The sequence below is a fragment of the Centroberyx affinis genome, unplaced genomic scaffold (genome assembly GCF_046629955.1).
Source record: "Centroberyx affinis isolate AG114_WGS23_722 - 3 ecotype Tasmania unplaced genomic scaffold, CSIRO-AGI_Caff_v1 ptg000792l_1, whole genome shotgun sequence".
Lineage (NCBI taxonomy): Eukaryota > Metazoa > Chordata > Actinopteri > Beryciformes > Berycidae > Centroberyx > Centroberyx affinis.
The window spans coordinates 389367-460183 of record NW_027279398.1 but is presented as its reverse complement, the minus strand read 5'-3'; the positions used below and the strand labels follow the sequence as shown (position 1 = coordinate 460183).

At 42.2% G+C, this 70817-nt stretch overlaps 6 protein-coding genes across 7 annotated transcripts in view; 3 read left to right on the top strand and 3 right to left on the bottom strand.

The window, feature by feature from the left end:
* LOC139644816 (apoptosis-associated speck-like protein containing a CARD) overlaps positions 1-990 on the top strand; it is a 6130-nt gene extending 5140 nt beyond the window's left edge. Inside the window, exon 5 of the mRNA XM_071520312.1 lies at positions 1-990. This exon is cut by the window's left edge and continues 950 nt beyond it. The gene's annotated coding sequence lies outside the window, so the exon portion shown is untranslated.
* A 965-nt stretch (positions 991-1955) lies between these two features.
* dnajc28 (DnaJ (Hsp40) homolog, subfamily C, member 28) lies at positions 1956-3107 on the top strand. Its single transcript, XM_071520329.1, has one exon. It carries the CDS (start codon positions 1956-1958, stop codon positions 3105-3107), a length of 1152 nt encoding a protein of 383 aa, XP_071376430.1.
* A 543-nt stretch (positions 3108-3650) lies between these two features.
* On the bottom strand, positions 3651-4123 carry LOC139644830 (potassium voltage-gated channel subfamily E member 1-like). Its single transcript, XM_071520328.1, has one exon. It carries the CDS (start codon positions 4071-4073, stop codon positions 3651-3653), a length of 423 nt encoding a protein of 140 aa, XP_071376429.1. The 5' UTR covers positions 4074-4123.
* Positions 4124-6742: 2619 nt separating this feature from the next.
* LOC139644845 (sodium channel regulatory subunit beta-1) lies at positions 6743-12785 on the bottom strand. Of its 2 annotated transcripts, XM_071520352.1 has the most exons (7): positions 12571-12785; positions 12356-12471; positions 11029-11195; positions 9822-10053; positions 8675-8834; positions 8095-8151; positions 6743-7944 (listed from the first exon to the last, which is right to left on the bottom strand). In XM_071520352.1, exons 2-6 carry the CDS (start codon positions 12396-12398, stop codon positions 8106-8108), a joined length of 648 nt encoding a protein of 215 aa, XP_071376453.1. In that variant the 5' UTR covers positions 12399-12471; positions 12571-12785; the 3' UTR covers positions 6743-7944; positions 8095-8105. The 2 variants fall into 2 exon arrangements, with proteins under 2 accessions (XP_071376453.1, XP_071376452.1); XM_071520351.1 differs by having other exon boundaries at positions 12356-12785.
* Positions 12786-17464: 4679 nt separating this feature from the next.
* On the top strand, positions 17465-49552 carry gramd1a (GRAM domain containing 1A). Its single transcript, XM_071520313.1, has 19 exons — positions 17465-17851; positions 30194-30428; positions 31664-31684; positions 32058-32142; positions 33397-33500; positions 33732-33827; positions 34279-34359; positions 35533-35651; positions 36240-36555; positions 37639-37792; positions 39227-39373; positions 41138-41259; positions 42231-42373; positions 43710-43813; positions 44547-44777; positions 45394-45478; positions 47143-47250; positions 48196-48316; positions 48807-49552. Exons 1-19 carry the CDS (start codon positions 17736-17738, stop codon positions 48906-48908), a joined length of 2490 nt encoding a protein of 829 aa, XP_071376414.1. The 5' UTR covers positions 17465-17735; the 3' UTR covers positions 48909-49552.
* Positions 49553-56620: 7068 nt separating this feature from the next.
* The window catches only part of scn1ba (sodium channel, voltage-gated, type I, beta a), a 16308-nt gene continuing 2111 nt past the window's right edge, over positions 56621-70817 (bottom strand). The window contains exons 2-6 of the mRNA XM_071520327.1: positions 63210-63376; positions 60205-60448; positions 57503-57644; positions 56968-57039; positions 56621-56727 (exon numbers count right to left, since the gene is read on the bottom strand). Coding sequence (XP_071376428.1) covers positions 56973-57039; positions 57503-57644; positions 60205-60448; positions 63210-63376 — 620 coding nt within the window. The 3' untranslated portion in view covers positions 56621-56727; positions 56968-56972. The remainder of the gene's footprint in view (positions 56728-56967; positions 57040-57502; positions 57645-60204; positions 60449-63209; positions 63377-70817) is intronic.

The following is a 70817-nucleotide window of genomic DNA, read 5'->3' as shown; positions in this document are numbered from 1 at the left end:
ACTGATTGTCCTGCTTCCATCTGCACCTTTAAACAGATTTATTTTTGAGTCGTGGTTTTTGATTTATGCCAGATTACCCAAAAACCTTTCAAAGTGGGCTGATTAAGTATTTTTATCAGTGTTTTTTAGTCTTATTGTGATAATTTTGCTTTTGGAGGGTCTGTTTCACAACCAGCTTGCAAGACTTACCTTTCATTCAAAATATTTTCTATTTTGTCAGCCATAATCAGTGGTTCTTATTCTTGAGTTGATTAAACTGTCCTAAAAACATTACATGAAGCCATTCTACTAATGCAATACAGTTTACAATTCACAACATGTGCTCATCCTTCCCTCTGGGTTTTGAAAACAAACACAAATCAAATCCATCCAGACAGGCTATGAATAGTCTTGTATGGCTACTATAGGCAAAACTACATAAAGTAAACCTTAAGCACAGTTTGCATTTACAAATAACTCAATGTAAGGATGACTGCTGCCTGTGGTGAATACAATCTGCATTATTCAGAAATCACACAAAAACAGCAGTATGTCTTCACTGAGATCATGTTAAGGTTTACATGGCCTTTAAGTGAATATTCAGAGGCTGTGATAGCTGTCTAACAAAGTGCTGTACTGTAGTCTGTAAGCAAGCCCCATCACGTTGATCTTGTTCAACCAGTTTGTGCTTCTTCAAAGAAATTTAGCCAGATACTAAAAATTGTGTTGCATGGAATATTTGCTGCAAAACTGCTCCTTCAGTTAACAGCTTAATGGATTTGCCACAGACTGAATTGTATTCATTGCCCAAATCGCCTAATCAAGAAAATGTCTGAGAGTTTTTTCTTTTCTAATGGTGCAACCAGGTTTTGTTCAGCCTACATTTGGACTGAGTACCGGTCCTTCAGGGTCTCTACCTATTAAAGTCCTTTTCCAAGTAGTTTAAAAATATAATAAAAGTTACATGAATATTCAAAGATATGGTTTAACATCTGCATCGTTTGGTATCAGGTGTCTTATTCTCCATACACTGTAGGCCTACATACCCTTTAAAACATTAGGTTTGTGGTACACATAATCACCCCTACACGTATTTATCTTTTACTTTTTCATAAAGCACATTTGAGCACTACACATCTGGCATTGCTGCTGTTTCGTCAGGTTCACCAAAAAGCGACAAACTTTCATTTTGTTTCACAGATATTGTAAATTTCACCAGCAGCAATACGAGTGCAAACAGGACACTTTTAATATACACAATCCTTTTGATTCAGTTCTCTTCGATCAAAAAGATGTGAATGCTGAAATTCACGTGCAGCTGGAACTACATTACCCAACATCCGTTGCGAGCTAGCAAGCTATTTAACAACAACAAACGTGCCCCTGTTCGAAGTATGGATGACCTATTTTTGTGTGAAATTGTAGGTCATGAAGAGTGAATGCTGCCAGTGCCAAGACTGACAAGTGTACGCTAAACAGGTTTGTGCTCTACATTCAGTTTTAGGTGTTTTATGAATTGCTACGAAGGGTAATTTGGCCAGTTAGAGATGAGATTCAGTTAGTGAGCCGATTTAGCCGCAAATTACTTAGCAACGAATCTGCAAACTCTAGCAACTGCCTATATCAAATGTAACCTTAATTTTTCATATGTCCTATTACCTATTGTTGCTTTATGGATACTGGTGGACCCAAATGTTATCACGCCTGAACGTTAACGTTAGTGTTTTACAGTTAGCTTGCTAGCTAGCTCGCTAGGTGTCCTTTCAATTGATTGACAGTTATGTTTCTGACCTATAACGTTAGTGTCTCAGTTGTTGCCCCAGCTATACGCCAAGCCTGCCATGAGACTATCTGACATTGTCTTTTCACAGTGAAAAATTCAGTCCTCTACTTTTAATGAATCAGATTCCACTTCCTCTGCTGAACTTGAGTATGACTCTGCTCCACAGGAGTGTGCTTCTGCACAGCTGGCAGATATGAGTTGCACCTTACATCTGTTGGTTGCCCGCAGTGACTTCTGCCATGGCCGCTGTCTACTGCTGTTGTGTCGACAGTCCCTGCTGCTCCGGGCGTTCAGCTCCAGGCCCCAGATCAGCCGCAGCCTGCGAGAGAGCTACAGACTGCTGCAGCTGCCAGACGAGGGGGGCAGCAGCCCTGCGCAGGTGAAAGAGGCCTATCTGCGTCTGGCCAAGCTCTACCATCCTGATTCTGGGGCTGCGACTGCAGATGCGGTCCTGTTTGCTCGGGTTGAAGAGGCCTACCGCGCCGTCCTGGCACATCAGAGCCAGACCAAGAAACGTGATGGAGTGAAGGAAGCGGAGGATGAGGAGTCAAAAGGCATGGCACCTCAACATAGACACTACCTCAGCTATGAGGGTGTAGGTTCAGGCACGCCCAGCCAGCGTGAACGTCAGTACCGGCAGTTTCGTGTAGACCGGGCAGCCGAGCAGGTTTTGGACTACCGGCAGAGGGAGCATGAGAGAGCAGCTGCCGCGGAGGGAGCGCTGGTGGAAAGGGACATGCGTCAGCGCAGCCAGAAGATTAAGATCACCCAGGCTGTGGAAAGGCTGGTGGAGGACCTGATCCAAGAGTCCATGGCCCGCGGAGACTTCAGGAACCTAAGCGGAGCTGGAAAGCCCCTCAGCAAGTTTGAGCACAATCCATACGCTGATCCTATGACCCACAACCTCAACCGCATCCTCATAGACAATGGCTACCAGCCGCCCTGGATCGTCACCCAGCGTGACATCCGAGAGACAACCGCTACGTTCCGCAGTCGGCTGCTGGAGGGGAGGGCCAGGCTGGGTGACCCCATGACCCCCAAAGAGCACAGCCAGTGGGAGCAGCTGTGTGGATCTGTTGGGGAGGAGCTGGTGAAACTTAACAAGATCGTGGACAATTTTAACCTCATTGTACCAATGCTCAACATGCAAATGGTTCACTTCAGTTTGGCCCGGGAGATTGACCGTGCTGAGAAAGCAGCCCACCAGCACAGACGGGACCAAGAGAAGGAGAGAGAGAAAGAGAGAGAGAGGAGGAAGGAGGAGAAAAAAAGAACCAATGCAGCACCGAGGCTTAAAGACACTAAACAAGGTCTGATGTCTTGGGTGCAGAATTTACTCAGATGAAAACACCAAAGCTCTGGAATCTAAGTGAATAGAAAAGTCATTTCAAATCAATGTTTTGTTTATTTTTCCACTACAACAAATCATTATAATCGTTGGAACATTATGTCACACAGACTTACAAACCTGTGCTTGGTTGGTACTAATGCATTCAATCTGAATCTAAGTCACTGGCACTGGAGCCACTGAACACAGTTAACCAATTTTACTGTATGCTAATGCAGTGTTATTTCCCAGATCCACAGGATTTTGATCAAGTTACAACAAGGATAATATTGTACAACCATGGTGGATTTATTTTAACTCTTGCATTTTGTGAATGTAGAAGTGTCCTTGACTTTAAGGATGATGAACTGAATCTGTTGTTAGCACAGGTTACAACACAGGGAAGTTGTAAATTGTTTCTGTGAAATTACAGGTCTGAAAAAAAAAAAAAAAAAAGTGTAACATTTGACTGCTAATTATAATAATTCAAAATGTTGTGTTACATTAAGATCATTATGATTTTTGAAGCTGGAAAATCTTCAAACGACCGATCCTCTCATCCTATCCTGGTAGCTGCTCCAGTGTTGCAGGGTTGCAGATGACGATTGGCTCCTTGCCTCTGGCTCCGTTAGCTGCAGCGGCCCCGTGCAGCGCCTGAGCGACGGCCCTGGACGGGGTTATCGCCTTGGTCCAGTCATGGGCAATGTACTGGTGATAGGGATCATGGGAGTTCTCCAGCTTCTTGGAGCGAATGTAGCTGAGCATGATGCCGAACGTGAAGAAACTGAACATGCCCACCACCAGAAGAATATACATAATGCCCTGAGACTGAGCATGAACCGTGGGTCCGGACGTGTGGTGCACAGCCTGCTGGGTAGTGTAGTTTTGAGGTATCGGTGGAGCCAGCGCACTTGTTCCGTTCAGGCAGTGCTGCAGAAAGGAGAGCAGGAGAGACTGCAGCTCTGTGGTGTTAATGTGTAACATGGCTGACCTCTGCTGGGCACTGAGCGAAATGCAGCTGGGCCAACTGAGGAGGGAGATGAGGAGGGTGTAAGAAACACCAATTCAACACATAGCAAAGATCTGTTGCTTAACATCACCTTTTCTTTATCTCTAGACAAGTAAAGCATATCTCAATAGTGCATAAATTTAGGATCATTGATTTTTTTTTTCTCCCAAATCCCCCCTTTGGAGCAATAAAGAGATGCACATGAGAATATACTGTACATCTGTATTGTAAGAAGTGCTTGAGACAAATAAGAAAAGCATGATATCTCACTTGTAGATGGCTACATTCACAGATTGCTGATAGATTTGTGAGATGTTTCTCCTTAGAGACTTAAAAGAGAATGAGTGCATATTAAGACGTGAGAAACCAAATGAAAGAGCTAGGTGAGAAGCATGGTATACCAGAGTGAGATAATCCAAGGCTTGTTTCTCAGGAGCAGAATTTCAGAAGTATGGGAAAATGGTCAAACTCTCACACTGATTTTAAACAAAAGTAATCTATGTCTAAGTAAACGAGAGGAAGAGGAAATCTTTTTTAGGATATTGCTTTCTTATTATATTATCTTTCTTATTGCTTTCTTACGTATTCCTTCCTTGAATATGTATTCTTCGCTTCTTTAATTTCAAACACCAGCTGGAATACTTTATACAGTCTGGTTTTTAGCTTGGCTGACTTTTGAGAATTAGAAAGAGAGATTTGGTACATTTTGAGTGCAGGGGAAATGGTATAGAGAATGACAAGTGAAACATCTAAAAGATCATTATAACGGAGTGAAGTTCAGTTGAAATAAATGAGCGTACCTTTCAAGGATCAGTAATTAGTTCATGTTGCCACTGGCATCGGTAGAAATCGATAATTCCAGGTCTGTTTCTCCACGTATCGTAGGAACAGGAGCCGCCGGCAGTCTGGATTACTCCTCAACTACACTTCCAATCAAATGTACATCTCTCCTTCTCTCAGCCACACTCTCTGTTCCTCCTTCCCACTCGTGCATTCACCCACCAGAGACATGCAGCACGGTTCCACATGTCAACACATTTAATGAAACGGCGAGGTCACAGGGAAAGGTCGAAACCTCAGGATAGTGAGGCAGCGGCGCCGCGTGACTTTCCTCCAAGAGTCACACTGGAAACCGCTCTGCTCTGTGGACTCATCGCCTGCCACCAACAATTTTCTGTAGATACTTTTATCAGTACAGTTGGTGTTGATGTTGGTGTAGATATATAGATTTGAGTTAGATATATTTATTTCATCTTTACACCAGACCATGGTCAAATAATCTGGACAATTCAAATACTGGGTAAATTACAGGCCATTAATTTCACAGTAATGACCGTAAAAGTAATATCCAAGTAAAATAGATGTAATAATAGCATTAGAATGAATTACTGAGTAATGTACAAGTGAACAAATGTGCTTTTACCAGTAATTGTATTAGATAAGTGGCACTAGCACACACTTGAAAACTTAGAAAGGTGCTGGAGGTGAAGGATAAACTATATTCAAAAAGGAAGAAACACACTGCCTGTATTGATTTATCTTCCATTCAGTACAGAAAGTGACGACACCTGTGCAGAAATGATCAGTGTTTTTTCATTAGGTTTTCATTTGCTTCTAATGTAGAATACATACAGTAATACATTATACATTTTAGAAAAGACATACCAGGCTATGTACAATATTCACATATGTATACAAACTCCTTACCAACTCCACACAAATAACAACAGAAACCAACACAAACCCCAGAGCGGGCCAAGCTGCTAAAAGCACCTTTTTTTTTTTTTAACTTATTACTCAGTAATTACCAGTCATTTTAATGCTATGACTAGTTATTGCATCTATTTTACTTGGACATTACTTTGTTATTTCCAGTCATTACTACTGTACGTAATTAATGGCGTGTAATTTAAAGCATTACCAAATATGGTCATGAAAATGGCAAGAAAAGTATACTGAAGTGGCTTTCACATAATTGTGTGACTCAAACCCATCTGACACTCCAAGCAGGGAGAAAAGCAAATGCTAAGAATTATTTGCAGGTACAGTTTCACTGAAGTTTGGTCACAGCCACAGAAGACCACCGACTTTTCTGGTTCACTCACACCCACAATGATTTAAGTGCTGATAGATTGTGTTTGGTGTTATTTTGTGTTCACCCTGTGGTCAGTATGTAGCCGCAGTTGTGAAGGGTGAATAGGGTTTTTTGGTATGTAATGTAAGAATACCTAATGTTCACATTTTTGCAGTGTGTGAGTGCAGGGTCTGTGAGAGTGTGTGGTCATCTCTGGAGAACAAAGCTGCTTTCAGAGCAGAGGGAGTGTGGAGAGAATGCAGCACAGCTTAGACCAGATTGAGTTACAGCACCATCACCTCCAAATGTCCTTCTTTCACCCACTGTGCCAGTCGTGTGTGTGTGTGTGTGTGTGTGTGTGTGTTGCCTGAAACCAATAATGAATGGGAGTTTAAGCTGAAGTTTGCAAGTTTCAATAGTTTTTATTGAGCATGGAATGGATTTTTCATGTTCAGTGTTGTTTTCCACGCTCAGTGTCCACAAAGGAATGACATTCTCTGCAAGTCTGATGGGTGTTTCGTGAGATAAATTATGAGATAAATTGGAAATAATTCTTCTTCTTCTTCTTGTTCTTCTTCTTCTTCTTCTTGCTTGTTGGATGATTTCAGAAGAATGTAGAGTTGTCTGGAAGTTTACAGAGTCTGGAAATTCTTCTGAAATCCAACAACTAGTAGAAAAGAATTGCTCTAATATAGGCCAATTCTATTAACTTAACACCTTGTATAGTGGCAGTGGCAGGCAAGGCAAAGGACAAGATGTGCTTCAATGTTGTATTTTCTTCAAACATTTTCAGACAAAGTACAGTATATCTTTGTAGAACACACAAGTAGTTGCATAACTGTTGAGGCAGCATTGCAGGCAACATCCTGAAAAATACTGTAATCTTTAGTTCCTCAACACTTTGTCAGTGTCATGGTTAACACCGATAAAAGGTTAACTCATTTGAAAAACAATTTTCTATTTTAGTCAGTGTTTGCCACCCACAGCAGTAGTGCAGTAGACTAGAGTTACTGGCAAAAACCTCCTGTGCTTTTAAGTGCAACTGCAAACTTAGACATGCTTAGACAAATCAGAATAGTTTTGCCTAATAAGACGTTGGCACAAAGACTTCCTGTGAACGATTACGAAACACTCAAGCTCCTGTAGGAGTGTGCAGCCACTGCCAGCGTGTGATGTTATGATATCAGACATCAAATTCAAGGACTTTTCAATGACTTTAACGATCATATTAGGTGGAATTCAAGGACTCAACATTGGCATGTTATGGGGTAAGACATGATGTTGGTCAAAATCATAGAGGCCTTGTGTATTCATGCATTCATGATTTTGTGAAGTCAAGAAATAGTGAAATGATTCATTTTAAAACTGCTGCTATGTCAACACAAATATCCATCACAGTGTTTTCCTCAGGTATTAGGACAGACAGCTGAGGCATGTTGATGAATTTGGGTGCTATTTTAGAATTAAAAATCAAGTACCTTTGAGACCATGCATTCATTTTCAAAATCTTTTAAGGCCATATTTTATTTTTCTCAAATCCACAGGCTTTCAAGGATTTCAAACACCTGTGGGAACCGTGTGAAATCCTCATGTACAGCTAAAGGTAATGCTCCAGTGGCTTATATTTACTTTACAGTTAACCATACATGTTGCATAGCCGACTGTGTGTGACTAAGGCTTTCAAAAATCGACCTCTCACGCGTGGCCTTCAGCACGTCATGATGCGCTAATGACAGCTGACAGTCGTAGCGTGTTCCAGATGTTCTTTTCACCTGGTGGAAACAAATGAAAATAAACACTCGAAATAGCAAAAAAAAAAACTTTACTTTTTTCCCCAAATCAGGTGTTGTGCAAGCCAATAATAATCTGTATCATGGAGAAGATAATTCAAAGCATATGAGGAGATGTCAAATCTGTCTCACCAGTAATGCAGTTACTCCAGCTGCACCCCGTCACAGCTGTCTTTTGATTCCAACAGTCTGGAAAAAGAAAAAGAAAAAAAAAGTGAATAAGTTGGAACTAATTCAGACACAAGAAACAGGCGGGAAAAGGTGAGATGAAAACAACTAATCCAGAGCTAATCGTCTGCTTTTTGGAAGCAATATTCATTCAAACATCATCCTAAAGATTATATTAAAAGAGTATAGGAAAGGATTGAGTTAATTGATTTGTATATGGTTACAGCCTGATCCACTGGTCAAATATGACGACAGTAATGCTGGTGTGGTGCAGTAATGAGGCAGGCTGTCTCTATATGTTGCATAACTGTATGAGCAATTGCATTCTGGGTAGGGCATTAGTAAGTAACTGTATGTTTTTGTTGTGTGCTAAATGAAGCTGCCTGTGGTACAGATAAGTTAATTTCAGAGTTAAGTATCGTATGATCTCCTGTCATATGGTTCGTGAAGTCGATCATAGGGTCAGTTGGCAGCTGAGAGTGTAACTTGATCTGTGTTTAGGACGCCACTTTTTCAGCACGTCGCATAAAGGGAGAGGACTCACTCGGCCTGGGCCTTGAGGGCTTTGCGAGCCTCCCGCTCCTCGTGCTCCGCTGAGATCTTCTTGTAACAGTAGACCAGAACCACAATCAGCCACAGCTGGAGAACCACGATCAGCACGTACATCATGATCTCCGAGATCACTGCCGTCAGCTCCCGATTGGCTGGGAAAAGAGGAACCAGAAATGGAGCGTTATATAGAAGCAGAGGCCTGTCCAGCGGGCTTTCTGTGCAGATTGGAGTTTTACTGTGCGGTCGACATCCGGGACTTCCAAGTCGGCTGCTGAACAGTGTTGTATTTATGTCCTCTTTTGTTGGAAAATCAAACCCAGAAGACATACAATAAACAAATACAGACGTCCTGCAGCTTAACAAGTTAATTTGACGATCTTCATTCAAACAACAGTCTGGCTAACTGCAAACTTGCAATAAAGGCGCATCTATGTGTTTTCTTACTGCTGACTGACACAAAACTTTATTTTTCGGCTTGTTGAGAAGGTTAAAGGTCACCACTGCGTCATAACTCAGAGTGTCCGACTTAATCGCCCCACTTTGGAGGACATTTAGTTTTTCCGATATCCGATAGCAACGCGCAATTTGTTATACAAACATTACTTGGAGGCAGAGCTGCTCTGAAGGCAGAAATAATCTCACTGGTAGTGTTAAACCTCAGTGGGCGGAGCCAGAGAACTAGAGCACAAGTTGGGTTACTGGAAAACTTGATTGGCAAAGAAGGAACTCTGGTAAAACTATATATAATTGGCAATGACTTATTTTATTTAATTAATTCTTGTCTTACCCCTCTCTTTTTTCACTGCAGGCTTCAGCCTAAGACTGCTGTTAAGATGAAAAACTGTGGTTCTTTAGCTCCGCCCACTGAGGTGTAACTCAACCAATGAGATTATTTCTGTCTCTGAGAAACGTTTGTACAACTAGAACTCCAATCTGCATTTTCTCTGGGGGGACAGAGAACTGGGTCAGAGGTGAGGAGACATGGAACTAAGCTTTTATCTTAAATCTTAGGGTTTAATTGGCGTTAACGACTACAAAGAACTCTGTGAACGACAAAAAAAAAAAATCTTGATAGGAAAATAATGCACATGATAAAAATGAGACAAAAGCCACCCTTTGACAGGTGGACACCGCCTCACCTACAGCCACCACGCTGAGCTCCACCTCCTTCTCCACGGTGACGTGCTGATTGCGCGACAGGAAGAGGGTGCGGTGGAAGGTGCAGCGGTACGTGCCGGTGTCGTTGAAAGTGACGTTTTGAATATAAACGGCTCCTATCTGAATGTCGGCGTCTCGTGTCCCACGCCACTCCAGACGGCTGCCGAAGTCTTCGTGGAGGATGTAGGCATCGGGGTGCTCGTAGTGGAAGATCTGAAATGTGTAAAAAAAAAAAACATCTTTTCATTCTGTTTTCAGACTCATAGGCTGCAGTTACTGGGCCGGGGCGATAATTCGATATTATCGTTTAGTGGAGTCGTATCGTGATGGTATGGTGCTTTTGGGATATTGTGACACACAATTCTGCTGTCTAAATTGATGAAAACAAGCAAATTTTATTTAAAAACTCACAACAACAAACTGAAAAAATTGGGTATGGTAGGAATATTATTTCAAAATTTCAGACCTGACATTACCATTCAGTTCAATGGGATGAACATTAATTTCATTATTTAACCTGTGATTTTCCATACGTTATCCATATTGTGATATATCGATATTGACTCCTTATGGACTCCTTAAACTCCTTATGAATATTGTGATATTGATGTCAACCATATCGCCCAGTCCTTAACAGTTACACACATTTACTCCCTAGTAGTTGCCCATGGGAGCAGTTTGGGGGTTGAGTGCCTTGCTCAAGGGCATGTTGACAGTAGAAGAGAGCATTTCTCATTCATGTATCCCAATCAGATTGTATGGTTCAGGGATGAAAACCAATTCCACCTTCCATTCCCAAGTGTATTTCACTGTCGTGTAGGCCAGTGGGTCAGGACCCCCCAGCGGATCACGAGATAATTTTGGGTGGTTGGGAGATGAGATAGAGCAAAAAGCATAATACTTCTATACAATTTTATTATCTCTATTTTTTCTGATGTATATTTTCTGATTTTGTTTTCTCCTGAAATACTGAAACGTTTTCAGCCTTTATGCCTCCTCTGATAATCACAAATATCCATCACAGGGTTTTCCTCAGGATGTGAAGTATTAAAGCCTCTGATAAAAACCAATCTGATTATCAAATGATGAAACAACCTGAAAAGGGAAAATAATAACACGTAATCTTGCAAATGCAGTCACACTGCGTATGAACCGAATGAACCAGTCTTCAAGGAGTTGGCTACTCACATGCATGAACTCCTCCTCTCCCTCTGGTTTGAAGTGCCAGTCCACCGTGGTTTCGGCAGAGACCTCCTCTCTGATTTTACAGGAGATGCAGCCCAGCAGGAAGCCTCCACCCGCCACAGCTTCTGTCAAGGAGTCCACCTCTGAACAGCCAGCATGGCACTGGGACACTGTGCGAGGAAGAAGAAGAAGAAGAAGAAGAAGAAGGAGGAGGAGGAGGAGGAGCAGGAGGGGAAGGAGCAGGAGAAGAAGATGTAGGAGAAGAAGAAGAAGAAGAAGAAGGAAGAAGGAGAAGAAGGAAAAGAATAAGGAGAAGGAAGAGAAGTAGAAGAAGGAAAATAATTAGAAGGAAGAGAAGGAGAAGAATAAGGAGAAGGAGGAGGAGAAGGAGAACAAGAAGGAGAATAAGAAGAAGAAGAAGATTGAAGAAGAATTTGAACAAGAACAAGAAGATTACCTGTACTGCTTCTCTTATCAAAGTTAAAAAGTTACAAAAGTTGCACAGTCTTTGTGAAATAAAACAAACAAACAAATTATCAGCCTGTCCAGAGGAATAGAAATAGCACCAGACTATATAAGAGTAATATCATGGTAACAACAAGAGATTTACAGGAAAAGTAGCCTACTACTGAGGTGAGAGATGCATGGCTTGGGGTTTTGCAAGTCAGAGAAAGAGGAGACAGAGTAGGCTAATTAAAGTAGAAAAAGTAGAACAAGGCAAAAGAATGTCTATTTGAAATCGATGAGTGTTAATAATGTGAACAGAGAAGGCAGTGTGGAGTCACTATCAGCCTTACATAAACTCCCTTTGGCTGTTGATGGGACCGTCAGGGAGTCAGGCAGTGGAGGGTGAACCCACCTGAACCCAGTTTACAAAGCCTTTTTTAAACTAATATAAAGCTGTTCAGGTTTATAATATACATAATGGCAAATATCATGAGGGTGATATAAGCTACATGGTCTTCTCAAGAGGATAAAGCATTTTATCAATATAAAGAAAAAAGGGAAAATCTACTTGTTTATTATTTTGTGTTTATATTGATGGTGCTGACTGGAGTTCAGAGTTTATACACCTTTTATTCCTTAATTAATTTAATCACATAGGCATGCAAGGCTCTGAGAACCCATAAAGAAACCCATGAAGTCCACTCAAGAAACTCTTAATCCTAAATATTTCTGGTCCAACCATCATCATTATCAATATACCACATATCAATTATTAATACGCCTAACATCATTACAACGGCAAAAATCATAATTTCTCCTAATTAAAAGCACATCTGATCTCTCTGGTGGAACACAAACCAACAGCTGATGGTTCAGGACTTACCAAAAAGATTAAAGACAACCAGGAGATACAAATGACGCATCATTTCCGCTGGATCAACTTTTGGCCGAGCAGTTGAACAAAATCTGAACTTTCCTTGAACTTTCCTCGACGTTAGCCTGGTGAAGTGTCGAGAAATATTACTGCCGATAAATAATTACATTATTTCACTCAATTCCTGAATAGTTCCATGTTTCCTCGCGACGAACTTGTCCGACCTTTCACTCAGATGGTCACACTGTCAATCCATTTGGTTTATCTGTCGCAATCAGCAGTTTTCTAGGCTTTTTCCAAGTCAGGGAAATAATTGCTGAAATAGCACACGCGTGAAAACTGCGCAAAACAGCGACAAAAAGGAAAAGAAAACACTGTAACCCTTGTAGGTCTTAGCAGTGGTTTTAAGTCTCCGCTGCAGTCCCGTCTGAATTTAAGGCAGCTATATTTAGAGCGTGTGAATCCAGGAGTGTTGGATGTTTCAGCTGGTGAAGCCAACTGGGAATCTGAGATCCACTTCATGACAGTCAACCCTAACACAAGACGAGCTTTCTTCTGGACGTCTTCTGCTTTATTTTGCTTGGATACCGGCTGCAAAAGGATGCTATGTAAACTCAAGAAAGAAAAGAAGAAGAAGCTTGCAAAAACAAAAAAGCTGTGTGAAAAGTGTGTGTTTTTTTTCATGGGGTGTATTAATTTTAAATAATTGTAATGAAGGAATCAGTGGGTAATATTATAGGGCTGTGGTTTCTGTTTCTTGCCCTATCTATTAACATTATGTTTTAGCTCAAAGTTCCTGTTATGGAATTGTTTCCTTGTGTTTTATTTTGTTTACATGCTGTATTTCATGATTTTGTCTTGTGATTGATTGTTGATCAGTTAGATCTAGTTAGGCTCGTTCTTAGTCAAGTCCTTTGAGGCATTCTTGTGATGAAGGGCTATATAAAATATAAATAAATGGACTTGACTTGACTTCTACACTGGTTCTTTCCTAAAGAAGAAAAACAGAGTGTAGGCTATGCACATCCCCATAGATCTTCTTAAAAAAGTGGTGCTGAACATACAAATAAACAGTATTAAAGGCAAAAAGTGCCCGCACACATTATATTAATTTCCCATGCTTTAATAATCCTACACCAAACAACAGCAACATTTCTCCCACAGTGGGCTTTGTCATTTTCTTTTCTAAAGAAGGGCAGCAAAGTCTGACATGCAAAATAATCCTTGAAATGTTTTGTTAAACAAATCAAGTTGGACAAACACCTGCTGGGAGGAGTGAGCCTGAACACCTTCATGGATGGGAGCTCGTCACTCTTTATTATTGTGCAATACTTTATTGATCCCTGTAGGGAAATCCTCTGTTGTCTATACTTTGTTATAAACATGTGGGACAGTATATGCAAATGTTGCTCAAGTTTATTTGCTTATTATGCGCATATGACAATGTAGACACAAATGTGACCTTTTATCTAGATTTACATCCTCTCTTACTTGGTAATGTTAAGGCAGTTTGCCGTCACACTTTGTTAGTTTGTTTATTGGAATGAGACAGCAGTATCCTTTCGGCATCAGTTTGATAGTGACTCAGCTGTTGAATGGACTTTCAAGCCAATACTTTTTTGTGTTTATTTGTGAATTATTATAAAATATGATAACATCTTCTTGTGCTACTTTTGCTCTACTGATTGGGCCTTAAAAGAGCTGGAAGTACAGACAGTATCTTCCCTTCATTACAGCTGATTCTTACTTTGTGTCCTTTTGTTTCACAGCACTTTTTTTTTACTGTTTTGGGAAACATGTGATTACTATTAATTCATTTCATTAATAAAATCATCATTTTTTCACTCACTTTCACTCAGTTTTCCCTCACCTTTTCAGTCTCAATTCAATTCCTATCACCAGAAATGGTCACATCATTTTTTTTTTTTTTTTTTTATACATTTCTTACTGACCTTCTACTGTCCCTATCAGCTTTGAGATCTGCTATCTGAGGCTGTGACAGTCAGTCAATGCCAACGGCCGCTCAGAAAAACAAGGCCACTGGAGTCAAGGCTGACAAAACAGACAGTGACTGAAGGCCTCATCTCGCGCATCAAGAGACTCACGTGGTCCAAACAGGCGGCGTGTTGACGTGATAAATGAGATGAGGGGTTCGTTTTTTTTTTTTTTTTTTTTTTTTTTTTTTGTGGTGCTCTCTGACGTAACAAGTCAGGCCGAATCAACCGTACAGCCCACTCTGAAGAGGCTATACCGAGATAATAGAAATGTCATGAATGCACTTGAGTAGCAAGACGTATATGCGAGGGTGGGATGCAGCGTGTGTCTCTGCCAGGCGGGGGAAATGTATGCCTGTTATGTGGCTGTGTTGGATGTCAGGGACGCTCTCATGTGATGTAACCGGACGACACAGGAAGCAGTGAAGGGGGCCTTGTCTCTTTTAACCTTGTGATATAGTCATAAAATCAACCAGAGTAATGTGCTATCCCACATGTGACTGAGAGAGAGAGAGGGAGAGAGAGAGAGAGAGGTTTGTTTACATGTGTGTGTATGTATTATAATAATTAGTAATTGTATGTGCAGTAGTGTAAAAGTAATACCGATATTCAGTGTATAAAAAACTCTGATCTGTTGTATAATTAATGTTATGTTTGTTGTATTTGTTGTTTTGTTGTATGAGAGAGAGAGAGAGAGAAAGGAGAGAAAGAGAGAGAGAGAAAGAGAGAGACAGGGAGAGAGAGAGAGAGAAAGAGAGAGAGAGAGAGAGAGAGAGACCTTGGGTTGGCAACACATGGGGGAAAACAAACTTCAAGGAAATGTTGACATATGATAAACCCTGTGTGTGTGTGTACGTGTGTGTTGTGCGTATTTGGGGGGTGGGCTGCACCTCTGTCACCATACACACACACACACACACACACACACACACACACACACACACACACACATACAGTATATATACACAGTGAGTGACACACCTCCTTTCTCTCCATGCTGGTGTGTGTGTGTGTGTTTTTTTTATTTATTTTTAGCACAGATCGAGTTTCCAGTCCCCGATTGAGCATCGGGAGGCGCTCAGCAACACAACTCCCTGTGAGCTGGAGTGGTTTGCACCGGCTGCATATAATAAACAGACCTGCATCCTTTGTGTTAACTGCAGGAGGCATTTCAGAAAGGAGCCAGAGGATAGGAGATGCCCCTGTAAACCTACGGAGGATTTGAAACTGCCAAGTCATTGTGATGCTCAGGCGTCTGGTGAAAGGACACAGAAGAGACCGTTGAGGCTAAATCTCCAAAACTGACAGGTAGGTGAAAGCGAGTATGGAAAGATGCTTAGATGTTCAGGATAGGATATATGTGTTATTAAATAATGACCTGTTTAAAGAAAGCTATTTTAGATGATAAAGCTGACTTCAGAATGATAATTTTCACTGTTTTATTTGTTATATTGCCTCTAATATTGTGTTTCTGGTTATTGCCTCAAGTTTGACAGTTAATATCTGTCCTAATTTAAGAAAATTATATCTTATTTTTAAAGATCATTCATTGGTAAATCATCATCAACTATTATGATTGCTCAATAGTTTAGTCTATAGTGTCTCGCTTAGAAGTGAGACTGAAAGAAGCAAGTGTGTGTGCCCATGTGAGGCTGCGGGCATTACAACTGAACTGAAGTTGAAAGTAGGCTACTACTGTCTGTCCAACAGAGTAAACCTGTTGGTTCAGTTTAAAGCGGCAGTGTTTCAGTTTCTCTGTATAATCTACAAGTATGTGTTAAATCCGTGTGTGTTAAAATGTCTCCATTCATGCATCATCTATACATGTAAGGTTCTGGTCAATGTTTCCTGTCCTGCTTTCAGCCTTCAGACAAGGTGACCTGTCCTTGGCCCTGTGTGTGTGTGAAGATATCATATCTCCTACAGGCTGCATCTGAAACACACTAGTTCACAGTGAGAGAGAGAGTGAGACAGAGTGACCATATGAAACAATGCTGCTGTGGGAGGCACGAGGTGAGATGAAAATGGCCATTTGACTATTTGCCATATATGATACTATTGATGATATATGATACTGCTTTTGTAAAAAAAAAAAAAAAATCCACATTCAATCAATTCATTCATTTCAACAGAATAAGCACTGAGCTAAAAGAATGTTTATTTAAATACAGTTGTATAGCCATCTTGTGAGGCAAAGGTTCAGGCAGAAGTCATTAGGTTACAAATAATAACTGCATGCAACCTTATTAGACACTTGGGGTCGCCATATCTCTGTCTGTTTCTTTTGCTAGACAAAAAAATCCAATTATTTTTTGACAGACAACAGCTCCCTTCACATTAACTTGGAAACTATGCCAAATCTGTAGATTTACTTATACACACTGAATTTGAATGGCAAATAGACACAGTCTTGAATTGTTGTCTATGAGGCTTGGAAAACCGGTTGTGCTGAATTAATGAGTTGAGTGAATTAATGAGTAATGATGAGCCAAAATGTTTATTTTATATGAAAGCCCAGGCATATGGGGGGGGTCAATGATTGTTGGTAACGTTACTTTCACAGCAGCCAGGTGATTGTCTGTCCGACGTTACTGAAATGTTTTATCGATTGCTTCATGTGCAGCTGACGCTTGGTAAATATTGTAGAAACCGAAATTATACAGCTAGAAACGGTGTAACTTATGCATGTTAAATTGACTTTTACTTTGGAGTTAATTCAGACCATTATATTTAATAGAAGACAGAACTATCTTTAGCCGGGTTTCGTAGCCGTTGCAGAGAGCTGCCCACATCCTCTGTGAAGTGTGTGAACACTGTGAACAGTTATTTTCCCCGGACTGTACCACAAAGTTTGTCGTCGGGGGGGTTAATTTTCTTGCGGCGGTGAGTGCGTAAACTTAGTTATGTAGTGAGCGGGAGTGGAACTAATATTTATTAGAAATTATTGTATTTAGCAATTGAAAATGTCAATGAGTTTGTACTTTATTGAAAAATGATACGGCAAAGACAAGACTTGTGCTGATAAGATTTCTGTGAACCCCCGCGCACCAAGTTTATCAGCCGACCACTGACTTCATTCCATTTTACTTTCGACAAAAAAAAGCTCATCTGTGTGAGAGTTTAAAAGCCAGCTAGCTAATATTGCAAAGCTAACTTTGGTGGTTAGCTAGAGAATTAGTTTGATGAAAGTTTTTATATCAGGATGTTTTTAAATTAAAGATGGAAGACGTCGGGGCAGTTCTTTCTCTGCTGGAAATGATAGCCTGCTAGCTAGATAGTCATCTTTTTGGGAGCTGTCGGCCATCAGAAGTTGGGGGTACTTGGCTGTCTACGTTAGTTAGCGTTAGCTGGCTAAGGCTAACTATTAGCTGCAGTCGGTAGATGCTTTTCTAATAATGTTGATGTGTTCCTGTGAAAAAGTGGATTTTAACATTACTCCCCGCACCGTCGCTCGGCTTGTTTTCGAGGCCGAGCAAGATAACAGAAACGGAGGAAACTCATCCAATGGGAGGTAGGAACTGCAACTTTTTCTTGCCAGGCGATACAATTTTGGCTGGCCCTTTGAGGCCTTGGGGTGTAAGACTAACACCATATGATAACAACAGGTCTCGAGGACTGTTTGCCTCTTTCACATTACTGCAGGTCATTGTAATGCTACAGCTGTAACTCATTTATATATACACAAATGTGTTTAGTAAACAAAGCAACAAAGATGATAAGTCAAGAACGTGAGATCACAGGATCAGCTGTTCCTGGAAATCTACAGAAACGAGAGTTGGCATGCTTGAACATATTGGGCTGCATCTGCAGTGGTTTTGGTGTGTTGTGTATCACGCTAGTAGCTGGGATCAACTTGAAGTTCCCTTAACTGAGTCTCTGAGTGTTCGGCCTGTGTTTTATGGCAAGTTAAAACGTCAGGCCTGTGTGGGCCAAAGAGAGAGGGCTGCACGGGGATTATGATGGATTACTATGGGCAAACAAGACTATGCCAAGATTGTTCTTGTTCAAACAGATCACAGCAAATACTGTCAGGCTTGGTTGGGCCCTTGCTTTAGAAGTGCCTGCTTTGAAGGCAAACAATGGAGTGACACACACAGGCTGCCCCTTCCCTGTTGGAGGATACATTTACAGTATGTTCTCATGTAGTTATTATTGCTTTGGTACCTCAAGGTGGCAGTTAGACCTCGTTATTAGTTGTATAAACTGGTATTTTTCAAAGGATGTGTTATTATTGATGTTTACAATCGCATCTGGTTGTTGCCAGATGAGATAATGTGTCTGTTCCTTCAATGAGAGTCTTAGGATTAGTTGTGTGTTTGTATCTATTCAGGGTTTTGGAAATGATGCCATTCATCGCACCTGTTTCCTGGTTTGAGGACTGGCCTGTAAGGGTTTCCTTGCAACAATGGGGCTGAAATTCATCTCTGTTACTGTTCGGTGACAAAGTCTAACTTAGTTTTCTGTGCAACCAGGTTTGGCTGTTTCTGGGTTAATACTTGAAGGGAGCAAACGCTGAATAGTCTTATGTTGAACCAGGTTTGGCTGTTTCTGAGTTAATACTTGAAGGGAGCAAACGCTGAATAGTCCTATGTTTAGCCTAGAGCTGCAACAATTAATCGATTAGTTGTCAACTATTAAATTAATCGCCAACTTACTTGATAATCGATTAATCGGTTTGAGTAATTTTTTAAGAAAAATAAGTCAAAATTCTCTGATTCCAGCTTCTTAAATGTGAATATTAACTGGTTTCTTTACTCCTCTATGACAGTAAACTGAATATCTTTGGGTTGTGGACAAAACAAGACATTTGAGGACATCATCTTGGGCTTTGGGAAACACTGATTGACATTTTCTGACATTTTATTGACCAAACAACTAATCGATTAATTGAGAAAATAATCGACAGATTAATCGACAATGAAAATAATCGTTAGTTGCAGCCCTGCTTATGTTGAACCAGGTTTGGCTGTTTCTGAGTTAATACTTGAAGGGAGCAAATGTTGAGTAATCCCTCACAAAGATAATAGCCAAACAATACTCCAAAGCTGCTGGGCCAATATTAAACATAGGACATGAACTGCCCCACCATAAACATAGCTTATTGATCTGCCTCCTGATGGGAGCAATATTTCACAACAAACCATGTGTCATATGATATCTCATATTCCCAGAACCAGTCGGGCAGACGGTACCAAAGAACGGACAGAAATAGCCTCAGCCTCACAATCATTTATTTGAGTGGGAGGGTTTAACAAGTTATATTTCAAGGGCCATTTTAGGATGCGATAGTGAGATGTAGGCTAGTCTTTTGAATGCAAAGTTTCTCCTCTCTTCAACCCCCAGGTAGCTTCTCCCAGACATAGATCTGTCTTGCTCTGAAAGTTCAACTTTTGCAAAGATGAGCCTGATTATGCAAATGCAAGCCTTGTGAAGTCTGCTGAAGGGAGGAGGCATACTGAAGAAAGAGTGACACCGGACAGTGGGAGAGGTGCAGACGAGGAAGTGGTGAGGCACATAAGCTAGCCACAGAAACGGGATGACAAAGCAACGTAGACAACACCTATACAGACTGGACAACTGATGAGGGATCGCGTGAAGGGAGATTTGAGAAGGCTTGTGAAATTATCTGATGGCCCTCTCCCAGCTTCCTGCTGCATAATTTTTGACTGCGGAGGAACACCCATAATATTGTGTACTGTGTAATGCGGTTACACCACTTTTGAGAAATTCAACTTGCCTCATGTGAAGACATTTCCTTGAGTTGCCTAAAGTCACTGGAAATATGGGAAATACTAAACTGTCTTTGTTCATGGTTTGTTAAAAAGGCCACAACTGATTTGCCCGGAAGTAGAAGTTGGATGTGTTTTCCCTCAAAGTTCTTACAATAACTTAAGCATAAGCATGACTGGAACATCCCGGTCAGTCATTATCAGCCTCGCCTTTCAGGATGCAACAAGCCCTCGTCGGGGCCCTTGAATTGACTCACACAGAAAATTAGCCAAGGTAAGTTCTGAGGATGACTATGTCCTCTCCAGCGGGACCAGGAGGTAGCATTCTGGCTCAGCCCATCCCCATCCCCACGCTGACTATCCTGCCACCGTCCTCAGACACGGAGTCCTGGTCTCGCTCCCCTAGCCCCAGACCGTCCCGATGCAGCCGCCTCAATCGTCCCTACCGCAGCAGGACCCGAGCCAAGAAAAGGAACGAAGAAGAACTAGGCAGCTCTCCCAAACGGCAATGGGACGAAACGCCGCAGATTGTGATACAGGAGGCTGGGGAGAGGAGGAGCGTTCAGCAGCGGAGCCCGTCTCCTTCCCCCTCTCTGGCCACTCAGACGGAGGGGGAAGAGCCGGGCCGGGACAGCCCTTGCCAGGACCTCCTTCTGCCGCCGTCTCGCTCCTGGTCGCGTAGCTCGTCCCCCAGCCGGCGCTCCCGCTGGTCCCTCAGGAGCCTGCTCAGCAGAGACTCCGACTGGGACAGCTGCAGGTTAGTGCTCTGGCTTTGTCCCAAATGGCTTATTATGTACGAGGATGCCTGACCATATTTCATAGTATGCCAGTGATAGAGGAATATAGGGCTAGCTTAGCGGTTGTTTTCTCTGTCATGGGGCGGCCCAGACTGAAGAGTGATTTTTAGTCATGCAGTTACTGTTGAAGGTCCTCCCCTCGGGGTTGGGCTCACTTATCTTATAGCAACAGCAGCACTAAAGGATCAGTGGCTTGGAACTGGGTGTTCACACCATCAGCAGCGCTTTGGACTCTCACATGGGCAGTGCAGGCTTATAGCTTTGTAAAACCACAGCCAATTTGCATTCAGGCCTACTGAGACCAGATTTGCCTGTAATGAGAGACTGGAGTGAGTGGCCTGTCATTTGTGCATGCTGGTGGGAAAAAAAAGACCTAACATCTGATGGAGATTTACACACGAGTTTTCTCAAATGCCACACCAGGCCGACTATTTTGGAACATGGTGGAGTTAATTAGCTAATGGCTAAAACCAGAGAGGACAGATTATGCTGTTAAAATCCTGATTAAGTCGAGTTGATTCATGCTATGGTATGACGTCAGACAAAAAGCAGGCCAACACTCAGAATTTCAGAGAACAAGCAAGTGCCATGCTAATCTATATTATGACAGTTAACACTACTACTTAGCTGTGAGGATATGACACATTTAATATGCTCAGATACTGAATATTTTAAAAGATTAGAAGAATAGATTTTTAGAATAAATTACCTATTTAAATATGCAAAACAGCATGGTTATGTAAACTGTAAACAAAGAAAGTGAGACTGCTGTTGTAGCAGAGAGAAAAACAGAGCTGGGTCAGTCACAAGGAGCTAGAGGCGGGGTTTATGCGCCACTCATCCTTCTTCTGAAGCATGACATCACCTTCAACCAATGGGAGCAGGCTCTTTGTCTGATGATGTCATGTGAGTCCAATCAGAGGCGGTCCCCGGTGGTGCTGCAGTGTACTCTGTGGGCCTGTCAGTCGGCTACCAGGGCAAGCAGAGGGTGTTTCTCTCCTTTGCTCCATATGAACAGCTGTGCCCTTGTCCTCTTCATTTACCCACCAGTTTATTGACCCAGTTATATTGTTTTGCTTAATGAAACTTATTGTCTAGACCTTGGTTAGGGTTTCATTATTCACCCCATGATGGTTCTTTGACCTTGTCCTTTTTTATAATGTGATTCTGGGTTATATTAATGTTTAGAGAGCTGAAAAAACAGTTAAAGATTTAGGTTCGAAAGAAATTGGGTTCAACCTTACCAACGTGCTCCTTTTCTCAGATTTATGTTCAGACCAATTAATGTCTAAGTGTACCTAACCCACAATCATAATCAAGCATCAGTGGGTTACGGCCAAGCGGCCAAAACTGCGGGTGAATTTTGAAGCCAATATGGAAGTGGCTGAAAGCTGCAGTTCCTCTAACGTTCGCTAGGGTCGGCTCCAAAAAGACTCTAAATCCCGCCCAACTCCATTCATGTCTATGGGACCACAGCTCAACTTCTCACTCAAAATATAAAGTCAATAATTTTTATGGTCTTAGTAGCTAATTTCACATCTTCTTATATGTGTCTGTATGGCGATTTTCAAAATAATTGCGTCATTAACGGGATATAACGGTTATAAAATGGGGTAGTTTTCAGAGTGATTGACAGGTCGCCTGTCCAGTGATCGCGCAGGTTACCGATCACGGACCAATAGCAAGGGGAGCTGCGCCGCTGTGGGAAACCCCCGGCTTCGCTCTGGCTGCTCCGGCTCCAAAAAGTGTCAACATGGCGGCGATCGTGAACCCCAACTTTTGGCTTCAAAACGGCCCTTCAGAAACCTATGGGTGACGTCACACTCACTACGTCCATCTTTTTTTACAGTCTATGGTTACGGCCCTATGTGCTGCAGCTCGTCTTTCTTATTCCTGATAGCTAGGTCTGCTAAGAGGGATCCTTCAGGCAGAGTGTCCCTCAGAGTATGTGTGTCTTGGAGTATTTGGGTTTTGCTCAGCATCAAGCGGAACTGACTCAAAACAAGGGAAACTATACCAGTGATGGTATTCAGAGTGAAAGCCAAAAGATCTTAGTTCTCATGTTGCTGTAGCTCCTGAACAAATGTGATGTGGTGTTAGATTGCAAGTTGGCTAACATTTTTCTTTTTTAGTTGTTTTGTATGTTTTTAGGTATGTTGGAACTGTTTAATTGCCACCTTGTGCAGGATTATAAGAGATTACCATGATACAGCAACTTCATTAGCTTGTTTCTGTGTCCTGGACCTAGCCTATTGCTTCAGTTGAAAACTGACACTACAACTGGAGGAAAGGATAATGAACTGTAACATCAGTGTGGAGCTAAAGCTGTTGTTGCAATTGAATGCACAATAATTTGCCTTGCTGTAGGACTGTGTTTTAGGCAGCAAAATCTTGGTAAATTGGCCATTGTTTCCTGCATGCAACAGATCTTCCACAGAAGAGGTGAGAATAATTGACCACTTGACACCCTGATGGGATTTAACCATGAAGAGCCATAAAGAGGTTAATGACCATCACAGCTGTGGAAATCTCCGCTGAGGTTCATTTACACTTTCCTTTGGATGCAAATGAACACAGTAGTTGCCATCCCAGCAGCATGTTGTGTGGCACACTGAAATTAAACAATAGGAATCGACAAACACCAATTTATGATGATGGTGATGCGCCATGACAGAGCATTCTGGGACATGTTGAAAGGCATGTTCCTACTGTACAAGATGATGTGCTTCTTTTTGTTGATGCTAGACATTGAGAGATCTACTGAATTTCAAAACCGTTTTCTATCTGCAGCCTCGGCCAATACAGACGTAACGTTTCCACCGGATCCTTCACAGATCCTCGGTGCTCCTTTTGCTGACTGCACTGGTTGCTCCTTGCCTTTGTATGTTGGGGTTGCGGGAGTTGTGTTTGTCTATTGGAGACAAATTTGTACTCTTTATTGACTTAAGAAGCTCTCTATCGGTGCTTTTCTGCTGACCTCAGATGCCTTTCACTTGCTTTGCAAAACACAGCACAAATGCATTTTTTACACTACTGCTGTAAGGCTAATCCCCTTTACATAGAGACCTTGTCCTACTTATTTTGATGTAAACATGTTGTTAAATTGCTATAATAAACATGTATCACATGTTTGGTTTCACAATTGCTGTTAGATAGCAGAGGAGGATGATGTACACAGCAGGATACAATATTAAGAAAACGGAACAGTAAACATGTCGTACCCAACGAATGATGCAGTCCCCCTTTGGGCCAATCAGTAACAAGTAAACAAATGTAGCGAAATCCCATCAGCTGTGACTGAGATATTGTGTGTGACGTACAGACAATTACGCAAACATTGTATTGCCCGCCTTTAGGTCAGTAAGTGTAATTTTGAAAATGTCGGAACGGAGCAACGACACGTATCATTCTTTGAAGTTTCGTCAAAATCCGATCAGTCGGCTTCCGTCTGAGATGATTTGCGTGACAGATGGACAGACAGACCGGGGCCGATCCCGTCGTCCCTCCCCTGATTTCATTGCGGGAGACGGACAACTATGTAGGAAATGTGTAACGAGAACAGCCATTTTCCATCACGTTTGTTTGGTTTGAAATAGTTTGAGCTAGACCGTGGCTTGTTACCAGAGCTGAAATGCATTACATTCTATGACGCGTTCTGAGTAAGCCATCGTCTCATTTGAAAAGTCAGTACAGCACTGTAACTAGTCAACTGTCAGGTACTACAAAGCAATTGTTTTTTCACCTTTAACTCCATGTATGCAAATACTCAACACCACTGTGCATACATGGTTATGCATATGTGGATATTGTAAAAAAAAAATCATAGTTTGGTGCTTCCGTTGTTTACCTCTAGTTTACAAAATTTTATTAAGTTCTTTTCCTTATTGTTTTTTTTTTACTTCTTATTGGTTTTTTGCTGTTTTCTGGTCTTATTTTTAGCCATTTTACTCTTGTGAAGCATTTGTGACATTTGCTTTGTGACTTTGCTCTGTGAAAGATGCTATATAAACTTTACTTACTTTTATGAGAGACTTTTACACCATTTCAGCTCTATTGGATAGTGCAGAGTGGTGAATTACAAAAAGACGGGGAAGGGTATTGACATGACTAACAGTGTGAGCCATCTTCAAACCAAAGATGTTATGTGACTTAGTTAGCTCCCCCTGCGAATCAATTTTGATGGAATTCTTTACTTTGTCTCCTATCACTGTACCAACCGTCAAACATAATTGCAAAGGGGGTGGAGCACAGCCAAATCTGAACAGCACAGTGACTCTTGGACATCAGGTGAGAGGAAAGCTACTGACTGATAGTGATTGATGATGATTGTGACCTCTTATTCTCTGTCTGCCACACCATATCAGTTTAACCTTGTGATCCTTTTTCCTGACTCGCATAGTCCGCGTTCACAGACATACTTCTGATGTTGTTCTTCTGTCTGTGCTGATAATTTGTACGCTGCCACACACAAAATGTTACTAATCAGTTGTCTGCAGGCCAGCAACATTGTATCTGTTGGGAACCTATTTTCAGCAGTCACCCTTGTTTGTCATATTCAAACGTTAGTCTTGCATTGTAAATTTTAACACAGTTCTCTCAAGCAGAAAGCTGGCATCCAAGACACTTTGGATTGCGGGCGTGCCTGAAAATGTGCTGAGTATATGCCTAAAGCAACATTCTCCTAATTAGGCCAAAGACATTGATCTGCTGTCACAGACTTTGACTTGCCTCACTGCCCTCTTTTTTTTTTTTTTGCTTACTCTCTGCTGAAATAAGTGATTTTTCTCTAGGGGAAGCATGTAAATATCATCCTACACATTTTTGGTCATTCTTTAGCCTGCACTCTCTCTTCTTTGCCTCCCTTCACCGTGCCCACTTCATGCCCACTTGGCCCATGAAACTCTGAGATTACGACGGGCCATTGGTGAACCTCAGAAAAGCAGATTACAGAGAGGGAGGGACAGCATGGTGGAGATGCGGGCCTGGCCGAGCCCATAGCGTGGATTATGATGTGGTCTCTAATCCAGAGGGATGGTCGGAGTGATTGAGGGTTAAGGGATTGGGTGGGCTCTGGGCTGTGGCCAGGTGGATCCACTACAGGCAGCCATGGCCTCCTTCTTTGCAATGCTATCAAAGCTATGATCTATCCTGTTTTTTCAGTAGCAGATGATAGAACATATGGATTGGACAGGGGTTCATAGAAGTAACTATTGAGTGGGCTGTTTGACCCAACGTCTAAAACAAACAACCTTTCTAGCTCCCAACCTCTAAAAATGAAGCAACGCCTTCTCACAACCCCCTGTTGGAAACACCAACCTGCAGGATGGTGAACTTTAACACCAATAAGTGTTTTTTTTTTTTTTTTTTTTTTGGTCTTGTTATTGAGGATATTTTATTTGACCAACTATTAGAAGTAGAGCCTCCTAAATGGTCATTATTTCACACAGTAAAGACATTCATCCCCAACAAAGATAACCAACAAGCTATTAACTTTGTATATTAGAAGTATCCTGTTTTTCCAGTATTAGATGATAGAACATATGGATTGAATTATTAGGGCTGTGCAAAAAAAAAATCAATACAGCTGAGTATTGCAATATTTTTTTCCATGATACTGTATCGATTTTCCAGCCCCTCGTATCGATACATTAAAAAAAAAAAATCATGTTTTAAACAGATTTAAAATGTCCTTAAATTTCCCTCAAATCCCTTTGAATTAAATAGTTTTGGCTCAATTTGTCCGCTGAGTTATCAATATAATGTGATGTACATATTAGACTACCCAGGTGGTACACAGCAAGTTGTATTTTCAGCTCTATTTTAAAATTTTACAAGTAAATTATGTAGAGTATTGCAATGTATCACAATATGTATCGTATCCCAGTGTATGTGACCCATGTATTGTGATACTTATCGTATGGTGAGGTCCTTGCCAGTACCCAGCCTTATGAACTATAGGGTTAGACATTGAGTAGGCTGTTTTGACCCCCTCTTTTGTCTTGCTGCTTAATTTTTTGGCTCACCACCCCTCAAAACTTTTTTTTTTTTTTTTTTTTTTTTTTTTTAGGATTTTTTAGGGTTATTTCAAACGGTTAAGGCATTCATCACAAAGATAACCAACAAGCTAATAACTTTGTATATTAGAAGTATGATTTCAGGACAGGACAGGACCCCCTCTTAAATTACCGTATGGCCCCCCTACTGTACCCCTTGACTATATTCTGATAAAAACTCCTCAGCCCATCAGCCTATAGCTTGCCTCGGCTCTTCCTTATCATCCTTATCGGTGTCCCCCAGTTCAGCACTAAGGCCTCTCTCTCTCTCCCTCTCTCACACACACATGGAGCCGCCTCCTTCCTCCTCCTCCTCCTCCCTCCTCCTCCTCCTCCTCCTCTCCCTCTGTTCAGTTCAACTGGGATTACCGATGGACGCAGCGACGGCAGCTCGTTACCGGGTCCTGGAAACGGAATAGGAGCAGCGGTCCGGTACATGGCTGCACGGCTGCGAGGTGGCGGGCGTCGGCTGTGATGGGGAATTAAAAACAAACAAAACATGGATGATGGGCTTATTTCTACCCGGGAGCTGTGCGTGTTGGTAGCGGGGGGAACGAGGCAGAAGAGCGGACATACCCTGTAGCGTCTCGCCTGCTCTCGCTGCACATAATAAGACCGGTGCCATATTGATACAGTAGTAAGCAAACGTGTGTGTGTGTGGACATCACTCTCAATCGCCGACACCTCATGACATGTTCGAGTAAGTGATATATATGTGTGTAATTAAGAGTTGCTGGTTGTATGGTGATCTCTGAGGCGAGGAAATCCGTTGTGTCTTTGTTTTTACTGTTTATACCTCGTTCATGGGCGCAGTTCGTGTGGTCAGAGGAGTCGCAGCTTGCATATATCCCACTGGGAATATGGGTGGGACAGGCATAGTATTTTCTATTGTATGGGACCAATGTGCAGCACACGGTCGGGTATTATAAACTGATGGCAGCCGTATGTTCATCCTCATTCTGTCGCGCTATCTCTGTCTGACCGGAGACGTACCCCTATGTGTCCCCCCCCCTCCTCCCTCCTCCTATTCCGTTTCACTGACCATTGATTTGGAGTCTCCATCCTTGCACAATATAATGCTTCTTCAGCTGAAACGAGTTGGTCCATTCCTCTCCGCATATGTCACGGTTGACTCCGCTCCTTCAGTGTTTTTATCCGGTTAACGTAAGCTAGCTGTTTGAACGAGTTCACCGGACAGCGAGATGCCACTTTTGGGTATATAGCGGTGTGTTTTCTTTCGCCGTTCAGTCAGCCGCACTGCTCTGATTGTCTGTAACTGAATCTCTATGAATGTACATAGAGGGAACAGTTTGTCAGGATTATTGCTAACGTTAACTAGATCAGGCAAACAGAAACGCATGGAAGATTCTGGCAATGCTGCCTTCACTTTAGCCTCTCCATTGCGGCTGCTGAAGGATTTAGCCTCGGTTTGTAAACACACGCTGACACAGATTCGCACTGCCCCGGTAGGACTCGGTCACACCGACCGACCAACCGCACAACAAGCTTATTAACGGTGTCCGCTGCCCTTGTTGCCGTACGTTTGCCTTAAGATAGCTTAATACTACTTGTCATAATGCCTCTCGAAATAGCATAGCTGGACTAGATGGGATAATATACTTGAGGGGTTTTATCCGAAACCACAAATCTGGCAAGAGTAACGGATCCCCGCGTGGCGTCGCTTTCCACATTGAGATTGATTGACAGCTCAGACTGGCGAGCTATTCCAACCGGCAGTGGCGTTACCTTGGAGATGCTGATATTTACTCGCGGTACACCCCCCTCCCCCTCCTCCTCCTCCTCCTCCTCCTCTCCAGCTCCGGTCACTAAGACAACGGCAGCCCGGTTGGCAGGGTGGGAGCTGTACTCTGGCAGCTTTGAGTTGCATTGGAGAGAGAAAGTGGGAGCAGGAGGGAAGATGATACAAAAGAGCAGGTCGGGGAGTAAAAAAAGATGGCAACAAAGTGTGCAAGGAGGGAGAAAATGAGTCGCGAGCAGGGGGAAGGGGAGGTTTGGAGTGTAAAAAAGCATTTGGGCTGCTGCAGAGTGATTAGTCAGCTAACCCAGAGTGATTAGTCCTTCTGAGTTGTTGGTTTAGCGTGAGATTAATTAACAAAATTATCAAATGTGTTCACATCAAGAAGGCGCTAATGCAACATTGCACTGGCTGTACTCATGGGAGAGCATACATCAAGCTGGAGGCCGTCCTAAGCCTGGGCTTTGTTATTGCATACTTACTGATTTAGCTCCTGGACAGTGACACCTGATTCATGATGTCAGCTTAGGCAAATTGAATTGACCATGATAAATAGATAATATGTGTGTGTGTGTGTGTGTGTGTGTGTGTGTGTGTGTGTGCGTGTGTGCGTGAGTGAGTGAGAGAGAGATTGGCAAGTTGACTGATTGACTGAAAACAGAGGTTGTTTTTTCCTTTTTTAAAGGAATCAAGTGCAGCCATGGCAACTGTGTTGTGGCATAAATACAGCCATTTTCACAGGCCCATGACCTGAAAAGTGAGATGCACATATTTTGGCAGCAATAGAACCCTGATGAAGACCATTACAGATGAAACACATTGGAAACAAAGTGATAAGGGGAAATTTTTATTCTGTTAAATCCAGGCATGGCTGAATTTCTTTTTATAGCAGTAAGATTGTACAATTCGGACATTGTGTCCTCTGTTTGTGCTTACTTCAAGGTTAAGACAACAGCGTAACTCTGTCTATGCCTGCATACAGTACATGGCTACTGGCTAGATAGAGCAAGAAGAGCTGGATGAACACACTCATTGATTTGACAGTTTGTGTTCAGCTTGTTGCCTTCCCATTTTCACTTAAGCGCACCAGAAGAAAATCCTGTTGGAAAGTTGCATTTGCATCACAAAATCTCTCTTGAAACCCTAACTTGGCAGTGTTTTATTGTAAAGGAACTGCTGGTCCTGTGTTATGTAGGTTACGCTTCTGAATTAGACAGTCTTAAGACCCATTACTGAATGGCTTTAAATACTCTAGCTGTATCTGTCTGGTTGCTGTGCTAGTCAAAATGAGCTCAATTGTTAATAGTGGCTATACAGTTGAGTAACACGACTATGTGTTGGTCTTCAGTAGGGAGTTTGAGATGGTATCTTAGTGTCAAATAGAAAACACCTGCAGCCTTTTTGCATAGCCAGGCATCAAAGGCACTACAAAGCAAAATTCAGCAATGAAATATGAAAGAGTTTCCACTCTCCTTCCCCCGGCTAACCTCCCTCTCTCCGTCTCCTGTCTGTCTCCAGTACGGCCAGTAACTCTCCGCGCAGCACCCCCGGCAGCTCTCCCTCCCTGCGGCGCAGGGTCCTGGGGGGAGGCAGGGCCAGCGAGGGTGAGGGAGGGGGGGAGAAAAGCAGTGGAGGAGGAGGGGGGAGTGGAGGAGGAGGGGGTTCAGATAGCCCCCTGCCCTCCATACCCTCCGCCTCCTCCCTCACCTCCGCCTACCCCATTGCTTCTCGCCACTTCAGCCGCAATGCCAAGGTAATGGGGAACACCCATAGATAGATGTGGTATGGTATGTGGGTAGTGCTGAGCGTAAATCCTAAAACTACTACTAGTAAACCTAAAAATAAAGCTACTGTTGTCAAGGGGTCTGTATGCACACAGAGAGACACGGTTAAGAGGGGAAAAGTAGGGAAAAAACACACCAACAGGACACACACTCCTTCCACACTAGTATATTCTCATCCAAACCAGGTATTTTGAACCCAATCTAAAAGTCTGTTTTGCATTTTTGTTAACCAGTTATTTTAGCCATATCAGCTGTTACACATTTGTAAATTGTAAACTGTAAATGTACCTATTTCTTTAATAACTTGTAATGTTAACAGGCAGTAAGAAGGACTAGCAGCATTGTTAACATGTTAGCTCTCCCTGTAAGTGCCCGGATAGCCTGTGTGTTTCAATGGGGTGACAGTTTCTCGTCACAGTGCCTGTGCAGTGTGTTTTAGCTTTCAGAGCCCTTTATTTTAGGCTCGTTGCTCTCAATGGAACAACTGATTACATAGGGCTGGGCGATATGGTTGAAATCAATATTATGATAATCATAAGGATTTTTCTCTATCAATATATATCAGGATATGGTTCATGTATGCACAATCACGTTAAATAATCAAATGAATGTTCATCTCTTTGAACCGAATGGTGATGTTAGGTGTGGTGTCAAACAAAACTGAAATTTTCAAATAATATTCCTAACATACCTCATTTTATCAGAGTTTTTAAGTAAAATTTGCTTATCGTCAATTTAGACAGCAGAAATGTGTGTCACGATATCAAAATATCTTCATATCATCACGATATGATTCCACTGAAAGACGATAAACGATAATATTGAATTATCGCCCAGCCCTATGATTATATCAATGACTGTTCATTATACCTGGTCAGCGACACATGCACAACCACCTTGTAAAATGGAGAAGTGCTGACAGTTTTTATAGCATGTGAAAACTGTATGAAGCCTCAAGGCTAAACGAAAGAGGCCTAGCCTAGGGGCTGGACTGACAGAATCACATGGATGCAGATCTTCAACTGGCTTACTCTACCAGAAGCCTGTATGCTGACAGATCTTCTATACCTGTAGAAAGTGTGTTTGATGGTCTCTATTGTAGCCATCAGCTGTGAACGATCCTGCTCTGTTAGATGCTGCTTTTTATGCTACAGAGGGCATCGGGTACTGTTCATCACTGAATATGCTGTTCTTTTCCTTGCAGAAAATGCAGAGCTGGTACAATGTAAGTATACATTAACAGCCCCTCATTAGGCGTTTCCACTCCAGGGCTCTTGATTTTGCTGATGGTAGTCTGTTCTCAGATGAGAGCGGGTGAAACTACTTGACATAGTGAAATGGGAACAATTGGTGCTGAAAACACAGCTTTTGTCTCCCACCCTTCGCTCTCCTTTTTTATTCCAATACTTAATTACAGGCTTTGTGTAGGATCTGATTTTTAGAGATAAACTTAGGCCTATTACATCCTCTCCCTTCTTGACACATGCTTTGTTCATTTAGCTTAAACAAATTTCACAAGCTAGCCCAAGGCTATCGGCTGTAACCCGGGCTAGTTGTGAGTAACAAGTTCTCCTTTCCCTTCCTGTCCTCTTTCTCAGGTTCTTAGTCCCACATACAAGCAGCGGAACGAGGATTTCCGTAAACTCTTCAAGAAACTGCCCGATACAGAGCGACTCATAGTGGGTGAGTGACACACACACACACACACAGACAGACATCAAGGACATGTTGACATATGATAAACCCTGTGTGTGCTGTGTTCATAGGGGGGTGGGCTGCTCGTGTGTCACTGCACACACAAGCTCTAGAAGATTGAGTGTTTGACTCCTGACTCTTTGTCATCTATCACTGTGTCCACAATACCTGTCAATGTGAATAAATCTGCATACCAGTCAGAGCTGGGATCAGTTCAATTTAAGTCCAATGAAAACATGAAAGCTCCTATTCAGTGGTTAATGATAGAGCCAGTCATTCTCGGCTATTTTACTCAAAAGAGGTTTGGGCTTTCAAGAAAATGGGGTAGTGGTAGCATAAAGGTAAGGGAAGCGGGCTTGTGACTTGAACGCTTCTGGTTTCTGACTTTGAGGATCTGGGTAGGGGAAAGTGAATGAGTAACACTCACTGCTCACACACTGCCCTTCAGCCAAGACACTTGACTCGCTGTTTCTCCAGTGAAGCCTCTCTGTGGCCAACAGCAGAGGACTGTGGTTTTACTGGGCAGTCCCCAGGTGTGAAGGTGTTTGTGTGTTTTCGCTTCATGTAGTTACGCTCGACGACAGAGGGGGCGCATGAAGATTAAAGCGGTAGCCTAACCATAACCTCGCAAAGCCGGAAATAATGCTGACAGAAACTAAGAGAACAATGGCTGCGGTGAAAGAGCCACAATGGCTGCTGTGGGAATATGAAGACTAAGAGTCAGTTTGTTCGGTCATAAATGTGCTGATATCCTCCAACAAAGTCTTTCCTCGAAACGATTCATTTTGAAAGCGCTGACTACGAGACGATAGCGGAGATGTAAACAAAGGCAGCGAACCAGAAAACAAAATGGAGACGCTTTTCCACAAGGCAATACAACCGATCGTGTGATATTTAGACAAATTGCAGATGGTCGCACAGTGGGGTGTTGGTGTGTGAAGAATTCAACTACTTTGGCCAGCAAGCCTGTGCACACTGTGGAGTCCAAAGCCAATGTGGGGCTTTGTTTTTTTCCCACAAAAGTGTCTGTTTTTTTGTTTGTACAAACCTGTTGAAATTTAACTGTAGGAGTATGAAGCAGGCCAGTGTTGAAAGAGTACATATAATCAGCAAAACCCCTCGCGGAAAAATCCACTTGTTTGGATTGATCCCTGATAGAAGTCAAGCTGCTGTGTGTGTGTGTGTGTGTGTGTGTGTGTGTATCAGCTGACCTCATTTTCCCTTTTCTGCTCCTGTCCCCAGACTACTCCTGTGCTCTGCAGAAGGACATCCTGCTTCAGGGCCGCCTCTATCTGTCAGAGAACTGGCTCTGCTTCTACAGCAACATCTTCCGCTGGGAGACCACTGTAGGTCACACACTGGCGCTGTGTACACACTGGCACGCGCACAATCGAACGCATGCCCTATTCAACCCGGTTGATATCACACCTCCAATCAGATAAGGATTCGTTTTAGTGCACTCATTTGCAGAGCAATGTAGATATGCCCAGGCTCTTGGTGAGATAAGAATAACACACAGACACACACTCATATACACACACACACACAGAGTAAATCTCTTTCCTTCGCTGTTCCAGATCACTATCCTGCTGAAAGACGTGACCACTCTGACCAAGGAGAAGACCGCCAAGCTCATCCCTAACGCCATCCAGATCAGCACTGACCATGACAAGGTCAGACACTGGCAATACTCTGAACAATGTCACAGCATATAATTTTCAGATCAGAAGTTTTTTAAAGATCAGTTAAGAGGGATGATGTAATGGAAAATAATATAATACCCTAGTTCAGATATTTTCAAGGCAGATAAAGGCTCATTTCTTTTGGGAGTCTGCTGTGAAAAGCGTATCTATCCTTTACAGTCAAAGTTAACTGTTAACTATTAGTTGTTCGAAGCATAAAACTAGCAGTTAACTGTTGACGCTGTTTGGTCCTCCTTTTTTGCCAGTGAAGCACTATGAAATGAGCTGATTCAACTTCCATGTCTACTGACCGTGACAAAGCAAACATCCCCAGAGTGGGAAACCGTCCGTCAAATCCACTGTCACATTTCTCTTTTTTTCTTTCTGTCTCCCTTATTCCTTCCTCCACTCCTTCCTGTCCTGCTGGTATTCGCCATCTCAGCACTTCTTCACATCTTTTGGAGCGAGGGATCGCAGCTACATGATGATTTTCCGTCTGTGGCAGAACGCGCTGATGGACAAGGTACCACCTCCTCTCCCTCCCCCCTGGCATGTAATCGCCCTGCCTTGTGTGACAGGGCCAGTAGTTAACGTCTCAGAATAGAACAGGGTGTCGAGAAGCAGGAGATGGCCACAAACAAAGGCTTTGCAGAAAAATAGAAATAGTTATTTGTCAAGTACAATAAATGCACAGAGATTTCTCTGGGTAGCACTGGTGCAGAGACATTTCAACTGCTTAGAGTATCACAGTACATGCCGATACACACAGCATGAAGGAAGGTAGGTAGATACTTTATTAATCCCCATGGGGAAGTTAGGTTATCTCACAGCAACACACAGTAGACATGAAGGACAGACTTGAATATATAAATAGCAGCAACATCACACAACAATCAGTCAGTGAAACACCCTACAGGCTTTGCCTTCAAGCATTTAAAGGTATAAAAGAGCTTCGAAGGTGCTCAAGTGGAACCCTTGGGTGCAGTCAAAAGACCATTAAAAGAGGATGTGGCTCATCAGGACAGGGTGGAGAGGGTGCGTACAATTTTGCATGATGTCTTATTTTCCGCTGTGCTCTGAATTACAGCATCAAGGGGCTCAAGAGCCACACCAATAGTGGAACTAGGCTTCTTCTACAATCTTGTTTAGCTTCTTCAGGTCACCTGTCTGTACAACTTTTTGGCTTTCCTGCCATGGGTAGTAAACAAAGAACAAATACCTGCCAATAATAGTTTTTCCAGGCCAAAATAATTAATTTTATTTCAATTCATTGAAAGCAGTCACCCTGCCTATCTTTTATTTCAGTTTTGTGTATAAAATCAGGTGCTATGTTAATTTAAAACTTGCTCAGTTATACAGTGGATCAAGTTTGCAATTCATCATTAAGTGCAACAGAAGTCAAATTACAAGAGAGCGTTTTGAAGCGTAGTTTGGAAGTTTGAGAACAGACAAAGATCAAAAACAGTATAACTGTGGCACTCAAATATTATCGTTTCAAAAAGTGACCCTTACTGATTTATCTGCCAAGACAAATTTTACCAACATTTTGCACGTATATGCATAGATACTTGGAATCATGGCTGAGTGGTATTGTATAATAAATTATAGCAGCACATAAATCCAGAAAGCAGCACATCAATAGTTGTAATTTGATCTAAATTTAGTATTGAATAGATGTTTTGTGTTTGTCCTCCAGCCCCTGTCCCCCAAGGAACTGTGGCATATTGTACACCAGTGTTACGGCACTGAACTGGGCCTCACTAGTGAAGACGACGACTACGTCTCCCCCACTGCCGAACACATGAACGGCCTACTGTGAGTGGTTGTGTGTAAAAAAAACAAAAAAAAAAACAACACACTAATATATGGTGAAGTGCATGTAATTTGAGTTTATTTTAATGAAGTGTCTGTGAATGCGTGTAAACACACTAATATTTTAAAGGTGCACGTAATGTGTGAATCTTGGTGTGTTAGTAAGACACATCAAGTAGTCCATTAAATTACAGCTGTTGCCTATTTGGAAGGAGTGTGTGGTTGTGTAAATACACTATTATAGGTTAAAGTGTGTGTATTTTAGTCTGTGTGTAAGAGAAGCATGCTAAATGGCCATCTCCCTCAATTGGGATAGAGTATGCCTCTTTGATTTTTGTTTGTCCACTAAGTACTATTGATTATTCAATTAAAGTCACTACTCTGAACAATTAATCATGCTGTTTACTCTGTCTGACTGTTTAGTTTTCTATCCTATTTCCCCTCTCTCTTTTTCTTTGCTTTTTCATCTATCCATACTTTCTCTTCCATATCCATGTTCCTTTCTCTTCTTCTCTCCCATGTTTCTGTCTCTTTTTCTCACAATGTCACTTCCTCTGTCACTCATTTCCCCTCTCCCTCTCCCTCCTCCAGGCCAGGAGACGAGTCGGGGTCAGTCACAGATCTGTTGGACCTGAGCTCGGTGTCGGTCCCCTCCGCCGGCAGCTCCCCTCCGGCCCTGGTGCCCTGCGGTCCGGTCAGCTCTCCCTCAGCCACCAGCCTCGGGGGCTGCTCTCCCCCGTCTTCCGCCTCCTGTCTGCCCATGGAGGTGCCCTCCTCGTCCGGCCGCCGGCTCAGCTCCGACCCCCTGGAGCCCAGTCCGCCCAGCTCCCACAGCTCGCTGCCGTCCACCACCCACACCAACGCCTCTGCCTCTGCCTCTGCCCCGGCCTCCACTGCTGCCTCCTTTGTGAGTCTTCTGCTTGACATCCACATTTACGAACACATGCAAAATTGCAATAGATGGCTTTCAGGTGACATTATGCACACTCTGGCGGCCACACTGGAGGTCTAAACAGCTGTGAACAGTTGGTTGTGTTTCTAAACCTACGGCCAGCCCTCTCATCAGAATTCAGTAGACAATTTATTTTTGTGCTCTTTTGATCATTTTGCTGCTGATACATCTGGTCGATTTTGTGTTTACATAATGTCAGTTTGTTGGTTAGTAAATCATGTTGTCTGGTCAGCTAGTCATCACTCTCTTGTTACAAGCAAATCTGATTTGCACACTGGCTAACGTATCTAGTAGAAGCTAGCATTTATAGTGGTTAGTAGTTGCATGATAATACCAACAATGGTTGCTATGCTAAATTCATCAGCTGGAAACAATCTACTTTGTCAGATTATTCACTTTTGCTTATGAGATTACTGAGCTGATCTACACCCACATCACAACATTGTTTTTTTTCTCAGATATCTCTCTCCTTCTAGCCTGCTTGTTATATATTTAGTCATCATTTGTACACAGCCAATTCTCCAAAGGTCCTCCATGATGGTACCGGTCGTGGTTGCTAGGAGATTTGTGACACATCTGCAAAGCCTCTATACAAAGGAAAATGTACCTGTGATAGTTGTGTTTGTGAACGGCACACATCAACAAATTCAAGTAGCTACATAAAACACACACGAAGACACACACAAATGCTACATATATCACGCCTGAGGGTGTGATATATGTAGCCATTCTAGCTGGCTCTGTGTCGAACCAATTCTGCGCAAAAACAGCTGCTATGTTTGTTGCCAAGCAGTCTTGATCTGGACATGGGTAAATCAAGCCCAAGCCATACCAAAGTGGATAAATGGAGTGCTCTGTTGACTGTATATTGGCTTCAGATTAATTGCATATCTACAGTGGTATGTCTGCCTAGGCGGTGTCAACAGGCAGTCAGGCCAGTTCAGGCCTCCTCTCTCTAAGTCATATGACGATGGGGTGATTTCCTTAGCAGTCTCTGGTAACTGTCCTCTGGCATACCTTTTCCCCTCACCGCCTTAGAATCTGGAAGAGGGCGGGGACAGCCTGTCGGAGTCAGCCAATCACATGCTGCCCCCTCCGACCACCAGCCTGGGAAACCTCTCCTCATTGGACATCACCAACGATGAGGAACTGCCCACAGACCCAAGCAATTCCTCAGACACGCAGGAAGAGAGTGAGTGTTGTTTGGATGTCTGGTCTCACCACCACAGGAACTCAGTTTAATTAATGCAAATGTAACCTCTTTTTGAGAGTTAGTTCAATTTAGGTTAAGTTTGATTTAAATGCTTTCTGTAAAATGAGTATGTAAAATATGTTTGGGATCCATTCCTTTTTTAATTCATTATATTTGGCTTATAAAGTGAAACTGCTAGAGCTTATGTAAGCCTTAATATATACATATAAAAAAGATAGAATTGAGGTATTGTTAGATAGATAGATAGATAGGATAAGATACATTTTTGATATTAACTTTTTCTAACCATTTTTTGAAGATCTACTTCATGCACTGAGTGAACTGAAAGTGAATTGACCACCAAAAGCTGATGTGAAAACACAGGGTTTAGGGTCTAGTCACATTTAGGCTTTAGGGTTTAGGGTCTAGTCACATTTTTGCCAAAGTACTATCAGGGCTGCCTTACATAACTTATTAAAACTTATTTTTATAGAGTTACTTTTATGTGATTTTTTTTTTTTATTCTGTTGTTTTATACTCCTGTTTTTAAGCTCTATTCCTTTTTATTTTGTGGTGCCTTTTTGATTTACTTGTTCTAATTTGAGCTTTTATTTGATTGTTGAAGCTCTTTCTAAACTCCATTTTAAGAACGTGCTATACAAATAAAGTTTATTATTTTCCCTTCCCCCGCCTGATCTGACAAAGCACAACAACTGTAAAAGATAGGTTTCTGCTCCATTGCCTCCACCTCTCCTGCCTTCCACATCAGCGATAATTGCAGGGGAGGTTTTTTTTTTTTCAAGCGGTGCCGCGGAGTGATTTGCTGCCGTGTGGGTGAATTTCTCATGGACTAAATCTCAAGAATTCCCTCGGGAGCTTTGTGTCCTACCAGTGCTAAAAAGAATGCGTGTGTTATTAAGCCTCCATTTTATGTGTTGTTTTGGCACAATCAGTTAAATCATTAACCTGGAATTACCACCCAGTTGACGGCACAAGACGAGGACATGACTGCCTGGAGGTTTAATATTAAGCTCAGAGAAGATAGGCTATTTCAGGAAACCTGAATGTGCAAACCAGAGCCTGTTTAGCAGGCCGTCACTGATTAGGGAATCAGCCCAAACATTGCTATCTGTGTTTCCCATGAATTCATTCAGCACCACGGCAAGAAAATTCCTACTGCCGCTAGAGAAAATGTGATCTTAAAATATCAGATTTCCCTCTGAAACCGCACAGATGTGTTCTAATGTGTGGAATTGTCTTTGCTTTGACAAAGTATGCAAAGTATGCGTTTTTAACACTGTAACCTGCACAGGAACCGCAATTCGGGACCAAAACGGTGATTGATGTAGAACCACAACTAAAATCACCCTCAAGCACCAATCTATTTCAGTTGATGATTTTTTATTTTTCCTCCGTTCTCTCCTGCCCTTCCAGGCGAAGTGGAGTCGTTCTGCGCTGACCTGAGCGGCCGGCTGCACATCAACACGGCTGTTCGCATGAGCGTGGACAAGCTGCACGACCTGCTGTTCTCCGCTGACACACACTTCATCCAGCACCTCTTCTCCCAGCGACACTTCACTGGTACCTAACACACACACACACACACACACACACACACACACACACACACACACACACACACACACACTCTAGCAAACACTAGGGCTGGCATAATACCACAATTTTACAATAACAATACCATTAATACCATTCCAAACCAAGTACCGCAATAACACACGGGAGAATACGGAGATGTGCTTGTTAACATTGAAAGGTTGGAATAGCCTTAGGTACAGAAGCAAGCAAGTGTGGTATTGAATGATTGTATGCACACACACACACGCACTGACGCACACACACAGTTGCACAACCCTTGTCCTGTACGCATCAGCTGTATTCTTGTTCAAGTTCCCTTTAGCTCTCTTCCCTTACTTTGCTTTTTTTTTTTTTTTTTACCAAAATAAAGAACTTGCATGTCAAATCAGTTGCTAGTTTTGTCAGTGTAACATTCAGGTTTGCAGGACACGACTCCTGTTCATTTCTAATGATGGGAGATTATTTTTGCCGGGTACTTTTTCTGCTTTTTGTGTCACTGATCCCATGTCTGAGGGATCTGGTTTCGTTTTAAAGGAAGATTCCATCCTCATACTCTTTAACTATAATATATCATCAGTCTGTGATGTTCAGTGCCTTACAGGAGTTATTTTATGTTGGACAGTGGTATAATTTACATTCTTGGTGCACCCATTTTCCCTCAACCTGCCTTGTTTACTTCTGCTTCAGTTAGTGATTTCCTACATTTCCCAGAATGACCTTCGACTACCCGTAGAGAACGTGCCTGAACTCGTTGTTTTCAGTAGTGGAGAGAGAGCGATAGTAAGAGCGAGAGAGCGAGTTTTTCTGGTCGAGAAAGAGCGAGAGTCAGACCCCATACTTAACACACAGCATGTCTTGTGGCTGCTTTCAAGCCCTTGCTGTTTGATTCTGAGGAACTGACACCAAAACCTGGCATTTACTGTTGATGCCATAGATAAGTTCATTTTTCTGCTATGAAATGCCATTGTAGCTGCGCTGCAAATACACATGACATGACGTCTAATTTTTGGCCAGTTATCCACGGGAATAAGAAAAATACTTCTCCAAAAAGTTGTTGTCCAGTGGATCAGTGGGTGGTCTAGTTGATAAATGGAGATGTAATGATTATCAATATGTGAGGTGCTTCTTATCCTCCTCTCTCTGCCGCTCCCTCTGGAAACATAGGCTACTGTAGGCCACTGTATTGTGCCCACTAATGAGCATGCTACACTACTTGTTCACGCTGTGTTAACCTCCGTCGTTGCCTCTCTGTTTTTTTCTCTCTCTCCCCTCTGTATTTTCATTCCCTGCCTTCGACACAGCAGCACATTATTGGGTTTTGCTGATTCTAGTCGCACTTGCGTAAATGCACTGGGTATTGTATCCAGAAACATAGCGTCAGTAGCTTGGACATTTTTCTGTAGTTTGATCGCAGCAGAGGTGAAGCCGTGGAGTTGATTTGGTTGGTGGCCGCCCCAGTCGGAGCCCCTGCCAGCTTGGGGGCATTGTGTCGCTCTAATTGGGACATTTCTTTCTTTCCTTTTTTTTTATGAAGGAGTATGGATTGACCCCCTTCTTTTTCTCTCTCCCTTCACCACTTTTGCACTCTTTCCTACTCATGGTCTCTCTCCTTTTCTTTCATAAATTCTCAACCTTTCTTATCTTTTCTCTTGGACTTTGTGTCTCTTCGCCTTTCTCTGACGCACTCTCTCTATTCTCTCTCCTGCTCTTTCTCTCTCTGTCTGTCTGTCTCTCTTTCGTCTCTCTCAGACCTGTCGGTGGGCGAGTGGCAGCAGGACAGCAGCAGTGGGAATACCAGCCGTGTGCTGAGCTACACCATCGCCATCAACAACCCCCTCGGCCCCAAGACCGCCCCCGTGGTGGAGACGCAGGTCAGTCCCTGACAAACGCCTCCTTTTTTTTTAGTTTTACAGTTTAGCCCGTTCACGGCACAGGCTTGCAGAGAAGAAGACACTAGAGCTGTGATTCTTCAGCCTGAACTGTAGAGGCATTTTCTCTGTAGTTTTATTTAGCAGCAGTGCTTGGGGGTCTATTTAGTCTTGGCTTGACATTCGTTCCTGTTATGGAGCCAGTTATGGTTTACGTGCAAGTTACAGTGCTAAAAATGATACTGTATCACAATAAAAAATCCTTAATTTTCAGATTATGAACAATTGAAGAGTTTAATTCCGAAATGAGATATTCACCATTTGGAGAAATGTGCCAAATGATTGCTGGCGTGAAATTGAAACTCACTATTGGCTGTTCTTGACATGAGCCCTTAACTATCAAAATAGTAACATTGTAGAGGATGTAATAATTATTTGTCAGTTTTAAATATTTGGCAACCGCAGATAACATTTAACACAAGGGGATACATTGCATTTTGGAATGATGACCTTCATTTCTTTGTTTTCAGAGGGAAATTAGCTAAATTGTTACATAAATTTCACATTCTCTCAGAGCAAAGACTGACTGGAGTGCTGTTCTGGACCGATAATTTACTGATCTTGATGTGTACTGACATTGGTATCTCAGTGGTGTTGGCTTATTGGTAGCTCAAACAATGGTAGGTGGTAATAGTAGTAATATTAACTCCCTTATCACTGAAACGTTACATGATGCAATACACAGAACAAAGCACAATAAGGCACTGCTCACATAGACAGAAGAGAATACTTTAGTAACATACAGAGACATACAGCAGATAATATTCAGTCCTGGGAAGCCAGAATAAGAGGATGGGCACTTGATAGTTTTGAAATGTGTTGGGAAAATCAGTTTGGATGCGAGTATCTTCAGAGTTGCATATTGTGTTTTTCCATTCGGGGATTCTCACCTCCACCTTGCTCCCTGCTTCCAGACGTTGTATAAGAGCAGCGCGCGAGGCGAGTGCTACGTGGTCGACTCCGAGGTCATCACCTCAGGCATCCCCTACCAGGACTACTTCTACACCGTCCACAGATACTGCCTCACCTCCATCAACAAGCATAAGAGCCGGCTCAGGTGGGTTTGTTTTGTCTCATGGTGTGACCCAAGTGGGTGGGACTTTCCCTTATTTTGAGCTAACCCATTGGCTGCGAAACCCACACTCAAGCAGGCGAGCCAGGAGTGGAAAACTGACAGACTGGGATCACACCTCTCAACTCTTTAGTCTTTGATGAGAGTTCAGTGATTTCGTATGAGCGTATCTGTTACCGCTGCATCATGATTTTGTGATGCGGGTGTTGCAAATATTGGCTTTATTCTGCTTATGCACTGATTATGCATGCGGAAACTAAAACCTTTTTTTCACAAATTGTTACTTTCTTTGTAATTTCTGACTCAAAGTTGTGACTCAAAGTTGCAATCAAAATTTATGTTGTAATACGGCACCATGTGCTCAGCTCATCACATTTGTTCCATTTTATTTTTTAGAACTCTGCATATAATTTGCTGCAATATAAATGATGCAAACTATAGTTGAAGGGTTAAGTCCCCTGTGTCTGGGACCACAAACCCCCACTGATGAAGGAACTAATCCCACCAGAGCTTTCTCTCCTGTTGCTTTCCCACTGTTTAAAGGCAAAATACACCGTAAAACACTTGAACACTGTTTGAATTAATGAAATGAAAAATGCTACTGGCAATGTACTTTGAATTTCTGGTTGTTCTTGTTTGGTGGTGTATTACTGTTTTTCCTGCGGATAACTGGCCAATCATAGACAACGTGATGTGATATTGGAGTTTGTTGCAGAACATTTTTCAGCTATCTGAAACCGTAACGGTAGGCGTTAAGTTTTGGCATCAGTGCTTTCTTGGCCAAGTCTCTTAGGAGATTCCTAATCTGAGTGAGCTTTACCTAGTAAAATTAAAGTTAGATAGAAAATAAATAAATAAGTAAAAGAAGAGGCAGAGATACTATTTCTCTACTGACTGTAGCCTCAATAGGCCAGAATGCAATGTAGCTGCAAGTCATGCTGCGTTTTGGGCACGACTCCCTTTTTCTCAACTGGAGAAACTGTTGCTTGGTTGCTCTTACTAAATTGCTCTGTTCATCTACACATATAAACAACAGCTGAATGCAACAAGTTAATTTCCGTTTGCTGGGGGTTGTTGAAAGGCATTCTGGGAAATGTAGCAAATCATTAACTGAAGTGGAAGTAGACGAGGCAGGTTGAGGGAAAAATCTGTACACCCCAAAATTAAATTACAACTCCTGGAGTGGAATGAACACCGCAGATTGATGATAGAACAGTGTAAGAGTATCTGAGGATGAAAAAAACGCGTATGATCCAGGCATTGGAGCGTTTGTATATTGTGAATGTTCTAAGCTGGGTTTGTTTGTTTTTCCTCTCCCCAGAGTTTCCTCAGACATCTGCTACAGGAAGCAGCCGTGGAGCCTGGTGAAAGCCCTGATTGAAAAGAACACCTGGAGCGGCATCGAGGAGTATTACAGACACATGGGTGAGTCACACGCTCTTCCTCCGGTCTGCCTCACACCCTGTACAAACCTATTATACCTGTTCAGCTTTCGTTTTCCCCCCCCAATTTTTTGAGTACGGTGAATATGTAGGTACACACTTTAATGTCCTCGCCACTCTATATGAAAGCCAAATGCACGTAGTTGTATAACTCCACGCACATACCAGTTGAATTAATTTGTAGGTCTATAACATAGACAAATGTCACTCTTACATTTTGGCTTCATCATCCCACAACAAACCCATGTTGATTTTCTTATGTACACATAGGGCTGGGCAATAATTCAATATCATCATTTATCTCTTATTTAGAATGTGATTTTTTTTTTTTATGTGAGCCATATTGTGCAATATATCGATATTGACAAATATGCTTAAGATTATCGTGATATTGATTTCAACCATATCACCTAGCCCTATGTACACATACAAGTACTACATACACACACAAAGCATTCCATAAACACAGCTCTGCTCCCCAGAGATGTTGCTATAATGTTTAAATGATTTCTGATTTTCTATCTATTTTCCTTAATCTTAAATCTTAAAATTCAAAAGGTTGAAAATATAGGGCCGTACTTACATAGTCTGACTGGGGTGGGAAAGCCTACGATTGTCTTTGTCTTCTACTTTTTCTTCCTGTGTGTTTACTTACTCCCTCTTATTTCTTCCTCTTCCTTTTCTTCCTCCCCTCCCTCCCTCCCTCCCCCACGCAGAGAGCGAGGTGTGCAAGCTGGAGACGCTACTCCAGTCGGAGGTTTCCGTGGTAACCACGGGCGAGGCGGTGGGCGCCGACGCCGCCAAGACCCCGCCGTCCCTGCGCCGCCGCAAACGCACCTGCTCCCGACGGCAGGGGGAGAGGGAGCGGGAGAGGGAGGGAGGAGGCGCGGGCTCCGGAGACCGAGGGGAGAGGGGGATCGGAGAAGAGCGGGACAGGAGAGAAACCGGTAAGTCGGCAGGATGAGGCTCGGAGAAGCGCTCCGGACACCAGCACAACAACACAGCAACAACAAACACCATGATAGAACAGGTATCATGACCTTGAAGGTCAGGTATCCAACCCAAGTGGTGCAGGCAAGGTCGCTTTCTCGGATGCTCCATGCTATGCTATCTTCTAGTGGTGCTGTTTGGAGCTGCATCACAGAAGCATTCCTCAGGGTTCCCACTGGTCATGGAATAATGTGGAATATCGTGGAATTGTGAGAGGTGTATTCCAGACGGGGAAAGTCAGGGAATTCGATAAATTCTCTGGGGAAGTCAGAGAATATCAGGGAATTTCACACATGGGTAATTTACCGGAATATAGCAGACCGTATTTTACAATGTCTTTACACCTTCATTGCATTAGCTAGCTGTTTTCAGCTGTTTTTCCCCAGCTGTAGTGGAAACCAGACTGTTTGAACTTTTCTGAGCTGAAAAACGGCATTAACTAAACCAGGAGGGAATAACAATTTTAGGTCATGGAAGTGCTCTGATTCCAATTCATGGGAAAAGTCAAGGGGTTTTACATCAGGGAACCCTGATCATTGAAAAATGATCGTTTTGGCTTTTTTTTGTTTTTAGGTGCTCAGTATATGAAGCTGGGAGAGCGTTCGCGTGGTGGAGGACACAACAGCATATCTACCATCCTGCTCATAGTCAGCTTCATGTAAGTTTGTGTGTGTGTGTGTGTGTGTGTGTGTGTGTGTGTGTGTGTGTGTATTTGCATTTGCATGTGCGAGTCTGTGAACAATGGCAGATATTCATAAAAGTCTGAATCCTCTCTGGCTATTTTTCATCCAGAATAGTTTCGTTCTTTCATCTTTTTTTTTTTTAACTGCATAAGAAGCAGATGAATGTTAAGGCTTTTTCTCCAGTCGTCTCACACACAATGAGTTGCTCAGAAAAAGAGATGAGACTTTATAAATGGAGCTGATCCTGTATTCAAAAAGAGATTTTATGTGAGTGCATGTTTTTTTTGTTACTGCCAGGCATTTGTGAATAAACAATCTAATGGAAGATTATTTTTTTCCTATTGTTTTGTGCCTGACCACATGTATATATGTAATATACTGTATATATGTGTGAATATATTGGCTTTCTGCCGTCCACGTCTGAATGCTCTCCCTTGTTCAGACATGGTTGGATATCTATCCTCTGCACACTAACAGCTTCCCAATTCCTTTCTTGCTATTTCTCTGTCTTTCCCCTCCTTTCTGCACTACTTCATATGCATAGGATCTGTATCAGGTACTGTATTAAGAGGCTTTGATATTATATCAATGTCTGCTTGCATAATAAATATATTTGAATGTTACTTTTCTTAAAGGAAAATCCATTCTTACACACTCTTGCAATGATATGCATCATCAATACATTCCAGGAGTTATTTTATGATGAAGTGTTGTGATTTACTTCTTTGGTGTACCCACTTTCCCCTCAACCTGCCTCATTTACTTCTACTTCTACTTCAGTTAGTGATTTCCTACATTTCCCAGAATGACTTTCAGCAACCCCCAGGGAACAGGGGGTGAACTTGTTAAATTCAGCTGTGGGTAAAATGTGTAGGTGGAGAGAGCGATAGCAGAGCAAGAGGTTTTCCCATTGAGAAAAAGCAGAGTCGCGTCCCTTACTCAAAACACAACACGTCTTGTAGCTGCATTGCATTCTGGTCTATTGAGGCTACTGTCTGTGAAGAAATTGGTCTCTCTGTCTCTTGTACAATGGATTTTTCCCTGTATGAACGTTGTTGAACGTCGGTGCAAAATGGCGGCTCTAGAAAGAAGCTCTTGCTCTTTGATTCTGACAAAAAACCTGACATTGGGATTGTAGTTTTAGATCACTGAACAAAATTTCTGCTATCAAAATCCATTGTAGCTGTGTTGGAAATATCTCAATGTGATGTCATGTCGTAACTGTTTACATTTGGCCAGTTATCTGCGAAATAAGAAAAATACACCACCAAACAACAAAGGAATGCAATAGCTGTTTTTGAACGGTGCTAAAGTGTTTTAGGGTGGATTTTTCCTTTAACAAAGTCACAATGTGCTGTGAATGAGAGTTGGGTTGTGATTGAATGGACTTCCCACAGCGTTTCCTGTTTCTCAACCATTTGTGTGCAACTCCTCATATTGTGCCTCCTGTAGTGCCTCCTGTAGTATTGGAGTTTTTGCTATTGACATCCTATTGGTGTTCACTCCTGTGTTTGCTTGAACCCTGTTGACCATGTTTGAGCCTTTTTTATGCATGTCAGCAAATGTAATGATTCCCCTCCTCTCTCTCTCTCTCTCTCTCTCTCTCTCTCTCTCTCTCTCTCTCCCCCCCCCACGTCAGTCTGGTGGTGCTGGTGGCGCTCAACATGCTGCTGTTCTACAAGCTGTACGCTCTGGAAAGAGCGGCTCATACACTGGAGACGTGGCACTCCTATTCTGTCGCTGACAGGTAAACACCAGGCTATTTTCCAGCCAAATATAGAGCCTCGATTATCGCCATTCATCACCCAGGGAATAGTGGTGTTCATTAGCGCTCGTCCCTCAGGCTTACAGTTATTCTTGTGGGATCTGTAACATGTAGTGAATAGAACTGCAAATTGCATCTAGGGTATGAAATATTCCTCAGAGTTTAAGAAGATTGCATATCAACAGTTCTTGTCTTGCCATTTGGTCTGTTGTCAAAACTGTTGAGGTCACAAAATAGAGAGGGTGAAAGAGGGTGAAAACTAGGGGCGCAACTAACCATTATTTTCATTACTGATTAATCTATAGATTATTTTTCTGATTAATCAATTAGTCATTTAGCCTATAAAATGTCAAAAATAATGAGAAATGCCCAAAAGAACACAAAGTATTCATTTTATAATGAAATGGAGAAAAACAGCAAATCTTAGCATTTGTGAAGCTTTTATTCAGCAAATGTTTCATGTTTTTACTTGACAAATGATAAAAACGATTAATCGGTAATCAAAATTATGCTCTCGTTCTCTCCACTCCTCTCTCTCCCCCTCCCCTCCCCTCCTCTCTTCCTCTCTTCCTCTCCTCTCTTTCTCTCCTCTTCCTCTCTTCCTCTCCTTCTCTCCTCCTCTCTCTTCCTCTCCTCTCCTCCTCCCTCTTCCCCCCCTCTCCTCTCCTCTCTTCCTCTCCTGTCTCTTCCTCTCCTCCTCCTCCCCTCTTTTCCTCTCCTCTCTTTCTCTCCTCTCCTCCTCTCTTCCTCTCCTCTCTCTTCCTCTCCTCTCCTCCTCTCTTCCTCTCCTTCTCTCTTCCTCTCCTCCTCCCTCTTCCCCCTCCTCTCCTCTCTCTTCCTCTCCTCTCCTCTCCTCTCCTCTCTTCCTCTCTCTTCCTCTCCTCTCCTCTCCTCTCCTCCTCTCTTCCTCTCCTCTCCTCTCCTCAGTCCTCTGCCTCAGACAGCAGGAGAGTGGGCTCAGGTCTTGCAGCTGCAGCGTCAGTTCCACCAGGCTCAGCTCAGCAAGTGGCAGCAGATCCTCCAGTCGTCTGTCACGCTGCTCGACCAGGTGTGTGTGTGTGTGTGTGTGTCTGTGTGTGTCTGTGTGTGTGTGTGTGTGTGTGTGTGTGTGTGTGTGTGTATAGCTTGCTGCTTATCTCTGCAAGGACCAGTTGTGAAATTCACACAAAGTACTCATAATGTGCTGAATGATATCACTGTGTTACATAATCCAATATGCCTGACCTTTCTTTCTGTCTGTCTTTCCATTTGTCATCTTTCTTTCTTTCTTTCTCTTTCTGTCTTTCTTTCCATTTTTCCATCTTTCTATCTGTCTTTCTCTCCATCTTTTTCTCTCCATCTTTCTTTCTCTCTCAATCTTTCTGTCTTTCTGTCCCTCTCTCCATCTTTCTCTTTCTCTCTCTCCATCTTTCTTTCTTTCTCCCCCTCTCTCCATCTTTCTCTTTCTCTCTCTCCATCTTTCTTTCTTTCTCCCCCTCTCTCCATCTTTCTCTTTCTCTCTCTCTCCATCGTTCTGTCTTTCTCTCCCTCTCTCCCAGATGAAGCAGTCGTTAGAAAAGCTCCACCGGGGCATTGTGGTCCCGGAGGTGCAGCAGGACCCCCCTGATGACCCCCCCGCAGAGTCCCTAACTGAGCCCTGACCCCCCCCCCCACCTCACCTCACCTCAGCGCCCCTCATAGCCTCCCTGTCAGGGGGGGCGGGGTCAGCCTGGTCTTGCTCCTTCCCTCATCTTCACATGTAAAAAAAAAAAAAAAACGGGGAGTGGGACGTGCTGGAACTACGTTACCCATAACTCTCCTGGCCTGAGAGACTTGAAACAGTGATTTTCGCCCTCAGCCCTCAACCAATAATGACTTTCGGGAACTGTTTGCGATATTCAGACTGGAAGCTATCAGGACCACAGCAATAATACGACCACAGCGGTGAGCCATCCACATGTACTGTACAGAAACGGGCCACAGGAGGGCCGGTTTGGACCATCCGCCCTGCTGCTGCCTACGAGCAACTTCACCCCTCCCACGGGATCCGGGACACATTTCAGAACGGCCAGCTGCATTTCAGAAAGACTTGAACTCAAACGTACTTTTCAGACATTTCAAAATCTTCCATCAAAATAGAGCATTTCACAGACCATCACGGATTTCGATCCAAAACTGACATTTCCTCTTCGGCCTGCAACATTTCCACATGTAGAGGTTCAGCGGGACGGGCGCAGCGATTCTGGAAAGTGGAGAATGTTCCTCCTAGTCCTGGGATCGGTAGATACCTTTGCCTCCAGTTAATGCCTGCTGATGTGAGTGTGGGTGGGTGGGTGGGGTTGGGGGGGGAGGGGGAGGGGGGGGGGTTTGTTAAGGACGCCGCCAGCTGTCTGAATGGGAGGAACGAACACACAGGAGGAGAAGAGAGAGCGCTGACAGGAGCAGGAGGCTCTCGGTAATCCCTCTCTCTTTTCTTGTCCTCCCTCGTTCTTTCCGTCAGGGATTTGTTCTTCCATCTGAGACTCTTGATCCCCGTCAAAAGGCCGTCCGTCCTCTGCGGAGGAAGGCTTCAACACCAGAGACTTCGTTTTTTCTATTTCTAGATGTGAATTTTTACATCTGGAAAAACAAAATCCAAACACACTCCCACTCCTCCCCATCCCGGTTGGGTTTTATCTTTTCAAAGTCAGCGTGACTGGGTCGTTTGTCGAGCTGCGTGCGACCGTTGCCTCGGACCGTTGCAGTATTTATTACCAATGACTTTGATTTTTTTTCAAAAGGTTCAAAAGTCCTGTCCTGCTCTGAAGAAGTCATTTCGTGGGTATTTTTTGTGCTCTGTTTTTGCTGTACCAGCACGGACCAAGAAAAGAGCCACACGTGAATTCTCTGAATGATTACTGGTCATAGCAATAATGACAATAGTGATTCTAGTACTTTTTGAATGTTTCAAACAAAGTAGTATATAATAATAATAATGAATTGTGCGTGAATGTGTGTAGGGGCAGTCAAAAGACAAGCAAAGACGATTGGGAGTTTGACTTGACAGATGTGCGTGTGTCCATTAGGAGTTCTCAGTGTTACATCCTCAAATGTTACATTTCATATTATGATTTTTTGAGTTTTGATTGTTTTGTTTTTTTCTTGAGATTTCTCTTTCGCATTTGGTCGCTCACTCTTATGGTAGAGTCAGACTTGAACTGTTCAGGGTCACTGTACTGTAGACTTGACCAGGTAGAAATGTTAGGTGCAAGAACAGCTACTTCATAGTCCAACTGGGCTGGACTTTTCTAAACAAAACAAAAAAACAACAAGAAAAAGGACCAACCAGAAGGCCCAGATGAAGAAAAAGGGAAACTATTTTGCAGTATTGTGTTTTTTGTGTTTGTTACATTAAGTCGACCCCCCCCCCCCCCCATCTTTTTATTGATTTCCTTTTCATTTTCTATCTTCATTGTTTTGTAGTCTGCACCTCCCTGTCTTTATGTGTTGTTTATTTTCTGCCCGTCCCCTCCGTCCTCTCACTCCTGCCCTCCGATGAACCGGAAAGCGTCTCCTCTCTCTGTTCTTCACATCTGACACTCAAACCCGACTCTTCCTCTCTCTCTTTTCCTCTGTGCACTCCCTCGCTCCCTCCACCACCCTCTCTCTCTCCTTTGCACTGAAAATATCGGCTATGGAAGCGCGTGGGCCCTGCTGTGCACGGCCATTCGTGGGTAATGAAAGGATGTAATATTTATTAAAGGGGGGGGGGGGGGGGGGGGGGATGGGGGTCTGGGAAGAGGGAGGGAGAGAGAGACAGATGGGGGAGCGGGGACGAGAATGTACTGTAAAGATTTGATTGTACACAATGCCATGGAGAGAAATGAAAAGATCTAAAATATGCAACAATGCCTCGCTCGTCTTTTGAGTCTAAGTGTGTGTGTGTGTGTGTGTGGATGCATGCACTTCTATTTGTACATATGTGAAAGCACTGGGGTCAAAACTTACTATGGGTTTTATTCTCAGCAGTTTCTTATCAGCATTATAATGTATTAAGTTACAGTCAATGAAAATCAATCTTTCCAACATCTGTCTTGAAGGTTTTTCAGAGTCAACTGATGTGTCCACTTCTCTCCCTCGTGTAACTGAAATATTTCTTTTGTTTTTGTTTTTATTTTCACATATGTAATGGTCAAAAACAGAATAGGTTGGGGGGGAAAAAATACAGGTTGTGCATGTGAGATAAAGCAAAAAGCGCTTCCTTGATTAGATCAGTTAAGATCCATCACTAAACATTGCTGACTTCCGGCAAAGGGCAGCGATCGGTTTCTCTTAACTCATCCAATAATCTTATCCAAAGACCTGAGAGATTCTCTGTTCTGGCTGTCCACTCACAGAAGAAGATTAAATCCTGATATTTGACTGTCTAACACACAGTCCTGTCTTGTGACCAGAAGGCACCAGTTTGAATCCCTGGACCAGCTGGGAAAATATAAGTGAGGGAAGTGAAGGAGTAACTCTAAACTCCCTGTTGAAGTGGCAGGACTGAGCTCTACCAGGCAGTGTTTTTCTAAAAATGTGTTAGTTGGAGATGTCGGGGCTTGTTTTCTTCCCTTCAGAACAATCCATTTGCTGCCATTTATTCTTCTACAGTATGAGAAACAACATCCACAGACGTGAAAATTACCCCAGCTAGATAATCCATCACAGTAAACAGGAAGCCTCAATTTGGTTTTGTCAGTTTCTGTTATATTGTTATGTAATTGCGTCTGAGTTGAGTGTGAAGAAACATGAAGAAAAGGAAGTCTTAATTGTCACATGCCTGTCTTTATTTAGTTTGTCTTTGTTAGCTGGGACAGCAGTTAATGTCAAACTACACCGTAAAGTTTATATTAAAAAAATGAGTAAATGTTAAAAATCGAATTGCATATAAGGCATGCAGTGCAAAATGACTGGAGGAATGTAAACATAGAAGTAAATGGGCTTCAACCACTGATGTGTATTAACAATATGTTATAGACCAGTGGGGCTTCAACTCTAAATGACACAAGTTTGTTTGTTTTTTCAAATAAGGTGTTCTTGAACAACATGCCAGGATAAATATGGTTTAAAAAACAACGTGAGTGATTGCAGACCGCCACCTGCTGCTCTTCGTTCCCTGGAGGTGTTGCGTCACCTTGGCCCCTCTCTTCCAGTATTAGTCATTAGGACCTGACCCGGGTCAAACAGTGTTGGCATATAAATAGTTTCATGTTTTGTTCTAGCCCACGTGAAATGCCAGAAGGGAGGGATTCCCCAAATAGGGCAACAAGTGCCAGAAAGTTCAGATAGTCACAGGAAAGTGTTTGAAAGTCAATTTAATGTAGCCAACTTTGGAGTGGAATGAGCCAACTTCCCTTTCCAGTTAGAAAGAACAGCAGTCATCTTTTCAAAAAAATACTTTGCGTCACTTTTTACCAACTGAATCAGATCCCCTCTCTACTCGCTCTAATCCTCAAAAATCCCTTCTATCTCCTCTCCTTATCCCTTAGCGTATTTATTTTTTCTTGCACTTTTCTCGTACACGATCATCCTATGGCCACAGGAATGTGACTTCTCACCCCTGCACACTAATTTTGTTGATCTGAGAATTTTATCTCATTCTGCTGTTGCACGCAAGTCACTCTGGGTAAGAGCATCATCACATGTCTGTGGTTAACAACTTTCATGACTAAATTGATGGTGCTGATTTAGTTAAACCCCACCCATCTGGTGCTCCATGCAAGTTAAAACAAACTATTTAGTACTTTTTTACCCGGGTCCGGTTGTAACCCTCCTTTGAAAAGCCTCATGTGCTTTGTTGCGGGGCAAATTATGACACTATGTGCTATGTTGGTCTTAATGGATGAGTGAATTAGTGTTTTCAAAGCTGCACAAGAGAAATAGAAGTGTGTTCATCCAGGTGGGGAGTCAGACTTGAGACTTGACTTGACTTGTACTTTAATGACTTGAAAAGGTTTCTAAAGTCTTGACAAAAGATCTTGTGTTTGTGTAAATAACTTTGATTTGTTCCACCTGACAACTGAATTTAAATGATGTTTTCTGAATTTGAAATTGAAACTGATTCTAGAAATCAAACTCATGATGCTCTCACCAAGTTTTTATCCGTTTAAAATTATATTGCATTGAAAATTCCTAGATATTTTGTTGATATTAAATTGATACTGGATTCTGACTTGGTGTTCTACATTTAGACTTGGGACTCAAGCAAAGCTGACTTGGTCACACCTCTGGAAAATACACACACCAAACTGAAAATCCAAATACCTTACTGCAGTGTTTTGACCAGCGCTTTCATCAGGGAATCCTTCTTTCCAATTCCATATTTTTTTTCCAAACAATACCACCTACACATTTATGCAAGATCAAAGCAAGTAAAGTCAGACACGGACTGATTCTCATGAGAGTTTTATTTTTTCTATTCATCTCTTTTTATTGGTAAGCAACATTTCCACACCTACTACTCATGAAGTGAAAACTGGAGTTGTTCCTTGCTTAAAGTAAAACACGCGGACACAGCAGAGTATTGAGGTGCGGGGAGAGCGTGGTTTTCAGTTCACTGGTTAGTTCATTAGAGCAGGAGAAGGTGTTATGTCGAAGAATACCCAAGAGTAAATCATACTATAACTTGTCTGTATGGGCAAGGAAGGTGGGAAAAATTAGTTTGAGCTTGCATCCCATTCGACATTCTGTACTAAGACAGAAAAAAACAAAAACATTCATTCTAATTTCAGCCGTTGCTTATTCAGCATCAGTTAGCATGCAATCATATTATCTTATCTACTTTTGTGTGTTCCCTTCTCAGTATCTCAAAATGTATCAAACCCAGTATTGGTACAAAAAAAAAAAAAACAGAACAGTATGCATGCAGGACGGCAGTGTTTGGCTGCCATCTAGTGTTAGCCAATAGGAACTGGCTGCCAGAAAAGACTGGCAAGCAAAGCTTGTTTACTGCATCTACTACACTCCTGCTTCTACTCTTTACTTTCTTCATTTGGTTTCCATAGACTTTACTCTCGGAGGCACACCGGACAGGTTTTGTGGTACATTTGCCCACGGCAGTTAGATAATAGCATTTATCAAGCCCTTAGTTTCTTTAAAGACACCACCACATTTGTGTGAAATTACACATCATATGACATCTGTAGGAAGGTTTCCACTGTAGACAAAATCAAGCAAAGTGACGCTTCAGCATCTTGACCCTAAATAAACTGATAAAGTTTAAAAACTAAGAGTTTTTTTTTGGTGTGATGATGATTTCAAAATGGCACACAGCAGTGATGAGCATCATCTTCTCATATTTCACAGGAAGTCACACTTTGACTCGATGTGTTTCTCACCAAGCAGGACACAGCGAAAGCTTTTTATCAGCACTAATATATCGTGCCAGATAGACTGGAAAGCAACCTCGACAAGCTGGAAATTTCATGTCAAATCAGCGTCAGAGCAGTAGGACTGCGCCGTTAAACAGCTGGTCTAAAAGGGACTGTGGTCCACCGGAAAGGCCTGCCTACTGTACAGCTGTGATACTTTAAAGGGGAATTCCGCTGAAATACACCTTTAGTTTGCTGTTCTGCAAAAGTGGACATTTTCATGGTATTTCCCAGGATTTTTTATCTTTGATTTATGCATCATGAGCTCTCAGGGTAGAGGAAAATACAATCACATGATACCAGTTTGCATTGTCTGAAATGGTTGGAAGAAAGTGTCCCTGGGCCAATATAAAACATTTAGAATATGACTGTATTGTATGTATTTTCCATAGAATTCAACCATATAAAACCATCCTTGGTAAAGAAATTCAACAACGTGTTTTGATTGTATTTTCCTTTATCTAAAGAGCCAATAAATCAAAACTCAGGAGAATCTTCAGAAGTCTTCTCCAGTACCAAGCTAAAAGTCAATTATGGTGGAATTCCCATTTAATACTGCTAAGATAACGTATTTTGGTGAGCAGATGTGCTTTGTGAGTGTGAGAGTGTGTGACCCTCATGTAAAAAGTGAGGAAGATGGAAGGTCACGTTCCTGTGGAGAGTTGTGCTTCAACCTGCAGACAGAAGCAGCTGAGCACTTGATGTGTACAGCCGCAACTCACTAACCTCAACGCATAACATCCTCACAGTCGCTTGAATAGAATCTACTCTCCAAGTCTTTATGTTGAAATGGCTGAAGAAGAAAGAAAAAAAAATGGACATGTTCGGATGTATTGGCCAGCTAGGGTTAGACCGGTTTACTGGTTTGCCGATATATTGGGCCGATATTGACCTTTTATTAAATATTGGATATAGGCCATTGGTCATGTGGTTCACTGCTGATAGGATGGAGGTTCCTTCATGACCACAGCGAGAGGAAAACAGTCTGTAAGATCTGCAACTACATTTTTATTTACATTTTTAATTTAATTACACTTTGCACATTTTATTCGTTTAAATTTTCAATAATGGCTTTTGTAAATTAATTCTTCATTTTAAGTACTTGTGTATGAAATAGAAAACGTGGGAAACCGTATAATGCACAAAAACAATATAAATAGTTTATTTGCTATAAATAGTGCTGAAAAATACAAGCACACAATAAGTAGCAAATAAACTATTTGTTTTTGTGCATTATACAGTTTCTCACTTTTTCTATTTCATGTTTCTCTGACCCACTGTGAAACAATTTTTCCACTGCCTTTTTGTGTGGATTCCTGGATGCAGTGAAGTTACGTATATGTATCCCAGAGTTTCCCATACCATTGGATAGGTGCGGTGGATCATCTTGCTTTAAAGAGCTGCTTCATTAGTTTTAGTGTCCCCCTGATGGTCAAAATGCTATTTTCACCCTGACAAGAATACAAGAATACAATTCTGGGGGAAACATTGAATACTTGTCATTTCTTTGGCATAAAAGCTGAATATCGGCACCAAATATAAACTATTGTCAGCTTCAGTACAAAAACACCAGTATTGGCTTTCAGAATCGGTCGAACCCTGTCGCCAACGCAGTGTGTGTGTGATGAAACATGAGAAAACTTCAAACAGATTCAAAACTGTTGAAAACATGACAGTGACAGAACATCAGAAGCATGTTGTCAGTAGTTTTGATGGGCTGCTAAGCATGCAAATAGTGAATATACAATGTATATATTGTACTCTATAAGTGTTCATAATGAAGATTATCTTTGCATAATTACACACCTATATACATATACATCTCTCTCTCTCTCTCTCTCTCTCTCTCTCTCTCTCTCTCGTTGAACCACAACCTGATGCGCCCATTCTGTACTTCAGAATGAAAAACAGTTAAGTCCTTTCCATCCTTTTGCAGAAAGTCTTTATAAAACCTTTGAGAAGAAGTTCCTCTTCTTCACTGTCGTAGTTTTCCGGCATTGGGAGAGGATGGTGGCCGGTGAGCGACGGTGGGAGGAGGAAGAAGATGTGAGACTCCTCTCAAGGAAGCCTCTTAGAGTCCTTCCTTGTTCTGAAAGAAAATACAAAAAATAGAAAACTGTGAGGGAAAATGAACAGAAAAAAAGAAGTTGTGATAACCGTAAAAGCAATGAGAATAAAACGGGTACAAACAAATAATATAAGAGCCTGTCTGTAACAAAGGAGTAAATGTCAAGACTTTGCAACAAGAAAAATAAAGATTGAACAGAGGAAAGCACAGAAAAATAGAAACTGAATTCAGAAAAGGACTTCAGTGAGAATCCAGACCTACCAGTGCTATTCTGCCACTTGCACACCTGCACAATTATCTTTACTCTCCGATGCTATAGCTAAATACTCCGCCCTGAGGGAGAGAGGGGGGAAGACAGGTAGACAGGAGAAGAGAGAGAAGCAGAACGAGAAATCAGTTCAGCGAGGGAAAAAGGGAAATTTGTGTTATTTTGAGCAGGATTTTGAGCGGATTGAAACAGATTGTGTCTCGTCCAAGAATGCTGCAGGAAGCAGGAAAATCAGGACATTTGGACGGCCCAGTGGGACCTGGAAATGAACGGGACTGGCACGGAGAAGATGTGAGTCTGAGTGTGTGTGTGTGTGTGTGTGTGTGTGTATTTGTGAGTATGTACACTTGTATATGTGCACATGCCTGTGAGTGTGCCTAGATACTGTGTTTCTATGTCTACGTGCATTTGTGTGTGTATGTGTGCTTTTGTGTATATGTGTCTATGATTGTGCCTGGGTGAGGGTGTGGTGTGGTGTGTATGTGTGTGTGTGTGTGCGCGTGTTTGTGTGTGTTAAGTGTCACTTACGCGCTCTCTCTCAAGGCTTCCTCGCCCGCCGCTGCGATCTTCCTGTAGCAGTAAACCATCTCAACCACCAACCAGAACTGCAGCCCGATGATGGTGACGTACATCATCACCTCCGACAAGATGGATGCCATTCCCCTGGTGGCTGGACAGAGAGAGAGAGAGAGAAAAAGAGAGATAAGGTGTGTGTCTGTGTATGGGGTGGGAAAGGGGGCTGGATTTGATTTGTGTGACGAAAAGGCTGAAGGCCGCCCGGGTCATAAATTTTAAGACCGATTTGAGTCATAATTCATGACTGATTTCCTGCTTCCAGGCGCAGCGAACGCCTCCGATCGTCCACAAGGGTTCAGTGTTCTGCTGCCAACGTCCCGCTGGTTCAAGGTTGCCGCTAATGCCAGAGCTCGGCAGTGGAGAAACACCCGCAGGTCGGTCTGCCTGCTACATTTGATGAATATTCAGAGGCCCGAGCATCGAGCCCTGGGGGACGCCTCTGTGCTGACTTAAACACACATCCGCCAGCTGTAAGAAAAGAATACTGAGCGACCCTGACTAAATGAGTTTGACACGTAAATAAATACTAAAGACACACTTTATTCGGACGATCCAATCTTGATACTCAACTTTTTCAACATTGCGTCCTTGCTTTAGCTCTCATATAGACCAGGAACTTTTTTGGCTATGCATAGCCCAGTTTTAGACCAAGCAGTAAATACATTATTACATATTTTAAACAATGCATAAACAGCTGTAAATGTCAAAAATATGCACCAGAGAAGTCCAAGTCAATCTAAGATGTCGATGTTACTAAACGTTCACTTTTAAACCCTATGTAGCCTCATTTTAGCTAGACGTCTAAAACCATTTAAACGTAAAATGTAAAATTATTATCAAGTGATAATAACGTGTCACTACAAAGCCTGCTGAGCTTCAGGTGACAATTACAACAGTGTGGAAAGTAGTCTATAGATATTCAGTGCCTGGGTTAGAGTTAATATTAGAGTTGAGGTTTGGGTTAAAAATGAGGTCACGGGTATTTTTAGGGTTACATGGTCTGTAGAGATGCAGCAAATAGACAAGTGACACTTTGTCCAACATCTACTTTTTGTCACCTGGTAGTTTGAGTATCAACGTTGGACTGTCCCAATAAAGCGCTGCCCTAATGGTAATTAAAACTGTCTGTCAGGAGAGCCTCTCTCCTCCATCGCGGTGGCTCTACATGCCGTGACGGTAAGAGCGATGAGTCACTGGAAGGGGGGAAGTGCAGAATGAATGTCAGCTGTGACAGCAGGTGTGACAGAGCCGCGAGGAAACATCCATCGACAGCCGGGCGCGTCGACACGTCACATGATGAACATCGGCGCTTTGTTGTGGACACGCCTCTTTGTGCGCCTGTCGTAACGGTGTCCTTGGTTTTGATGTTTCTGTTTAGATAACATGTTGTCTGTATGTTAGGTTGAGCTGTGGATCCTAAAGGAGCGAGCAGTGCAAATCTTTGCTTTATCACAAGTGACTGTGAATATTTTCTTTTACAGCACTTTGTAACTTTAAGTTGTTATACAAATGTGTTACTGTTATATTATGACACATAAATGACACATTTGGGCAAAACAAATATTCCTACAAACAGTTTACCTCTTGGATATTTATGGTCTGTCTTTGGATCTGGAGGTTTTAAGAAGAAAACAAAATCTGCTGCATCATCGCAGCTCTACAAAAACAAAAAGCAAAATTTCAGGTCCACTTGGTGAACAAAATTGAATTAAATGCACAACCCATTTTGAGTTTGATGATAGCTGAAGCCCGCTGGTTTTGTAATTAAAGTTCCTTTCATACTAGTTCAACAAGCGTGGCTGAATTCTTCCTTTTGTTTGGTCTGGGACTTTTCACAAGACACAGTGAAGACAGTGTTTAACTAACACAGACACATAACATAATCAGTTACTGTGTATATGAGAACACTGTCCTCACCTCTTAAAGGAAAAATCCTCCCTCAGATACTGTTACACTGTTAGATATCATCAGTGTGTGATGTTAGTTAGTGATGTAGCGTTGTTATTTACTCTACTTCTACTTCTGTTGGTGATTAACTACGTTTCCCAGAATGCCTCGCACCCCTTCCGCAAAACACAACATGTCTTGTGGCTGCATTGCATTCTGGTCTATTGAGGCTACTGTCAGTGGAGAAATTTGTCTCTCTGCCTCTTCTATGATGGATTTCTCTCTGTTTGATTGTTGAACGTCGGTGCAAAATGGCAGCTCTAGAAAGAAGCCCTTGCTCTTTAATTCTGAGGGACTGACACCAAAACCTGACATTTACTGTTGATGTTTTTAAGGCTTCTGCTATCAAACTCCATTAGTAGCTGTTTCAGCTATCTCAACGTGATGTCAGGTCGTCAACGTTTGGCCAGTTATCCGTGGGAATTGAAAAAAACACACCACCAAACAACAAAATGGGCCCAGAAATGCGAAGTACATCACCAATAATTGTTTTTTAACAGTGATAAAGTGTTTTAGGGTGGATTTTTCTTTTAAGAAAACTGACAATAAGTATATAAAACATAGTATGGGGCATTCTTCTCAACCATGCTATGGCGGTTGTATCATCTACAGTATCCACAAAACTTATTTTACACTCCTTTTCAATATTTTTTTCTTATTTTTTTTTCCCCGCCCAAACACCGAACGCCCCGCCCCTCTCTCCTTACTTCCTGGCACCACGTTGATGGTGATGTTCTTGATGATGTGGGATTCAAACTCAAAGTTTGAGTTGGAGAAAGTGAGCTTGCGGTAGAAGGAGCAATTGTAGATTCCCGTGTCGTTGTAAGTCATATTCACGATGTAGATGGAGCCGTCCAGCAGGTCTGCGGTGTTCTTGCTGCCGTTCCAGTACAGACGGCCTTGGAAACGCCAGTCCAAGACCTTCCACTTCTGATTTTCATAGGTGTATATCTGGGAGAGAATTATGGGATTTGTTAAATGGGAAATAGAGACTGAGTGTTAGGCGAAGGGATCTGACAGTGTACAGACCTGACAGCAATACAAGGGTTTGGGTGCATAAATGTACTGATAAAGTATTTGACCTATTCTGTACATACTGTAATAAACAATATAATTACTTTGAAAACCCAAGACTATGAATATAGGTGAAACACTCTGCAATGATTTTATATACAATAATCAAAATGGTTCATAATACCATATAGTCGCAATGTCAAAAATGAGGTTAAAGTAGCCTAATCCTCTGTGATTAAAATTTGATTTTGTTTCAGTGATTAAAAATCCATCCTTTTCTACAAGCATTTCAGACTGTTCTGCCCATGAACACTTGGTCTTCAAATTCATTCAGTAAATATCCTTTAACTAAACCACATTTATTTGCAAAACATCATGAAGAACATTATTATCATCCTAAGACATAATATTTTTGAAAAACAAAATTATGAAAACTGAATATGGGACCATGAACTGAAACAACGTATGTCTATCTGTGTCTCTCTCTGTCTTCTAATAGAGCAGAACTGCCATGAAAAGGAACCAAACACATCAAACACAATCCTTTGGTCCAAATTATCACTTATTGTTACCTACCACTAAGAAAAACCAAACCCCTTAATTTTATCCCTGAAATGTCCCTAATTTCTCATTACATAAACATTAATTATCCATTAAAAATAACATAGCTTTAAAAAACGTAAGGGTTAGTATCATGGGTTTTTAAGGGATTTATTCATGGGTTGATTCATGGAGACACTAGAAATGAAGGGATTTTTTTTATGCCTTTTGTTCATGATTTACAGGGTTATGAGTTATTAATGGAAAGTGCCTGTCTCCCTGAATTTTATGTTATATTAGAAAGTAAGGAGTCAAAAATGAAGGGGTCTCTCCTCCATTAATAGCTCCCTTAATTCTTCATTTTAAGAGGATTTTGCATGAATTAAGGGGTGAATTAATGTAAATTTAATATTATTATTATATTACTGGTTCATAGAGTACTGAACAAGTATTGTTTAAGAGCGTGAGGGCTGATGATGTGGTGTCTATCCTTTTCAAAGGATCGCATCTGATGGCTGCGTGTTGATTTGGAGTGATTTCAAGAAATATATATGAAACAGTGTCTCACCATAACTGAATTTGCCTCCTCCTTCTCCTTCTCTCAGGATAGAAATACTTCTCCTATATTAAAGAATCAACCAGCTAAATTCAATTCTAGGGATCAAACATTTCTAGCTGAGTCACCCAAACAATTGTGTTACATCTACCAGTTGTTCACTTGGTTACGTCAAGAATAGGTATTGAGGTCACATTGTAAACTGTCTGTTCACCTGTTCATTCAGCGACCTTTGACCTCTTCCACATCAACATTTTGAGAATAGCGCGGGGTTTCAATCCCTGTCACTGCGCTCCTGTCTTTGGGTTTAGGTTTCAGCGTGATTTTTCTTGGAATCCACAATGTGAAGAACTAATTTCAGCTGCTGCATTTTGTCTTTTACTTTTTGCATCTGATTAATAGTCTTTGGCTTGTAGTCTTATTTATTTGTTTTTCTCTGTTTCTGTTTTTGTTTTTAGGCAGCATATTTCTCAGCATATTTCACACCAGGGCAGGTAGGTGTCGGACAAACAGATTATTCAGCGTTGATTTGAATATTCAAACCTTCAAAGTACATTTCAGTTTCCACATAATAAATCAGGCACCTGATCACCGGATCGCCCCCACCACTGCTTCTTCCTGATGGACTCATCATTGGTTAAAGCCTGACCACTGCACTTCCTGGTAAATTACCGGATACAGAATGTATCTGGCAACCGAACACTAATGGGATTTCTCCTGCTATAAGTATATAATGGCCTCTTTGCTTTGCTGGGTGAGGACTTCTTAGGCAAGCCAGTGTGTTCCAGCTGACACAGAGGAAAAGAGCCCGTCATGAAAAATGCATGACTCCGCTCTCTCATGATAAATGCATTGCAGCCGTTTCACTCCGGGAATACCTTTCCTTTCAGCAGTGTACAAAGTGGCTGCTAAACGTATGGTAAACCTGTTGTGATTGATGTGTTTGGGGTTCACACTGATTTCGTCCATCGCTGTATCTGGACTGTCAGGGACTAAATTGGCTTCAATGAATGAAATCGACATTCATTTGCTTGTAAAACTGGATTAGGTTATTGAATTTCAGGTCAATTGGCAAGACGGACTGGTGTAACAGAGCATATCAAGTCCCAGATTGTTTTTATGCTGATTGACTTCCAGCACTGCAAAAATTGACAAACTTGTTAAGTTGTTTTATCTTGTATCCAGATTTTTTTAGTGAAATCATCTTACTGCTTTGACTGTTTTTTCAGGATAATGTAACTTGTTTCAGGATATTTACTTGGTAAGAGTGAAATAGTCTTGGAGAAAGTTTCTTGTTTCAAGATTTTGAGATTTTGAGATTGAAATTTGTTGAAACCAGCAAGATTATCTGACAGTGCAGTGAGACAATCTGACTAAAAATATCACAAAATAAGCTTGATAGGTCTGGAAACAAGTTAAAATCACTGGACAGTTTATCATTTTTTGCAGTGAGAAAGCCTTGGTTTTACACCACTATCAGCCTGGGTGATTTTTGCATCAGCAGCCTCTGCAGGGAAAACATCCTAAAACAAGGCCACATGCCTGCTGTGATGCTCAGCTCCATACCCTTCCCTCAGGAGTCTGTACCAGCAGGCTACTCACCTTGGTGTACTCAACGTCGTCTTTAGCCTTGAACCACCAGTCGACCCAGGCCGTGGCTTGCACCTCGCCCCTCATCTTGCAGTAGATGCAGCCCAGTTTGAAGCCTCGGTCGACCACGGCCTCGGTGTCGGAGTCCACCTCCACACAGGCTGCGTGGCACAGAGACGCTGCAGCGTGGAGAGGAAGAACAACGCACAGTTAGAAAACATACAGTGTTACTTTGTCGCTCTATTTCTATTTGCATGGTATTGGGGTTTAGTGGTAAGAGCCGTGGCTGGCCATCATCCTTTTTTTCATGTACCCGTGGCTTGAGAAAAAGGTTGATAAAAGTGCAAAAAGTGTTTTCCAATATCTCAATACTTGCAGGCAAACTGTCTCAGCAGTACTTGATAAAACAATGTTAGCTACTGTAAATTTTGTATTTGCGTGCTTGTTCCCATCGCTCATGACATGCTTGTGTTTTTTTTTTTTTCTATTGGGCATTGCCTTTTTTCTTGCATTTTTTATTTCCACTCATGATTTCATTTTATTGTTTTGTTGTGAATTTGGTTAATCACACTAAGCTCTTTTTAATTTTTGAGGTATTCTACATTTGAGCTATTTTTGTGTTTGAGAAACTGAGAGGAAATAAACAGATTGCAGTGAGCGACACTATTCTATATTTCCTTGCAGTCTGTCCATTGGTAATCGAGCTAAATTCATATATAGAAGCGTGACTCTATATATGCCATCATCATCATGACACATCGGCCGAGAGTAACACACCTGGAACTCCAAATGTTTCTTTCTCACACTGCACCTTGCAGTTTCCACTGAGGCCTCAGCATCGCTCTCAACCAATGATCTTGTGCTATTTTCAACTTTGACCCCGGGGGAAGCTTTTGTTTTGAATCATAAGATGGGGGGGAGTGAGGGAGGGGACAGGAAACACATAGCACACGGCTGGTCAGATGAACAGCGACTCTGATGCTCTTTTTGTTACAGAGCTCCCTGGAATACAAATATTGCAGCACCTCTGTGAGACATTTGTAAGATTCACACAAAGAGAAATGCCGCCATACTGCAGAGGAGGGAAGGAGGGAGGACAGACAAGGAGAGAGGGGAGGAAGGAATCAAGGAGGAGAAAGAAAGAGAGTTAGCACAGGCTTCCACAATAACACAGCCATTTCTACAAAAGCATGGGGAGAGGCAGGAGGGAAGAGGCCTAATGCTGGCTGATGCACTGCAGAGAGAGAGAGAGAGAGAAGGGGGGAGAAGAGAAAAAGGGGAAAAGGGAGGAGAGAAAGTTAAGATCACAACACAACAGATCTGAGGCAAACAGCGTTCGCAAATAATTCAGTGTTTGTTTTAACCTGCTTGGAGAATGGGTGGAGCTAGTCCCATAGAACAATATAATGAGTAAGTTTAAAGGTGCATTACGGAAGATTTTTACTGCCCCATAGCACAAAAACACCATAATATATCTGTGGGTTGTTGATCAATACTAATTCGTTCTCAACCCCCCCAACAAAATAACAACAAATGACAAAGCACTATTATAATTCCAGTATTTTGCATCATGATATATTACCTTTTTGCTCTAATTATCTAGCTTATTCCCCTCTATTATATAAATCTGACTTTATTATTTGTGTCGATTACAATCCACTGTAAGCTGTGCCAGCTGTCGATGTTATTGCAATTCCTTTGTTGCCTATGGAGGTTGATAAAAATCCTACATTACCTAATTTGAAAGTGAATTTAGTATAAAGTTTCTGCGATTAACAACTGAATCTATAATTATTTGCAAATGCTATTTTCACCCAGGTCTGCAAGACAATTCCATCACATTAGCTTCTACCATGTGTAAAGAGCAAAATGCAGACAGACAGAAATCAGAGAAACGGAGGCAGAGAAAGACAGAAAGGTGAAGAGATCGACAGACACAGGAGCAAGACAGTCCATGCAGAAAAACACAGAGAATTAAAGAATTAAGGGTTTGAGATGGCTGGTATATTGACTGCTCAGAGAAAGGGAGGAGGGACCTGGAACACAGACAGAGGAGACACATTACAATGCCGACAAAGCACATGTTTGACAGACAGCTCATCCAACAAATAGCAGAGAGAGACATAAAGAGGATGTCTGCAGACAGGAGAGAGCACTTTGGCTGTGAGACAGAGAGGACAACGACCAGCAGACAGACAGACAGACAGACAGAGAGAGATGGAACAGTAGTGTTACGGTGCACACAGTGTGAAGCAGCGGTCCTGAGGTAGGTGATGACACAGCAAGAGAGGAGATTGTGCAAGGCGAGCAAGGATGCCGCTGACTGTCCGCAGCTGAGACAGCAAGTTGCGAAGACGGGGAAAAAGACAGAGAGAGAGACGAACAGGCAGGCGGACACGAAGGAAGGGCCACACATCCAAAGTGCAGACTAAACAGACTGAGGCCCACCAAACTGCCACAGCAACGGTTCTCACTAAGTAAGGGCAGACACACACATACACACACACACATACACACAGAGCGTGCAATATCCAAATATATTGCGTAATCTGTGGACGACTGAGGTTCAGGGTTATGCAACGGATATTCCAGAAACTGCAGATTAGGAGATTTTTACTGACAGGGGGCTGGCTGGTTAATCCCATCATATTAATTTACGCACTATTCCCCTGGGGCTGCCAATGCAAAAAAGCTGATTTATAGCCTAAGCTGCACAAAAGGCTATCCACCCACTGAGGTTAGCTAGTTTAGTGGACTGCTGGGAGCTATAGGGAATACAAAAAGGATCAAGGTTTATTTGCTGAACTAATCATAAGAGAGGGAGTGACAGGAGAGGAAACTGGATAAACAGCAGCAAATGGGAAGATGAAAGGGGACAACATCCGTTTCCATGACACACGCACACTCACACACGCATACGCACACACAACCTGGGGAAATGGCAAGTATCCATGACATTTCCCTTGACACCAAGCAAGCAAGAAACTTTCCAGTGGAACAAGTAGACCATTGAACTGCGCTCTGCTGTGTGTCACTAACATTTTACTCCACAAAGCTGTCACATCCAGAGCTGCCAGTGCTGGTGGCTGCTGAAGTGACGGCACATTAGCTTATCGGTGTAGAACAAGCCCGAGGAATTCTTGACTCTTGAGTTACAAACAACCTTTTGTCACTCTCTGTTGTTTCTATCTTTACATCTATTCTCTTCTAGAAATGTCCTCAGTGGGAAACAGCTGTACCGCTGGTCCACACAAGCTCTGGAAAAAAAAATAAGACAACCAAAACAAAACAAAAAGAATCAAGGATACAAGAACCAAATAGTTTTTTGATCTAACTTCAAACAACTCTGTGAAAACACATGGAAATGGCGGCACTTCCTACCACATGTTTATTGATGATAAACACCATGCTAATGAGTTTCGTCAAAAATGCTTTCATCAGAGCATCATACACGTGATACTTAGCCAAGTACTTGTGAAAAACAGCAAGCAATAGTATACATCCTAACCTCATCCAGTTGTCAACAACTGACAACTCTGTCACAAACATTATTAATACTTAGTATCATGCATATGATGCTCTGATGAAAGTGTTTTTGATAAAATGCATTAGCATGATGTTGGCTATCAATAAAAATGTGGCCTACTTGAGGTTATGTGTTGTCATCTCTTATAATAAGTTTTTGGAAGTTCTGCCATTCCCATGTCCCCAAATATTTACAAAGGAACTCTTGGCGCTCATGGAAAGAAACAACATTTCTTTTATTATTTCAATCAGGTTTTTGCCAGCACCATAGCACTGAAACTTAAATTAGTGACAGTGTTCTCTACCTCTTTAGTTACATGTGATTTACCTCAAGGCTCAATTCTGGGTCCCATTTTATTGTCACTATGCTGTATATGTCAGTCCATCCACTGGCATGGCATTGCCTTCCACTTCTACGCTGATGATACTCAGCTATATCTGTCAGTAAAACCCGATGACTTCAGTGAGCTAAGCTGTTGTTCAGGACTGGATGGCTCAGAGCTTTCTGCAGTTAAACAATGACAAGACTGAAGTTTTTGTTATCGGCCCTGAATGCATCTCAAGACAAATTCAGCAGCTTTAGAGATAATTTCATGGCCGTATCTAACTTTTACCTGACGGAGGTCCCATTGGGATCGAAACGTTGTCTATGTAACTAAATAAATTTGTTGGGTGCATTCAACAAGAGTTGCGAGCCATTCATTCATCATTCATTCTTTCCCCATCAAGTCCATGGCTCAATAGCCTATTCAACTTGATGAATGTTGTCTGACCCTGCCAGAGCTTTCATGTGCACACAATATTCCAGTTTATACTGGAAGGATCCTAGCAGAATCTTGATGATGAACATGTGAAGGGTTTTATTCCAAAATGCTATGTATCCATTGAAAAATAATACCTGATGGCCATTGGTCAACATTTGAAAAACACAGATGATTACCTCATCGGAAATGTTACTATACTGCAAGTAAGGGGCTCAAGAGGGTTTGTAACTTCAATAATACTCAATAACAAGTTTTTACCTTGAGAGCCAGCAGTCATTTTTGTCACAGTAGGTGCTGCAGGTTTCAAAAAGTGAATATCTCATTTTGGAATAAATGTCCTCATGTCCTCTCTGTTCCATCCACCTCTCTCTACACTGAGAAAATTATCTGTCCGTGTCCTGATTCATAATGCTCATTTGTCCTTGTCTACCCTTGCATGGGTTTGGTACAGACACATCCAACCACACACACACACACACACACACACACACACACACACACACTTAATTTCCAGGAGCACTACCTCAGTGTGAGTGCATTACGTCACTGCTGCTGAGAAAGCATCGCTGCAGGAAAAGCACTTATAAGCTTCATGTCTCCCTGTCACCAAGCCCAATTCAGCTTTCTATACTTCTTTTTCTTTCTTTCTTTCTTTCTTTCTTTCTTTCTTTCTTTCCTCTGAACCTATTTTCTTGATTCATTAGTAAAGTTAATGCTTCTTTCACTGTAGCTTCTCCTGTGTCTCCTTTGATCGATGCAGTATTATTTCATGCATACAACACCCATAATGAATTCCTACAAATCAGTAGCTTTATGCAGTAGCATGTGTGTCATATCGCTGCTTCTGAAAACTTCAGAACTCCAGTTTTGATGATTTTTAATGTCTTCAAAGTTTCAATGTCAAGCTATACTCCTCTTTGCATAATTCAGTGCGCTCTCTCTCTCTCCCACCAGCTACAGGGCATCCTGGGATTACTGACCTCTGTCTCACAGCTGGAAGAACAAGGGCTCAGGTGTGTGTGTGTGTGCATGTGTGTGTGTGTGTGTCTGTGTGTGTGTGTGTGTGTGTGTACGTGTGTGTACGTGTGAGTATGTGAGTGCATGTGTGATGCCAGTGAGTACGGCATGCAATTAGATCACGGCACCATCTCGATATGCTCCAGATTAGCGGATTAGAATAGATCCTACAAATGAGGTGTTACATGAAATCTGACAATAAAACTGACTCAATTAGAATCAATGTTAAACGTCATTCAGAATTAGACTCGTGCACCATTGAGGCACATGCTATAGAGTCGCACAATGGCTGCAGATGGGGCACGAGTGAAAGATGGCTGTAGTTTCTCCTATTCACATTCACGATCTCCTTCAGATAGCAGGCCGCTCAAACAGAGAGCATCGGTCAAGAGCGCCTTTGTTTAGAGCGCCTGCTGCTTGTAAGAGCCAATGTAATAGATCCGGCCATTCAACCATTTCTACTTTAGTAGAAGAGGCTTGCACAACCTTTATGGAGGATGATTACGTAACCTTTTTACTTAAGTAATTTACTCAAGCAGCAGCAACGCGACTTCAGTTGTCATACAGACGGCTTGAAAAGTACAGTTTCAGTGAAATGAGCCGACTTTGATGAAAAGGTCATAAGGATTTTACTGAGATGAAAATTAATTTCTCTTTACATGATCACATCAATGTTTTCTATGCAGCGTTGTCTTCCTAGTTTAAGCTGTTTGGAACAAGTTAAAGCCTGAATGACAATGTAGAGTAAGACCGGCTGTCTAGAAAATGACTCAAGCAAAAGTACAGACTTCAAAATACTCGTAAAGGTCTTAATAAATGGCATTAAAATCAAATGGCATCAGCTGAATCTATTCTTTGCTATGGTATCCTAATATGATTTGGTAATCTGTCAGTAAAATGAAAATCTCAAATTGTGAACCTCATCAGCAGAGCAGGAAAAATGATGGGTGTTCGGCACCCATCTTCTCTGCAGGGCATGTTTGAGGACACAGTGGTTAGACAGGCTCAAAAAATGCAGCTGACCCTAATCACGTTCTTCATAAAGACTACGAGTTTATGCCATCGGGTAGAAGGTACAGATTACCATACTGTAGATTTAACAGATATAAAAGTTACTGAACAACAGGCCTAAATAGCAGGAGTTGACTCTTGGTCACAATGGTAGGCTGTTGAACTGTGCAATATGTACCATTGTGACTTTCTTTCTGGTCTGGTGTTGGGAATTGTATAAAATGTGGCAGGCCCTACTTGTTATAAGGGTTAGGATGCAGTTTAATGTGGTGTATGTGTTACATGTGTCCATGTGTCTAATATGTCACTCAATGTAGTGTGCAATGTAATGCAACGACAGCAGCTTTCTTTACGCTCCAAGACAAATTTCTCTACAGAGACCCAATAAATTAAATCTGGAATCTTGAATAATAGTCCTGGTTTCCCAAAAGAAAGGCTTCTGTGTAATGTCATTTCCAATATGTTTGGATGTGATGGCTTGGCTGGAGTGACGGAGTGGATTTCAATCAAATTGCTCGGGGCTGAGAGGCTGGCTTGCCACTTCTTGTATCCCGTTCACACTGACCGCCTTCGTCTATCACTTCGTGCTCAAGCCATTTGCCGGCTAAATGGCTCTGCGCTGCGGTCGTACAAGCAAAGCATCTCTCCGCCGCTGCTTTCTCCAAGGTTTCCATCAGCAGTATTAGGTTTTATGGGTCTCTGTGCTATTGGCCTGTTGTCAGACGCGTGACTCAGTCGATCGATTGCGACAGTTTACGTTATGTCACATTTAGGCAGAAAAACAAGACAGGAGCACTTAGGCCGCCTTGTACACTGCTCTGATTTAGTGGGAGCTTAGTGGGATGGAGCGTGGGTGGAGCCTGAATTATTATGACAGGCAGGGGGATTGAAGCCAATGTGCACTAAGTAAGCATTTACCTAAATATATAGTTATTGTTAAATTCTGATCTCCTGATGTCATTGGTTGAAATCTACAGTATATGCAGTCAATGCCATGCTACTTTTCCTAATGATGTACAATGTTTTCTATTGAATAACATAGAAATGTTAGATTTTTAAAATAAAAAATAGCGTGTTTATCTGTTCTCTTGCTCAATCTGTTCCTTTCCTCTTCTTTTTGGATTCCATCCAATTTCCTCGGCCTTGTCTGGTCTTATATCCTCTCTCCGACCGGCTCCAGATGTGCTCAGTCACTGCAGTCCTCAACTAACCCACCGACCGACCAGACGACCGGATCGACGTCTATTTCTGTCCGCTGGGTTGTGTAACCTGCTTACTTCTTGCCTAGTCTCTCTTCTCCCTC

Bases quoted from the DNA above. Each gene is read 5' to 3' on its own strand.
- gramd1a (XM_071520313.1), top strand. From the start codon at position 17,736: ATGTTGATGTGTTCCTGTGAAAAAGTGGATTTTAACATTACTCCCCGC. The intron at 35,652-36,239 runs GTGAGTGGTTGT...TCCCTCCTCCAG, and splicing joins GAACACATGAACGGCCTACT to GCCAGGAGACGAGTCGGGGT. The intron at 48,317-48,806 runs GTGTGTGTGTGT...CCTCTCTCCCAG, and splicing joins CTGTCACGCTGCTCGACCAG to ATGAAGCAGTCGTTAGAAAA.
- LOC139644830 (XM_071520328.1), bottom strand. From the start codon at position 4,073: ATGTTACACATTAACACCACAGAGCTGCAGTCTCTCCTGCTCTCCTTT.
- dnajc28 (XM_071520329.1), top strand. From the start codon at position 1,956: ATGAGTTGCACCTTACATCTGTTGGTTGCCCGCAGTGACTTCTGCCAT.
- LOC139644845 (XM_071520351.1), bottom strand. From the start codon at position 12,398: ATGATGCGTCATTTGTATCTCCTGGTTGTCTTTAATCTTTTTG. The intron at 11,196-12,355 runs GTAAGTCCTGAA...TTCCTCGCACAG, and splicing joins GGTTGTCTTTAATCTTTTTG to TGTCCCAGTGCCATGCTGGC. The intron at 10,054-11,028 runs GTGAGTAGCCAA...TACACATTTCAG, and splicing joins GAGAGGAGGAGTTCATGCAT to ATCTTCCACTACGAGCACCC.